The 72,089-nt window shown below is 42.1% G+C and overlaps 2 protein-coding genes across 3 annotated transcripts; one reads left to right on the plus strand and one right to left on the minus strand.

Annotated features, from left to right (window-relative positions):
• The first annotated feature begins 12,801 nt into the window (after window positions 1–12,801).
• On the plus strand, window positions 12,802–35,299 carry sts (steroid sulfatase (microsomal), isozyme S). The gene is made up of 11 exons (XM_084921128.1): window positions 12,802–12,974; window positions 14,233–14,290; window positions 17,592–17,764; window positions 19,152–19,273; window positions 19,542–19,664; window positions 21,705–22,110; window positions 22,191–22,327; window positions 24,536–24,673; window positions 29,206–29,365; window positions 29,605–29,726; window positions 32,998–35,299. The coding sequence occupies exons 3-11, from the start codon at window positions 17,610–17,612 to the stop codon at window positions 33,348–33,350; spliced, it is 1,716 nt and encodes a 571-aa protein (XP_084777254.1). The 5' UTR covers window positions 12,802–12,974; window positions 14,233–14,290; window positions 17,592–17,609; the 3' UTR covers window positions 33,351–35,299.
• Window positions 35,300–39,035: 3,736 nt separating this feature from the next.
• pnpla4 (patatin-like phospholipase domain containing 4) lies at window positions 39,036–45,231 on the minus strand. 2 transcript variants are annotated; one of them, XM_084921127.1, is made up of 7 exons: window positions 45,156–45,231; window positions 44,567–44,755; window positions 43,923–44,017; window positions 42,041–42,176; window positions 41,740–41,805; window positions 40,594–40,746; window positions 39,036–39,982 (listed from the first exon to the last, which is right to left on the minus strand). In XM_084921127.1, the coding sequence occupies exons 2-7, from the start codon at window positions 44,747–44,749 to the stop codon at window positions 39,851–39,853; spliced, it is 765 nt and encodes a 254-aa protein (XP_084777253.1). In that variant the 5' UTR covers window positions 44,750–44,755; window positions 45,156–45,231; the 3' UTR covers window positions 39,036–39,850. The 2 variants fall into 2 exon arrangements, with proteins under 2 accessions (XP_084777253.1, XP_084777252.1); XM_084921126.1 differs by lacking the exon at window positions 45,156–45,231 and having other exon boundaries at window positions 44,567–45,149.
• Window positions 45,232–72,089: the final 26,858 nt, after the last annotated feature.

The following is a 72,089-nucleotide window of genomic DNA, read 5'->3' on the forward strand; positions in this document are numbered from 1 at the left end:
TGCAGCCTTTGCTCTGGTTCAAGCATCAACTAAAAACTCTCTTCATCTCAGGCATGGCTGGACTTTATCACTGCTATGGTTTTTCTTGTTGTTGTTTGCTACGAAAGTGACAGTAACCTTTTAACATGACTCTGTGTGCTCTGACAGACCACATGTTCTTGGTGTTCATGGGCTCTACACTGAATTTCAACCCTTCTGCTGTAACAGTGTTAAAACCGAGCATGATTCTCAAGCAGCAGAGACGGCATTTGTTTGTTTTTAGCAAAGATCATTTTGTGTTATTTGTATTTTTATTTCCATGTAGTGCTAATAGTCTAATAGTTTCAGACTGCCTCAGCTTATGCATGTGCAGCTTTTTAGTCTTGTTGTGAACCATGACAAAACCAAACCAGACTGAAGCATATGTGGTTAGAGACACTGAAATAGTAACTGTGGTGAATATGGAGGCTCAGTTCTGTCACTGTTCCCTTGTACATACAGTGCCCTCCGAAGGAAACGATGGAGTGAAGACGATTTTCCTGCTTTAGGGATTTGTAGTTGGGCTCAAATCCATGAATTACCCAGAGACAAGCGGTCTTTCTTTTCACACAGTTTATCTATGAATGAAAGAGTGAATGAGGCATGTTAGAAGAAGACTGTAAAGTCACTGTTTCATAGTTTCTTACTGCATATGAATGATAACTTATCCTTTGAACCTTCATTTTGCAAGTTTAAAAAAAAATTAAAACACTTATATTAGACTTATATGTAATATTTCAGGTTCTCTGTGTTGATTAAATACTGTGGATATTTTGCATCCAACTCATCGTGTAACATTTTATTCGGTGGTATTTGATGGTTTGGGCCCCAGGAAGACTAGCAACCACTGTTGTGGAAGCTAATGGGGTTCCTTATAAATAAACAAATAAACAAATAAAGTCAGGTTACAACAACAAGCAGCAGGACATGTACAGTACATTTGTTCATTGAAGGCTAAAAAAGGGTCTTCTGTATGTGACTCATATGAAACATTATATCTCAGGAACACAACCAATACCTGGTTACTGCATCCTGAATGATACTCTAAATGCACTTTGGGAATGTTTAACAACACCGCTCCCTGCTGCTCATACTGCGCTACCTGGTGGGAAAATTATCCCGGTGAAAGTTTCCTGAAATGGAAAAGAATGACCTAAAAGGGTTTTTTTTTTTGCTTTGAAGCATTGCATGAAATCAAATGAGCGTAACACCATCTCGTCCGTTTTTTCACAGCTTGTTTTTCTATTTCAATGAAAAGATTAAAAACTCTAAATGACGCCTTAGTTGTTGTACACAACCTGCACACGCTCTTACACGTGTGCGTGGGAGGGAATGGTCGTTAGTGCACGAGTGCCTTTGGACTGCACTGTTTGTCACATTCGTGAGATTCTGGGCTGATAGCAGATGAAGCGTGTGTGTCATGTTTAGGCAGTAGGAAAAGATGCTGCCGACACAGTGAGTCACATGTATTATTTTTCAATCAGTGTCACAAAAGGTGCATGTTTTTTTTGTTTTGATCAGATATATTTTCTGCGTTGAATTTAAAAAAGGAATTTAATCTTCTACTGAATATTAAAGTTTGCACTGCTGACACCAATAACATTGTCACTGGTTGGTGTATGAACGCACCGTCAACACAACCTCAAAATTCCCGTGATTGATGTCTCTACAGTGTACACAGCTAACCTTCATTTAAGCCGTGCGTTTCCTTTGCATGTCACCTCCATTGCACACACTTAATCTGAGTCTGACTTTCTAGAAAATCTATTAGGCTGACGGTGTTAAGGTCCTGCATCCAAACGAGCTGCTGCTGACTGAATCACCCTGCACATTCATCCAACTGATGATGAGGCTCATTTTCACTGTAGGTCTACTGTGTCTCAGAGAACTCAAAAAGCTCCATGTGTTAGGAGCTGGGATGCGTTTCCCTTTTTTGGGCAGTGATCCTCGAGACTCCCCGACACACCTGTGGAGCATCAGGCGTCATCAGCTGTCTGGTGTCGTCTCACCCACAGGTAGTAAAGTGTCAGTTGTGCTTAGTGTTCGATTCTACGACCGTCTTCCTTCCTTCCTTCCTCCAGCTTGCCTCGTTTTCCCTGGCCACCAAACTTCCTGAGGACCCCTTCCATGCTCATCAGTTTGCCTCCCTGTGGATATCCATCACCAGGTCCACCTGCGCCGCCTCAGCCACCAGCTCCACGCACTCCTGTCCGAGCCTATAAATAAGCGTGTGATAAGTACGCTCTCCAACCCTGTTCCTCACATAACCCCGTCTTCCCTCTCAGCGTGCCCTAACCACTACTTTCTCTCCTTCCCCCATAGAGTGCTCGAGTGTCTCTGCCAGCTGACCCTGCGTTCCCAGTATCCAATTGTTTCAATATTCTTTCACAGTAAAAAACAAACAAACATCATTTCATTACTTCAAACATGTCATTGTGATCTGCTGCCTGGCTCCACCCGAGTTATTCCTAACAAAATACAAGGCACAGTACAGGCATGATGTGCTTTGTTATGAACATGAATCATCTCAGCTGAACGTCTGTAGTCTGAGGAGCTAAATCAGATGGGAGCAAACACACAGCAGAGAGCTGAGAGACAATGAGCACAAGCACTATCCTGAAATGGATTGTTTAACTGGTATTCAAATAGCTAGCGAGTAGTGTCAACAAAGGGACACTGTGGATCCCTTTCAGGTCCGGAACAAGAAGTAATCAGGTAAATGGAGAGCTTTGCCTCGAGCCCCCAAAGCCATGTGATCATGTGTTATGATAAATAATTAGGGTAGTATTGTGCTTACATGTTTTTGCATATGTAGTTTTCTTTCCAGACCTATTACAAGTCAGATGCTTGAACAGAAAAACATTTACCAACCATCTGAGCGGAACTTTGTAGTTTTGTCTATCATAAAAACAGTTTATACATCACATTAGATGCAGAGATCTATTATTATCTTTTGGATAATCAGATTTCTTCTATGTGAAATTATTAGTTTGTTATAACCATTCAAAGATGAACTGAAGGTTGCAGAGCCATGTCCTGCTTCAGCTTTGCATTCATTTAGTTAAAAATGTTCATTTGTGTGGACCTTGCCAATATGCTTTCTATTTACTTCATGTTCATACTCTGTATTATGTATTGTGGTACTTTATGTCCTAATGCCAGTGATGCAGTATTAGTTCAAAGGGCTTTGCCATAAGTGGATCGTATCAGCATGCATTTGATGCCTCTCAGTTCCTTAGGTGTTTAATAGACAGCCTGCAGGAGGATGGTGCGCTGTGTTCTCCACCCTTTGTGTAGGAGGCTGACAATGAAACAGTCTTTGAAGAGAATAAAAATTCTTTAATGCATCAGATAGCACAGACAAGAGAGAGTGTTTTTAAGAGCTTTGCACAGTGGGGGCTGCAGAAACCTGCAGGGATGTGAATTGACTGTTCATGACGATGCTTAATAGCTGGGTTTTGAGGCAGATCAATAGTGGTGTAGTCAAGTGCTGATGGTTTATTATCTTCACTGCAAGCTACAAGATGGTCCACCTGGCCACAATGCACTGCTTCAAGAAAGAGGTGTACATGTGCACAGGCAACAGTGAACAAAACTATCCGCATGCACACTTTCTGCATATGCAGAAACGTTACTATTCCTTGTGTTAGATAAAATTCAAGATACTTTAAAAAACAAACAAGTTAAATGTGTGGAGGTTGTTTAACTTAGTGAATCCTCAGAATATTAAGTGAATGTTATTTTACTTGCTTTTTGCACAATGGCAAGGTATGCCATATGGGTCAGAGATCTTAGTCTTTGAATTCAGATGTTTTCAGTCCTAATGCCACAGTTGTATAAAATCAGGCACTTAGCCATGCCTCCTGCCTTTACAAACATTCGTTTGAATGGGTCAGTATTTCCCAAATGTTTGAATGTGGGAGTGTAATGAGATGCCATTATTGCAACAAGTCAGGTTATGAATTTGCACACCTAAATATCCCACGATCAACAGTAAATGGTTTCACTGCATATTGGGAGAGTTAAAGAATCAAAGAAACTCAGACAGCCTGAGTTCGGGGGTGGCTGTGGCTCGGGTGGTAACCCCAAGTTGCCCTTCGATGCATCCATCAGAGTGTGTTTATTAGTTTGGACTTGAGAAGAAGTGCATGTGTGAATGAGTCATGTTGTATAGAGCGCTTTGAAGTACTCCAGGAGAGTAGAAAAGTGCTATATAAGAATCAGTCCATTTACAAAGTGGCAGAGCAAGTAACGTTACAGAATTAGGTCACTGATTTGTGCACGTGTTAAGGTGCATAGTGCGTAAATGTTGCCAACACTGCTGACTCAGTAACTGCAGAGCTCCAAACCTACTGTGGCACTGACATCTGTGTGCCAGCAGCTTCAGGGTTTCCATGGCCAAACATCTCTTGAAATATGTCCACATAGTGTAGATGCAGTTATCAGAATTTTGTAGGCTGAGTTTCTTGTGGACTGTACAGGTGTCGTACTGGTAAATAGGATAGTGATTATTTGGAGGGATCAGGCCTTGACTCATAGCTCCCCCTCTTCAGTTAGTCATGCTGTGACAGAGCTTTGGCTGGCACTGTTTGGGTCCTCTTAGACGTAAAGTTCAAAACAAAGTTGTTGGCTAACTTTAATCTTGTAATGAAAAATAATTCTATCCTGGTTGATCTTCCCACATCCATAGAGCACAAAGGCTCACTGAACTGGGCCATCTCACCCACAGGCAAATAGGAATAATGAAGAGGTGGCCAGGAAAGCTGCAGCCACTAAATCAGTCAGGCAAGTCTGGACAACTCAGCTGAATGGAAAGAACAAGATCCAGGCAGTTAACACCTATGCCCTGCCTGCGATCAGATCCCATGCAGGGATAATAACCTGGCCAAAGGAGGAGATAGAAGAACATCAGATATCTCTGTCCAGAAGAGCGCAGTCCTAGGAACAGCTAAGATACTGCGCAGGAAGCTCAAACTCCCACACCTCTGGTAGAGGACCTCAGCTTGAAGGTTAAAGACTGCCTGCAGGGGCCAGAGGGTAATTTTACATATACCGATCAAAAGTTTTAGAACACCTCAATTTTTCCAGTTTTTATTGAAAATTATTCAGTTTAATGTCTCATTGAACTCTGAAATGAAAGCATAGTACAAATAAGAAAGCAGAATTCATGGAATCCGTTTATAGACCAGAATGTATTCTAACCTTTGACTCATCAGGAGCCACCTTTGACAGATACAACAGCTGAACACAGCCGTGGCTTCTTTCTACAATAGAAATCAAATATTCTCCCATATCTGTTGCAGAAGTTCCCATAAATGTGGACCTTGTAGGTTGCCTTGCTCTTCTGTCCAGTTCAAACCAGCTCGATGGGGTTTAAGTCTGGAGACTGTGCTGGACACTCCATGTTTTCAAGCTCACCATCTTGTTCTTTTTCCTGAGGTAGTTCTGGCACAGCTTGGATGAACCCCTGACCAACTAGCCTCATACCAGAGGGTCCTGCATGGTGCTGCATGAATGCTGTGGTAGCTGTTTTGGTTCAGGGAGCCTCTCACTCTGTACAAGTCACCGACCCTGGATCCAGCAAACAGCCCCAGACCATCACACTTCCTCCTCCATGTTTGACAGTTGATGCCACACACTGTGGAACAGTCCTTTCCTATTTTTTTAACCTCTGGCAGTTCACCACTCACCTTTGTACCATTTCAAGCTATTCATTGGACTTAAATGACTTGAATTGCAATAAATAACTGGAAAAAATAGGGATATTGTTAAAGTGCATTATAGCAACATGTGGCAGTTCAACACCGTGTTCTTTTTTATTACTTGTCAACAATCTGTATGTCAGAAAACAAACATCAGCTATATGTTTGAAGCCATTCAGAAGTACTGTCTTCATTACAGGTGCTGAAAAGACTGCTTTTAGGTGATACTGTGCTCAATACCAGTGTTGGGTAAGTTGCTTTAAATTAGTAACTTAGTTCATTACTAGTTACTTCTATCAAACGTAACTCAGTTACTTCAACTTACTCGTTACTTTCAAAGTAACTAGTTACTAGGGAAAGTAACTTTGGTTTTACTCAGAATTCTCTTGTTAATGTGTTGCTTCCGTAGCTGGATACCCAGCCAGACTGCCAGTCTTCTAGCTTGCTTACTTGCCACAAGTGCACTGTGCCACCTACCAATAGAAAGGAAAAGATAATGTGCATATTTCCACGAGAGAAATCCCACGCCTGGACCGTCGTTGACCGCCGCCATGATTCTAGCCTACGTCACAGCGTCATGTGCCTACAGGAAGATGTAGGTAACACCAGACTGCAGATGAGCTGCATACAGAGCTGGACTGGGACAAAAAATCAGCCCGGGGATTTTGACTACAGACCGGCCGCCATTATAGGAAAAATCATAAAGCCTTTGAATGAAAACAAACGCTGTTGTGACAGTGATGTACACTGTTTTGATGGTATACTGTATATGTATCAATCTATCAATCGTTTGTTGTAAGATTCAGATAATTGTTTATTAAAAGCGAGACATTTTAAATGAGAATAAGAAAGAAAAGTATTTCTTTGTGCCCCCCTCTCCCTGTTAATGCCCTACCTTCCCCCTGGCAACACTTTGCTAGACCCGCCCCTGCACAGTTACCAGCTGTCAGCTACTTAGAAAAGGATCCTGGTGTTATTAGTCTCTCAGAAACAGTTCATAACTTCCCTTCAACTCATTCATGTCACCTAAAAGGTAAACCTGTTTCTCCATCACAGCTCTGATGATTCAGTAAGGACATCTCCTGGTTTCATCTTCATGTTTCCCTCTCACCACATATCCAAACCGATATCATGACCAGCAGCTTTACAGCTGTGGCTCCAGCAAACATCAGCTGATACTAGAAATTAATATTAAATAAATTCTAACAACAGCTGATCAAGCTTAAACGTGCTGCTGTTGTTTAGCGCGACATCCGCTGGTTTCCTCTTTCTGGCGCAAAGTGGGCGATAAATAAACAAGAGAGACGATCAGCTGATCATTGATCAGTTTCATAACTAAAGTAGCAACAGGAGAGGGAGGGGAGAGAATGAGAGAAGAAGAGGCAGCTGTGCAGCAAAGACAGAATAACTCCATCTTTGTGTCTTTTTCATTGTAGCTGAAGTCCGGGACAAACTGTTCCTTTTCACCTCAATAAGAAACGCGTAATATTTTCTCTGAATACGAGACGATTCTGTTTTTTAGGGGACGGTTGGCAACTCTACTAACTAACCTTATGAACAAAATAAAGTTCAACATCAGTAACATAGCACCCACCCAGCTGTATAGAAACTCCGTCATGCTAGCTAGCACGCAGTACGAAAAAGTCAGCACAACGAAAATAAACTCCACCTAAACTTGGTTTATATCTGACCCAGATAGACTGCAGGTTATAACTTCTTACCTGAAGTTCAGTTCACCTGACACTCGGACGGGCGGCCGCTTCGGGTCTCTCCTCCTCCTGCGTCCCCTTTCCTTCATCCACCTGCTGGCTTCCACCACTTGCTAATGTTACTGAATCTGTGGAAGCTCCGCGATGCCTCCACACGAAGTAACGAATAACGAGCCTATCTAAATCCCAGTAACGACTAACGTGTTCCTGATTTTGGCATAATAACTAGTTACCGTTACTTAATAACGCCCATAGTAGACCCATAGTATTTATGCTCTCGAATCCTTGGATGATTAGCAAGTTAGTCTGAAAAGTCACAGTAACTTCCCACAGCTTTGTAACTCTGAAACATGGGCAGGAAAAATGCACTTTAAAGACAAAAGAAAGATATTGTATAAAAGGCAAATCAATACCAGGTTAAACGAATTATATAAGATGACTATTTTAATCTGTTATGGAACATTTACTGAAATGCAATAAACAAAACAAACTGACTGCAGCATTTTCAGGACATGCTAAGAACAGTACTGTCCAGTGTAACACACAGCTCAAAAAATAAAGAAACACTCTGAGAACATGTCAGAACCTAATGGTGGGCTGCCTCATGCTCTGTGGGGATTGGCAGTGGTGCTGCTTTGGGAGCTGCATCCAGGAAGGAGGTAATTTGCCCTCCCTCAATCCTTCCCTCCCCATCCCCTACTGCCTCCCTCCTCCCGCTCCATCACACCACCACACATGCAGGGCCTTGGGGTACAGGTGTGTCACTGAGGTTCAGGGGAGGCATTCCTCCTCTGTCCCCTCTTGGCCACCTGTCTCAGTTTTATTCCACACCTTAGGCACTCACATTACTTACACTCTCATGACACACACACATAGGGCCTTGGGGGTGGGCACGCTAAACTGCGACCAGAGGACAGGCTGTTTATTCAGCCTCACCTCAGGTGCTGGTGCCCACCTCTCAATTTTAAATACATGCAGATATTGAGGGTTCTTGGGAGGGGCCGTGCTGACACCAGCTGTTATCTGGCAGAGGCTCGTTGGTACCATGCCCCTCCCCTGTTTTAAATGCACTTTAGGACAGCATGCATCAACACCACATATGAGCGGGCAGAGTGAGGTATGGGGTCTTCACACTGTTGTATATATTGTAGAATGATGTAACCGGTGACATAACACTCTCCACAGATTCTCCAGACCCTTTCATGTCTGTCATGTGTGCTCAGGATGAAACTGCTCTCATCTGTAAAAGCACAGGGTGGCAGTGATGGACCTGCCAATTCCGGTATTCTACGGCTAATACCAGTCTGGGTCCATGGTGCCAGGCTGGAGTATGTCGGGCCCTCATGAAGTCTGTTCCTGTTTGTTTGGTCAGAGACGTTCACACCAGTGGCCTGCTGGGGGTAATTTTGTAGGGTTCTGGCAGTCCTGGCATCCTGTTCTTCCTTGCACAAAGGAGGAGATCCTGGTCCTGCTGGTGGGTGAAGGACCTCCTAAGGCTCTTTCCAGCTCTGATAGAGTCACTGGCTGTCCCCAGGATTCTCCTCTATGTTCTTAAGACTGTGCTGGGAGACACAGCATACCTGCCAAAGTTGCGTATTGATGTGCCATCTTGGAGTAACTGGACTACTTATGCAACCTCATTAGGGTCCAAGTCTCACCTCATGTTACCAGTAGTGATGGTGGCCTTAGCCAAATGGAAATCCAGTAAAAAAAAAACAGAACAGATGAGAAAATGTGACGGGCCTCCACCTGTAAAACCATTCCTGTTTTAGGGAATTGTTGCCCCTTTAGTGCATCTACTGTCATTAACACTAAAGCAGTTGACACTGATTAACAACCCCCTCTGTACAATGTATTATAGTACAAGTTAAGTGTCAACTGGACAACAAATGTGGGCACTTTGAGTAAATAATAAAAATATTGGTGTTTTCTTGTTTAAATGACAGGTGGTCTAATACATGTATAACAGCTGTAGGTAATTTGGTGGTTGCAGGTCTTGCCTTCTTGATACGGAGTCAGACAGGAACACAAAGAGTTGCAGTAACCTACCTGGATGTAAAAGTATCAATTTATGTTTCATATTTATTTATTTTGCTTTAGTGTTAAATGATGTAAAGAAACACATGAGTAGATACATTTACTACAGGGAAGAGGTAAAGCACCTAGCTATGTGGTGCTGACAATAACCTGCTCCTGAATATCAGCATAGGAGCTCATTGTGGACTTCAAGAGGGAGAAGACAGTAACCCATGTCCCCATCTACATAAATGGCAGAGCTGTTGAACGGGTCTCCGGCTTCAAGTTCTTGGGGACCCCCATCTCTGAGAATCTGCCCTGGTCAACTAACACCTGCAGCCTGGTCAAGAAGGCCCATCAGAGCCTTTTTTTTCTTGAGGACTCTGAAGAAGAATCACCCGTCTGCTGACATACTGGGTAACTTCTACCTTTCCCTCCACACTTACTTGATCCTTGGACACTCCTCCTCCCACCATCCCTCCCAATGACCATGATCATGACTGTCATTCATTCTCAACATTCACCATATGCTCAAATTGGGTACGGCTATAGTTTAGGACAGCGGTCCCCAACGCCCGGGCCACGGACCGGCACCAGTACTGGTCCGTGAGTCGTTTGGTACTGGGCCGCGAGAGTTGAGGCTCAGGTGTGAAATTTATGGTTTTCAGGGTTTTTATCAGTTTTTATTGTTATTTTTTCATCATTTTTATCGTTAACTCGGTTTCCCTGGGTCTTTTCCCGTGTGTTATGAATAAATCTTCTTTTTTTGGTGCCGGTACTGGTTTGATTTTGTTGTATTTATCCGCTGCACCTTAAAGGCCGTTCCATGAAAATAGTGCCAAACCTAAACCGGTCCATGGCGCATAAAAGGTTGGGGACCGCTGGTTTAGGACACTGACATAGTCTCTGTTATAGTGCCTACACTGTTCACTATTATAGTCTGTTCAGAGCGCTACGCTTCCACTACTGTAGATATATTCATAGCACTTTGTAGATCTGTTTACCTCATACATCTGCATATATGTAGCACATCTGTATAATTGTTTATATTACACCTGTATATATAGCTATACAGATCATCTGTATATTTGGTCTCTTTGGACATAATCAGTGCATAACTATTCCACCATTTAAACGACCCTCAACTGTATATATCAGTACATCTGTGTATTTGCTCTCTATTTAACTTATCTGTATATAATCTGCTCTTATTGCACTTACTGCACTTTGCACTTCCTATTAGATGCAAACTGTTTTTCGTTACCCTGCATTCACACATGTGTAAAGACAATAAAGATGAATCCTTATAAGCAAAAAAGTGTGAGAGCACCACCAAGAAAGAAGCTAGTGGTATCTTTCTCTGAAATGCACTGACCAGTATCACTGTGTTGTCTTATTTACAGATACTCGTAGAATCATGCTTTAATCAAATATTTGTGCGTATGTTGACAGTGCAGAGCAAAGTTTGTGAATGGAAAGCGTGCTAGTTCCATCTATGTGGGGACGGCTGTAGCTGAGGAGGTAGACCAGGTCATCCACTAATCTGAAGGTTCAATCCCTGGCTGCCCAAGCCTGCATGCTTAAGTATCCTTGGGCAAGATACTGAACCCCAAGTTGCTCTTTGATGCATTCATCATTGTATGAACGTGTGTGAATGTTACATAGAAAGCACTTGGTGCTTGGGTGATAGTGATGTGTCGGTCGCGAACGAAACGGCTCTTAGAGCCGACTCTTTGAAGTGAACGATGCGAGCCGGCTCCTAATTGGGAGCCGTGTTTTTTTTTTTCCTTTCTCTCACCCTCTTTCTCTCTCTCACACTTTTTTTCCGCGTCACTCCGCACACGAGCCTTGTGCTTTGCGCTGGGCAGAGGGGGGAGGGGCGGTAGTTACACGCTGAGTAGCACAGGAACAGAGCGGGAGGGAGAGAGAGAGAAAGAGAGCCAGGGCCAACAACGTCACATTACAAAGGTATAGTAATCATCCACAACTATTTTCAGTTGCAGATGATAAAGGATTCAGAAAGTTTATTCATGCAGGTCCATATGACAGAGAATATGCATCTTCTTTTTGTTTTCATATTATAATTTATATTTAATTGTGTTGTGGTTTGCAGTGTTTTGTGTGGTTTCACTTTAAATTTGTTTAAAAGGAAAAAGCTGAAAATTTAAATAGTTAAAAGTTGAAATGTGAATAGTTGGTTTTTGTATTATATGATTTATTTATTACATTTTATGTGGAGTGAATAAATAAAAGTATATGTATGGTGGCCCCTACAGACAAAGCACGTACAAACTCCAAAACACGTACAAAACACAACAGAAGTGCTCCAGGATGCTAGGGGGCAGTGTTAAGCTTTTGTTACCTAATGGCTACAATGTAGCTGCCATCACCAGTGTGTGAATGGGTGGATGACTGGATGTGTAAAGCACTTTGGGGTCCTTAGGGACTAGTAAAAGCGCTATACAAATACAGGCCATTTACCATTTACCATTTACACAAGCCAGCAAGTACCAACGACTGGATTTGGTGTGTGGTAGTAACAGGTAAATGAACTTTTTTTTAAATTGTTTGAATATATATGAGTGCTTGTGTATAAATACACAAACAATACACACATGCTTTCAATTGTGTAATTTAAGTGATCTATGTAGCTCTGTTTTGGAAGTTCAGTTAACGCTAGAAATGTGTTTTGGAGTTTGTATGTGTTTTGTCTCTAGGGCCACCGTATATATTTATATATAAACATATAAATAAAACCACAGGGTTTTTTTTACATTAGTAATTCCTTTTGTGCATAATTATATATTGTTGTTAATAATAAATTAATTACAACAACAAAACAACCTGAAGATCCGGTTGGGAGCCAAAAGAGCCGGTTCTCTAAAAAGAGCCGGAAATCCCATCACTATTGGGTGAATGAGGCATGATGTATAAAGTGCTTTGAATGCTCAAGCAGAGTAGAAGGGTGCTACATAAACACTTCATTTTCTTTGTACCATCTCTGTGTATGTGTGTAGGTTTGAGACAGTGGTGCTGTCAGTGACACTTCTGAAAGAAAGAAAAGTACAATAAATAATCACCGAGGTGGTGAAATAAGACAGGATCATAATCACGTTCTTGAATGACTTAAATCGAAAAAGGGCTAAAAAGTGGCCTGATTCATGACTCATGTCGGTCACATATTTGCCAGTAGTTTGTACTGTGAGCAGCAGTGTAACCCTGAGCTGAGCATCAAAGACAGGCGGTGCAGGCTTAGTCAAATATGATGGGCGAATTTTTAATTAAGTTTTCTCCATTGTTTTCCTTGGTCTGACTGTGGAGTTTTGTTTTGAAATTCATGACAGGAAGTACTTCTATTTACTAAAGCTAAACGGAAAAACAGAGTAGCTCCCACTTCTCGCGTGATTCTGGCTTCACAGCAGGAGCTCAAACAACTTTGCAAGATTTGAGTAGCGCAGAAATTTGGGAGAAGCATCCCACAGAGCGACAGTACAGCCTGCGCTCCGTATCACCGTCTGTCATTCAGCAGGTGAGTAACACTTCTGTCTGTCTGCAGGAGAAAATCTGCTGAATACTCAACTCTGTTCATTTATCTGCAGGTTAGAAGTAAAACTCAAAGGCAAAAGTTATTTGCTACTAAAACTCCTCTGTTAGAGGATGGAGACCGGTAACAACAACAACAATAATAATAACAACAAATAACAATAATACATTTATAGCAGTTTGGATAAAGCCACACATTAAAGATACATGTTCCCGCATGCAGACACACAGTCCTGAAGGTGCTCTGACAACTCCAACAACCTGACGTGACGCGTGATGTAGCGTGATGTACCGTGTGGAAACTACAGTATGGAGAAGATGGGTGACAACATGCGCATGGAATAGAATAGAATAGAATAGAATAGAATAGACCTTTGTTGTCATTGAACATGTGCCAACGAAATTGTAGAAATGCTTCACCAACGTGTTCTTACCCTGTTGATCTTTGCAGGTTACTTGGATAAGAAAAAACAATATTGATCATTTTTAGAATAAAGATTTCGAGATTTTTAAGGAGTGGCAGATGTTTTTAAAACGATTGCATAATTGGCACTTAAGCTGTGAGCGCAGTGCCAAAACTCTCTGTCCTAAATCCCTCGGTGCGCAGGGTGAGGAAGTGAGGTGTGAAGATCTTCGACGCAGTGTGCAGACAGCAGGCCACGTCTGGCTGAAGAATCTGTAACGGATACAAGTGAAATGTCCTATGAATGAATCCGTGTTAGTGCGTTAGATTAATCTCCATGTGATAATGTGCTACATAGTAACTGGAACGTCTCGTCATCTGATGGCAAATGATGTTAGGTCTGCTTTCACACACATTGGAGTTTGTAATAATAAACAGTGGTCAGAGATTTCCATCAAAACCATATTGATTTCCCTTCAGGCTCCGTTGAACTGCTTCACTCTTTTAAGAGGCAAACGTGCGTGAAGCCTGAGCACTTATTTTGGATGGGACGAGACTCTCCCTGCTCAGGGCTGCGGTTTTTTGAGCCACTAATTTTTGCTGCTCTTGGCAGAATGCGAGTTATTACTGCAAACTGACTGCATCATAATATATAAATTATAGCACAGTAGATCATGGCCTATAGTCTATAAAATCAAATACATGTTATTTTACGATAAGATACCTTTATTAATCCCACGAGTGGGAATTTTTGTTAATATTTAAATATTATATGTAAATGTCCTAATTACTTATTTAACTGCTTTGATCTAGTGGAATGTCTTTCTTCCTCCTTGTTCAGGATTTCTGTGACTGCAGTAAAATTCCCTCCATCCATCACTTACCCCACGAGACCTGAGGTAAAAATTAATTTATGATAATCACACAATTCTCACTAATTGAACTGAATGCAAATATGCATTCATAATGAACATTTACATGATCTGCACAACTTTGTTTATTATGTTGTTGTTTTCATGAATGACCGGAGGGTCTGTCCCAGTAAAGTAAAGTGTGTGTGTATGTCCCCATAGGGAAATAGTTCCTCTGCATTTAACCCATTCACCCAGTGAAGCAGTGGGCAGCCACCAATGCAGCGCCCGGGGAGCAGCGTGTAGGGACGGTACCTTGCTCAGGGGTACCTCAGGGTAGCCGTTCAGTGGAGTCGAACCCCCGACCTTCTGATCATGGGGCCGCCACTCTACCTACTGAGCTATCCCTGCCCCTGAATCATGGGACAGCATTTTCTCCTCTCTATTAAGAAAAGATGGCCCAGTGTATGCTGTTCCAACAGAGCTGATATAGGAAGCACCAAAGCTCCTTTCCTCAGTATTTGGGGAATTGGAGCATCTCTTATTATGGCGACTACACGACCTCTGGTCATCACTCTCATTTAGGAACATTTCTAATCAAAGTGGACCCTTGGGACTCATGGCGTTACACTCATTCCTGCATATACACTTCCACATCCACATTACATGTGAATTATAATCAAAATAACAGGTGGAAGATTAAGAACAAATGAACATACAAAAATGAGTTTTAAACAGTTCTGTTAAACAAACCACTGATTCATTCGACCTAATCGACTCATTTTTGAAATAAGCTGCAGTTACAAGGTGCCAGTGTTTAGAGTTAATCAAGACCAGGACAAATTAAAGTTTAGTGGAACTAAGAGATCCAAATGACTGGAAACCATTAAATGTTTCATTTTTGCAACGTTTCAGATTAAATACATAAAATTGGGAAAAGCTTTGATATGTGAGATTCAAATGCTTGTCAAAAGTAATACCAAGGTTTTTATCAGATGATTTGATATTGCTGATGGAGGGCTGATGTAAGGGCTCTCCTCAGAGAAGCTGCCAGACCCAAACAGTGTCAGTTTGAGACATCCAGTTAGTTAATGGCAGTGAAAGATTGCCTGAGGTAGCTGTTGAGGTTGTTTGTCTTACAGCTGTGTATCATCTGCAGTGACAGAAGATGCTTTTGAAGCTGTTTAGTAGGATAGGATATGTAATGAAAATAGAATTGGTCCAAGGATTGAGCCCTGAGGGACTTCATTTAAATTTATACGTACATTTCAGAATTCGTATTATTACAAATATGTCTCTCGGTGAAGTCTGATGAGAACCATTTGAGAACGTTGTCACAGATACCAACACAGTTCATCAATCAGAATGACATGATCAATGGTGTCACCTGCTGCAGGTCAAGTAGGAATGAAATCAAATATTTCCCAAGTGCATAAGAATGTCATTAGTAATTGTTAGTAATGCTGTTTTCAGTTTTGTCAATAATCAAAAGTTATTTCATATTTTCTACCTTCAGTGTTAGGAATGTTTATTTTACTCTTCACAGCCGTCACCACAGTAGGAACAGTGGCTGCAGTCTTGGAGTCTGACTGCTCATTACTGATTTTGTTACCTGTTCAAGATTAGGCTGTGGCTGCTTTAAGTGTGGGGACACCATTTCCCCCATGGTTTATAAGCACTGATCCAGACAGTTCAAGTTTCCCGTGTTTCTAAAATTAAGGAACTAAGCGTGTAAACGTAAACAAGTAACAAAAATATATGTCTGTGAAGGTTCTCAGTCATCCAGGTCATCGTAGTCTAAGGAGCTTGCAAAGAAAAGCGTCTGGACTTCTTTAAGTTACTTGAAGACGTTTCACCTCTCAGCCGAGAAGCTTCTTCAGTTCTAAGGTCAAATGGTGGAGAGTCCCAGATTTAAACCTAGTGGGAGTTCCCCCCCACAGAGGGACAAAAGGACCCCCTGATGATCCTCTAATCGCCTGAGCCAAGGTGTGAAACTGGGTGTGGGTCCCAATCAGCCAGAGTTTCAGGTGAGCTCATTGTGAAACCTGGCCCCACCCTATCATGTGATTTCCTGAGGTCAGATGGCCCAGGATGTGAGTGGGCGTTAAGGCGTCTGGGGAGGATCTCAAAACTGGATTATAGATGGCAGAGAGTTGGTGTCGTAAACCCCGCCTCTGTTCAAAGATGGTCGCTCACAGTGGACATAGATGGCTTCTTTCACTCCTCTTTCAAACCATCTGTCAAACAGATGGTTTGAAAGACTCCTCTGGGTGGAGCCAGGTTTCACAATGAACTCACCCGAAACCCTGGCTGACCCACACCCAGTTTCACACCTTGGCTCAGGCGATTAGAGGATCATCAGGGGGTCCTTGTGTCCCTCTGTGGGGGGAAACTCCCACTAGGTTTAAATCTGGGGCTCCCCACCATTTGGCCTTAGAACTGAAGAAGCTTCTCGGATGAGAGGTGAAACGTCTTCAAGCAACTTAAAGAAGTCCAGACGCTTTTCTTTGCAAGCTCCTTTGACTAACAAAAATATAATGTAAAGCAGTAAAAGGAGTTAGTAGCTTTTTCTCAGCTTTAATGCCAGCCCGTTCTCACTCCCGAGGCGTAACATGCCGACGTTTTGTCACGTCCCGCGGCGTTTCTGAGGAATGCGAAAGGAGACCTTCGGCGTTCTTATGGTACGCGGAGGGTTATGGCTGAAATCCAGTGCAATGACACTCCCGCGGTAATAGACGTTCCAGCCCTGTATTCCAGCCCTAAACCTAACCTTATCCCTGACCTTAACCAGGACTTTAATGACGTTAAATAGCGTGTTTGTAAGCGATTTGAAGAAGAAGAGCGAACATGTGTAGATTGAGTCCAGACGGTTCTCATATTTCCTCATTTTTCCGAGGTCGTCATTTAGGAACGTGGTGGGTAGGCGAAGACGTAATATGTTGACGATGTGTCACCTAGCGTAAAACGTTCCGCTTTGGGAGTGAGAACGTGTTGTTAATGCTGCCTGATATGCCTGTAACAGTCTTCATTGTCAACCTTTCACTCGACCGTGTGCTTGAATCATAACCAGTTTGTATTATTCATGATTGAAAGCACTAGAAGAAGACATGAGTACCGTCCTTGGTTAATGACTTCACCACGTTTTGTGAAATGCTTGTGAAAATGTTACTGTAGCGTCAAAGCTATGGTCAACTATGGTCAGTTAAATTATATTCATCGGTAACTGACAGCGACTGACGGACGCTTCAGAATCATTGGTGGGAAACTCCAGAATACTACTGGCTGTAATACAGGTACCTGTCAGTGTATCTTTACACCACAGTTACATGTGGTTTGATTTGTCTTCCAGTGTTTCTGTTCTGACAACATGAAGTCCACGTGGCCACTTTCCTCTCTGTTGCTGCTGCTCTTAGAGGTGAGCAGCGTTTCTCTTCAGGAGGCCAACAGGCCTAATTTTGTCCTGATAATGGTGGATGACCTGGGAATTGGAGACCTCGGCTGTTATGGCAATAACTCACTGAGGTAAGAACATGTTGCTTCTCACTGACGCTGGTGAAGCTTAAGTGTAATTTGGCTGCTGGTTTTTAGAGAGGTGATTGGCAGAAATGGGGGGACTTGTAATTCTTCAAGCGGCTACTCCCAGAACTCTTTCATTTGACCTCCTGTTATTGTAGGCCGTTTTGTTCCCATACTGGAGTGAATATCTTTGATTGTGGCTCTGTTGAGGGTAGAAGAGCACAACATGTTCCTCTGATATTTTGGATATACACTACAGGAAGCCCAGTAGAAGAGAGAGGACTCATAAAAGACTGGCAAATATAACCAGAAACTAACTAATTCAAAGAATATTCAGAAACACTGGACCCACAGACCCAGGACCATGACAGGAGATAGCCTCTCCCAGAAACTGTGCCAGTGGAAATATTATCATTTGGGATTACTTCACTGTATTGGACACTGGGCAAACAACATAAATTCAGCATTTATTGCTTTATTTAATGCTACATTTAGCATTTATTATACTAAAGTGACGCTACCCAAGAATATCAGCTAATATGAAGCCTATGTGAGCTAAGTACAAAAATCAAGGGAACTTTTTTAAAAGATATTTTTAGATCAATCTCAAACTACCTCTGACTCAATGTACTGCTCTAAAATTCTACTTTGACTTAATTGGGGCCGACTAATTAAGAATAAATTTGTTTCTTGTCCTGTTTCCTGTTGTGGCCTCTGTGTGAAGAGCCTTTCGTCGAGCTTGGTTTTACTCAAGGTCTCTTCCTGTCGAGTGCTGCCCATTGGGGAGTTTTGGCTTGTAGGGGCAATATTATTATAGATGACTGCTGTCGAGCAGTTATTATTGCATCCAAGTGCAATAATAAAAATACATAAATACCATTTTATATTTGTTGAATGAGATTTTATTCCTGTGCTCTTGTTTCCATGCAGTAAGTTTTATTTGTCGAGGTTCTCTTTCTGATATTTCTTTCTCTATCTCGCTACAGTAAAGGTGAGTGGAATTTTAATAGAGCATTAATTCTGCAAAGAAGTCGGTGCTTTCAAATATTTACGTTTATCTCCAGTGTTTTTGAGTAGATTCAGAATGATCACAGACAAATAAGTAGCTCACAGCGGCGTGTCCCGGTTAGTTTTGTTTACTGATTTTTATCTAAGTCATAGTTTTTCTTTGATAAGACCTTTTTTATGAAACAGGGACATTGATTTTGTAAAATAACAGTAAAGTGGTGATTTGTGATTGATTGGAAAATATGGGCATTAAGAACTGAGTAAGAGATTCTTGGGCAACAGCTGGAGATAAGTTGCTTTAACTTTATTTCAGGCATTGACAAGTCTGACATATTTTGCTTTGATGAGAAACCTGTTCTGTAATTGCTGATGATGTGATTTGCAGGACCCCCAATATTGACCAGCTGGCAGAGGAAGGGGTGAAGCTGACCCACCACATTGCTGCAGCCAGCCTCTGCACTCCCAGCAGGGCAGCGTTTCTCACCGGACGATACCCAGTGCGATCAGGCCAGTTAAAAGCTGCAGACAGAAACAAGCTTCCCCGACAGGAGCAGTGCTCAATGTAGGCCTGGTGGAGAAGTTTCCAGAATACAGGAGCGTTAAACACAGCCACCTTTAACAGAGGCCATTCATTTAGTGAATTATTTAAGATCACTTTGAGCCCAATTACAATAAAACTGTCTGTAAAACTCTTTATGCACATTGTTGTGAATTGAGTCATTTTTTTTATGCATGCTGAAGTCACATGTTTGTTTTTGTTTTTCTTTCTTTCCAGGTATCGCTGGTTATATCAGACCAGGTGTCTTTTTATTTAATGCAGCATCTGGAGGTCTCCCCAGCCAGGAGATTACTTTTGCCAAGGTTGTCAAACAACAAGGCTATGAGACTGCTCTCATAGGTATGATGCATGAATCTTATTTGTCTTATTAGCAAAAACAACAAAAAGCTTGTCATTTCAGACCCTTACACATCTGTTAGGAATGAATATGAATATGTGGAAACGCTGAAAAAGCATTATGTCACGAAGAAACATGTTTGGAAGCTGACATTATAAGTGCTGCACTTTGGTGTGATTTGTCTGATGTAGAGTCTAAGCTGGTGACTCTGTGAACTTACCAGTGCAGTTGTTTTAGACACGGCGTGAAAGAAATGAGCAACTCATACCGTGGATAGGCATTTCATTGGCAGACTCCCAGTGTCATTGGGAGTCTAACCATTGGTACACTGGTCACACTGCAGTGCAGTCCTGTTTACCTTCGACTTAGTGATTTGGAAGAAGAACATCTGCAGTTTAGATTGTGTTGCTGATGTGACTTAATGATGACAATCATGTTGCTGTATTTGTAGACAGGTCTTAGTACAGAGACTTGATTTTTCCATCCTTCCCTGTGAATCAGATTTTTGTGTATTATTAGTTTAGTTAAATTCTGTTTGTGTGTATAGAGCTTGAGATCGTGACAGCACAGTGCATTTACAGGTACAAGCCAGTGCACTTCTGGTGTAAAGTCTCTACCAAATCAAACATGTCAATCATTAAGAGTAAGATTTCCACACTGGATCGTGTGGGGCCCAGGTTAATGATAACTGGTGCTGTTGGCCAACAGTGTGTTAATGGAAGGAGACCAAGTGGAAGGGAAGCAAAGCCAGGAGCACGGCAGCTTGATTCACACTTTCTACATGGAATATAACAATAATAATAATGGATTGGATTTATATAGCGCTTTACAATGCCACTATTCATTCACTCTCACATTCACACACTGGTGGAGGCAGCTACGGTTGTAGCCACAGCTGCCCTGGGGCAGACTGACATATCGCGCCATCGGCCCCTCTGGCCATCACCAGTAGGCGAGCCACGGTGAAAGAAATAGAGTCGTGGTAATCTTTACTTAATCTTTATGTGAATAGTGTTTTGCAGGTGAAGAGAGGGTCAGACAAGATCATGAGTCTGAAGCTGGAAATCAAAGGATGATGTTGAATGTTGTCAGCGTGGTAACTGAAGCAGAATTTAATGGACATGTAAGTGAATCAGAGGTGATGAGGACGTGTGTGGCGTCTTCTCTGTATTTCTGAGGTCTTTACCTTACAATATAAAGCACCTTGAAGCAACTGTTGTGATTTGGTGCTATATAAATAAAACTGAATTGAATTGAAGGAGAGAAATGCCGAAGGACCGATGGTGTGGATTTTGCAAATAGGATGGAATGGCTGAATGCGGAAGTGCAGAGGTTAAGAAAGGAGGAAGTGAGGGCAGCTATGAAGGTGTATGAAGAGTGAAAAGGTGGTTGGTTGGAGATGTGTAGGAGACAGGGCAGTGGACCTTTGACCAGACTGTTTAACAGTCACAGAGAGTGAGAAGATGCCTGAGGAATGGAGAGTTTTGAAGAACAAGGGTGGTGTGCACAGATGTAGTAACTACAGAGCTTTAATGCTGATGAGCCATACCATGAAGTACACTATGGGAAAGACTGGTTGAAGCCAGGTTAAGGAGAGAGGTGGTGAATGCCCCAGATCCCCTAGGCTCTGTCTTGAGGTATCCTGAGGTAGATGCTGAACCCTGAGTTGACCCCAGTGCCTGAGAGTGTGTGAACACACGGTTAAAAGTGCTTAGGCACAGAAAAAAGCTGGTGTATGAATGCAGACAGCAGGAAGGTGCTATGTAAGCGCCCGTCTATTAAGTACAGCATTAAATGTTATGTCAAACAAGTTGAATAAAGAGGTCTTTGGCCGAGTGTCTCGTGTGCTCATCGCAGACAGTTTTGAGCGTTATTAGCAGCTAAAAATGAAGTGACAGAGCTCACACTGATGTCAATATTTATACCTGTAACTGTAGTGAGATTTGTTTTTATAGGACGTGTACAGTTTACTCTCTTATTGTGGCTTCGAGCTTAATCGGGTTTCTACTTTCTGACTTTTTGTTTCATCTTCTTGTCTGCAGGAAAATGGCACCTGGGCCTGAACTGTGAGAGCCGTGGCGATCACTGCCACCACCCTAACAACCACGGCTTCAATTATTTCTTCGGTATCCCTCTGACTAACCTGAGGGACTGCCAGCCTGGACATGGCACCGTTTTCCAGTTCCATAAATATTTGCCATACAGAACAATGGGCATCGTTTTGCTCACTGCAGTTGTGCTGCACTACAGCGGGGGCATCGGCAGAAGGTCGATCCTGAGCTTGATGTTTCTGTTGCTTTTGGTCACTGGTTTGCCAGTAGCGTTCATCATGGTTGTCCCATACTTAAACTGTGTTCTCCTGAGGGACCACAGCATTGTGGAGCAGCCATATAAGTCTGAAAACATGACGCAGAGGATGGTCCACGAGGCAGTGGACTTCATAGAGCGGCACGTGAAGCTTTCCTGATTCACCTGGATCTGAAAACTCTCTTGTTGCAATGTTTCATATTCATTGTTTGTTTCTGCAGAAATTCAAACAGGACTTTCCTGCTCCTTTTCTCTTTCCTCCAAGTCCACACAGCCATCTTTGCTTCGGCCGCTTTCAGAGGGACGAGCCGCCACGGTATCTACGGGGACGCTGTGCAGGAGGTGGACTGGAGTGTGGGTAGGTCAGTCTGTCTGTTTAAAGGAAAAGCGGCTTTTCTATGTCTGTGAGTTCTTTCAAATCCAGTAAAAAAAGCCCAGAAGCTTCCGACCTCTCCTCTTTGCCCAGTTCAGTCAAATGACACCAAGAAAGAAAGAGCCTTCAAGAATAATCGTTAAAGTGGGAACAGAAGATAAGTGTGTAGTCATAGCAATTACATCTTGTCACGATCTTATCATGTTAGGAGGGTAGGCTCTGTGAAACCCCCCCAGCTTCACCTGCTGCTGCAGAGGAGAGAAGAACCAATAAGTGAGACGAGATGGGAGATGTGAGGAGATCCACTTAAAACCTTGTGGATGGAGAACTGATCTCACTGTGCTTTGTAGTCAAAATAGGAAATATTGTTTATACATTTCTTGTCAAATCATCAGCTAAAATTATTTATCACAAATATATTAGAAAAGATTGAGCTGATTATTTTATAAAACCTGTTTAGACTGTAAATTGGTGCAGCTGTAAGCATTTCATAATATGTTATAACAGCTTTAAATGTACCCATATAGGTTTGCCCCTAATTCAAGTGTTTATCATGACCTGACCTTAATATACTGCATGTCAGGGAGAAGCCCTAATCAGACAAATCGCTATGAGTGTCACGTGGCGACAGTGGGAAGAAAAAACACCTTTTTAAAAGAAAACCTCCTGCAGAGCCAGGCTCAGGGAAGCTCAACCATCTGAGCCGACTAGGTTGGGGTAAGGATTACTAATAATTAAATGCAATACTGGTGTATAGAGGAGTATAAATAGGAGTGAAGAACTGCATCATCATCAACAACTATTACAGCATAACTACTGTACTGACAGGGACTCGAAAGAGAGAGCAGATTCCTCCTGCTTCCCTTCCCTCCTCACATACAAGGTCTTAAATAATCAGGCCCCATCTTATCTTAATGACCTTGTAGTACCATATCACCCTATTAGAGCACTTCGCTCTCGCTCTGCAGGCCTACTTGTTGTTCCTAGAGTATTTAAAAGTAGAATGGGAGGCAGAGCCTTCAGTTTTCAGGCCCCTCTTCTGTGGAACCAGCTTCCAGTTTGGGTTCAGGAGACAGAAACTATCTCTACTTTTAAGATTAGGCCTCAAACTTTCCTTTTTGCTAAAGCATATAGTTAGGGCTGGACCAGGTGACCCTGGATCCTCCCTTAGTTATGCTGCAATAGACGTAGGCTGCCGGGGATTCCCATGATGCACTGGGTGTTTCTTCTTCAGTCACTATGTGTTAATAGGCCTCTCTGTCATTACACTTATAATAGTCATTACTTCTCCATCAGCACTCTCAAAGCCAACATTTTTTCTCTATATTAGGGTCTAAAAATAAAGCCTCTTGAAGTGACAGTTGCTTTGATTTGGCGATGTATAAATAAAGTTGAACTGAATTGAATTAAAGTGTCTCTTACACAGCATTCTTTGATGTTTTTTGCGACTGAAAAAAGTTAATGTCCAGTAGTAATGATGGACATGATCAATACAATCCCTGTGTCAAGGCTGATGGGCACGCTGGACTCAGGAGATCAAAGTTCAGTGTGTTTGTTTACAGTGAAAGTATATTTGCACAAAGACGCAATGCAAATAGTGGAATAGTGGTCCAGGGGTCTGGGGGAAGAGAATCCACATAAAAGAGTCCACCTCAGGGTTCGACCCACCACACACCAAGGAGGGGAGTCCAGGGAAATGTACAGAAGAAACACACTTAGTGTTCGAGGATGTCGGAGGCACCACAAACACAGGTTTAACTCATTATGTTGTTCAACGGTCCAGTGAAGAGTGACCTTGATGAGATGAGGACACAAACACACGTGCACAGATAGAGGAGAGAGGCACCGAAAGAAAGCAGAGCAGCCAGCGAGCACTGACGCCTACTTTGACCAATCTAATATAGAAGATGTATTTTTCCTCCTCTTCTTTAAGCTGCTCCGTTTAAGGGTCACCACAGTTCATCTGCATCCATCCCACTCTGTCCCTCTGCCTCTGTCACACCCACTCTCCTGCATGACATCATTCACGACAAACACGAACCTCCTCTGAGGTCTTCCTCTTTTCCTCCTGCCTGGCAGCTTTAACACACGTGTTGTTTTACAGTTTCACTTTCTCGTTCTGTTATTCATACTCAAACGGAAAAATGTTTCCAAATAATTACAGACTGGAGTTTGCACTGTGTGTATTCTCAGGTCAGCTCATGGAGACGCTGGACAGACTCAGCTTGAGAGGAAAAACTCTTGTTTACTTGACTTCAGATCAAGGGGCTCATCTGGAGGAAATCTCTGCCAGAGGCGATGTCCACGGGGGATCGAACGGAATATATAAAGGTACACCGAGAAGAAAAACGGAAAACTGTTCTTGGTTTTAATGCTTAAAGGTAAAGACCTTTCTGCCTGTATACATCAGCAGGATTTTAACCAGTTAGTTAATAATTATAATACATTTGATTTGTGGGTGCCTTTGAAAAAAGCAAAGGTCACGTTACAAAGCATAAAAACAAATAGCAAAAGGATAGAAAACAATTAGAGTCAGTGCTTGAAGAGAGTAAGCCAGTTTGTAATAAGGGAAGATATTCCTGATATCAAGAGGAAGTTCATTGCAGAGCCGGGGAACAGATCAGCTCTGCTCTGTGGTGAGACGGCCACAGGGAACAACAAGGTGAGCGATGAACAAAGACCTAAGAAAGGAGGAGCACAGGGAGGGACCAGGTTTTCAATACATTTGAAAATGTGAAGCAATATTTTGCAAGTGACTCTATAATCTACGGGCAGCCAGTGAAGCTGTTGAAGAACAAGCTCTCTGGAGGGCATGTAAAGCTGGGCATACGCCGTGCTGATGCTTCTAACCCCTGGATTGACTCGCAGGGGTTAAAGTTCGTAGGTCACGATGCAGGTCTCACACTATACGGCCCGATGCTCTGATGCGACCTGAGTGCTCACACTGTGCGTCCGTAACATGAAGGTTATAACAGAAAATCTCTCGCTCTCTGTCTTTCACTCACACAGACACACACACCACCATCAACTTTGCTAAATTGCTAATAAAAAGCATTGATCAGGCAGCTGTGATTGAGCAGGAATGTAGATCCAACTATTTTCACGGTTGTTGTGGTCGTGATAATTTTGTGAGGCCACATCGAAAAGGCTCTGATGAGCCAAAGTTCTACAAGTTGTGCCTCCATCGCTTGTGTCCAGATCACAGGCTGCACTGCTGCTCCGTCTTTTCACTTCCATTTCTGTGTTTGCGCGTGCGCAGCGTGAGAGGCTGCAGTGACGCCCTCACGACGGCCGACAGGATTTCAAACAGGTTTGATTTTCTTACGACCAAACGACTGATGATCGGGAGCTGGTCGTGAGGCGTTTATCGCTTCTACACGACACACGATGAAGGCGAAACTCGGGCCGATCACCAAAACAGTCACACGACTGAAAAATTGTCTCAAAATGGGCCAAAAATCGCACAGTGTAAGCCCAGCATTAGTTACTTTTGCCCTGGCTGCCACGAACCTCTGGAACAATCTTCCTGCTGCTGTTCGCGCCTCTGATTCCATCCATTCATTCAAATCACAGTTAAAAACGTGTTTGAGCGATTTCGGTTAGTTAGTATCATTCCCTATTTTTTATTCCCGTGTTATCTTCTATTGATGCATGACTGTATAAATACCTCCACCTTACACTTACAAATACTCAGTGATTCTATCTTTTAAATTACGCTCAGATGTTTTATTTCCTATTTTATCTGTATTGATTGTTTATTTGTCCCCTGATATGGTCCTGTATCTGTTATGCTTTAACCTTGTTGAGAAGCACTGTGGTGTACCTTTGGTTTTAAATGTGCCATATAAATAAACCTGTATTGTAAACTTGTGTTGTGATCCGGGCTGCAGAATTCTGCAGGATCTGGAATTTATGCAGAGACTTGTTAGACTAAAGAGAAGAAAATTACATTAATCAGTCCCAGAAGTGACAAGGCTACGGACCAGGATGGCAACAGCATGGAGGCTGGAAAGGACAGAGATGATTGACTTTGCTTAAGTGGAAGTAAGCAGACTGGGTAATGTGATTAATATGAGACTGAAATGACAAAGTGCTGTTGAAGATGACACCCAGACTCTCTCAGACATATTACTGGAAAACTTGTGGGATTTGGTTAGAATAGAAGCTGTACAAGTAGAACTTCAGTTTTATTAAATAAATAAATGAATAAATAAAGTTGTATTTATATAGCACCTTTCTAGACAGAGTCACAAAGTGCAGCACATAAGATAACAAATAAAGGTAAAACAGGCAAAAATGAACCAAAAGCGGTTTTAAAAAGGTGAGTTTTGAATTGTTTTTTAAAAACACAGTTCTGAGTCCACAGTTCTTAAGGTTTGGGGGACAGAGTCCACAGTCTCGGGCCACAGTGGCAAAAGCTCTGTCACCCTTAGTTCTCATGTTAGTCTGTTTCATAGCAAGTAAGCCCTGATCAGATGACCTCAAGGACCTGCTGGGGACATCGGACTGTAGCAGATCAGAGATGTAGGCTGGTGCCAGTCAAAACCAGGATCTTAAACTGGACTCTGAGTTCAATAAGAAGCCAGTGTAGCTCAGATAGCATCGGTGTCATGTGTGAATACTTAGTCAAAAGCCCAGCTGCAGTGTTTTGCACAACCTGCAGAAGCTCCAGGGAACCTTTGACACATAAGCAGTGAGTTACAATAGTCGAAGCATGAAGAAGTAAATGCACGTATAGCAATCTCCGGTTCAGAGCGAGATAAAGTAGTGCTTAACTCAGCCACATTTCTTAAATGATAAAAACAAGACCGAACCAGAGATTTCACGTGCCCATCCAATGTGAGAGTCGAGTCAAAGGTGACACCTAAATTCCTGATACAGGATTTAACATAGACCGAGAGAGGACCAAGGGCTTTCACTATCTGGGATTAAAATCTGTCCGGAGCGCATACGAGGACTTCAGTTTTCCCCTCGTTGAGTTGGAGGAAATTTGCAGCCAACGTTTGATAGAATCTAAGCAGTCATTCAGAAGCTGAAGCTTCAATAAATCATGGGGCTTAAAAGAGATGTACAACTGAATATCATCAGCATAACAGTGAAGAGGAGAGGAGAACATCCTCTTTGACTCTTAAACATGTGGTTATCCTAATTGGGCTTTCATCAAGTCAGCAAAGATGCACAGAAAAGAAGGTCAGACACCCACGAGGAAGAATCAGAGGGACAAACACAATAAAAGTCACCTCGGGGACACTGCCATAGGGCTTGAAATCTGGGACTCTCCACCAGTTGCACTTAGAACTGACGAAGCTCTGCGGATGAGACGTCTTCAAGAAACGTAAAGAAGTCCAGTCCATTTGTCTCTGAACCATCCCCACTTCTGCTGGTGGTCACACCAGGCAGGTCACTTGGCTTCAACAAAGACAAAAACCGAAGCTTCTTTCTCTGCCATTGCTTCAAGGAGAGGTGAGCTCTCCTGAGCTGCACTGGCTCCGTGGGGCTTTCTCTACAAGTGTGTACAGCGCTGGACCCAGAAGCAGAAGGCCAAGCGGAGCGAGCTGCCGAAGTGGAGATGCTTGTTGAGGTCTGTCAGGAGTTGTAGTTTGTAGTTTTTTCTCCATTGCGTTCACAAAGCTGGTGATTGATCTAATGAGGGGGCAGCCACATTGTGGATGTGGAGGAAGTGGAGTTTCTGGACTTGACAACCAGGGTGGTGCAGATGGCTAAATGTGTTGAAGAGTTAACTTTGCTGAGTGTGTTTATGTCATTTCACTGCTACAGTATTACGTTTTCTTCCCGGTGACAGCTAAAGAAGTAGATTATGTAAACAGAATATAATAGAGTAGCATTTGTACGACATGTTTCTAGTCTTACTGAGCACTAAAGGTGCTTTACAATATATTACAATATGTACCAGTTATAAGCATTTACATTTAAAAGACTGGCTGTGTTAGAAAATGACCTGCAAGCAAACAGAGAAACAAAGAAATATTTAAGTGGTTTAAATTGAGTTGCTTTTAGAGTCAGTTCACTGGAAGAAACAGCTGCAGCAAGCACGCAGAACTCAGATCATTGCCTCTGAGCTTCGTTCGGTTTCCTTCAGGAAAATTCACAAGTAATTATGAGACAATGAAGCTCTGCTGTTGGATGTGCCGAAAGCTCCATATCAAAAAATGTTAGCAATATTATTCTTCATTTGATTCACATTCACTAGTTTGCAGTGAGCAGACCCGTGCCAGGGATTTTGTTGGGACTCAGCAGGTTTGATTCAAAGAGCAGCTTTTTGTAAGGCAGCCACTCGCTGCCCTTTCATCTCTGCAGGAGGAGAGTCTTAAGAAGCCAGTTGTGCCTTTAGTCACTAACCCAACACTGTTTTCACACTACACATGCTGAGGTAATGCTTAATGTATAGTACTGCATTAAGCTATGCCAGCATAGCGCTCAACACTTACCCAGGACTGCAGTTACACAGACCACTACAACTGTAATACATTTGATTGGTATGTGCTGTAAACACAATATATTGATTTCCACTGGGATTTTAACTTAATGAAGGAAAACGTAATAGCCCGGAGTGTAAGTCTAGCTTATGTTGGTAAAATAGGTGGTTCTGCGCCGTTATGCTCTCTTGTGTTTCAAATGTTGTTTAAGATTTATGAGCTCCAAGTTCAACATGATCAGTTCATTTGTAATCGTGATGCAGAGCACCGCAGACACACCGGCAGAGCAAATGTAGACAATGACAGTACCACCTGTGCAGACGGCTCAGTGGGGATTTGGTGTAGTGCTATCATTTAGGCTTAATTGGTAGCCGGATGAGAATTATTTTCATGACTTCTTGTTCTTTTTTTTCTTTTACCGAGCAGCAGGGAAGTCCACGAATTGGGAGGGAGGAATCAGGGTCCCTGGAATTTTACGTTGGCCTGGGAAAATCCCTGGTGGCAGACAGATAGATGAGCCCACCAGCAACATGGACCTGTTTCCTACTGTGGTGCAGCTGAGTGGAGCTTCAGTCCCAGAGGACAGGTGAGGCTGCACAGCGGTGAGACTGTGCTCCTTCCTTATGTCAGTCAAAACAAGTGCAGCCTGAAATCTAGGTCACATTTAAAGAAAGGAGAGGCAGTGAGAGTGATTCACAGTGAGGGAAATCCTGGATGTGAGCAGAGGAAACATGTTTTCTAATGAAGAGTGGGGTGTTAAGGTAATCCAGAGGCTTTGATCAGTTGCAGCCACCATTGTAATTCATGTTCACTTTCTTTCTGCAGGGAGATAGATGGTCATGACCTCATGGATTTGCTACAGGGGAGAGCTGGACGTTCCAAGCATGAATTTCTCTTTCACTACTGTAATGCCAACTTGAACGCTGTCAGATGGCATCCTCAAAACAGTAAGTGTGCAACAGAGAAAGATGAAGCCGTATTGATAACCTCTACTGTTTGTTGACAAGTGCAAACACACTTTGCACCAGGTCAGGCAGCATTTCTAAGCTAACCTGCAGGGTCAGGTTCAGTCTGTCCAAGTGACACAGCATGTCAACCAAAAAGACCAGATCCATAGTCCACTTGAGGTCCGAGAGCTCGGGATAGTCCTTCTCTACCATTAACAGTTTCATGGGTGACCGTGGCTCAGGGGGGTTGGGAAGCGTATCTGTAACCGGAAGGTCACCGGTTCGATCCCCGGGCTCTCTGTCCTGGTCGTTGTGTCCTTGGGCAAGACACTTCACCCTACTGGTGTTGGCCAGAGGGGCCGATGGCGCGATATGGCAGCCTCGCCTCTATCAGTCTGCCCCAGGGCAGCTGTGGCTATAACTGTAGCTGCCTCCACCAGTGTGTGAATGAATAGTGGCATTGTAAAGCGCTTTGGGTGCCTTGAAAAGCGCTATATAAATGCAATCCATTATTATTATTATTATTATTATGGCATCCAAAAGCTCAAAGAAGCGAGAGAGTGCCTGGGTTTATGACAGCCACCTCACAGTGCAGTGCAGCAGCAGGCCACCTGGAAGCCTTGGGTCCAGCTCAGCGATGAGATTCTTGAATTGCATGTGGTTAAGTGCATGTGTGCGGATGCAGTTGATGATTTCCATCACAGGCTTCATGACGTTGTCTAAATTCAGTGATTTAGACGCGAGTTGCTCCCTGTGGATGATGCAGTGGAACCAAACGTGAAACATGGGGAGGGCACAGAAACAGAAACTCCAAGCTTTGTTAGCAATAATCAAGAAGTATAAATCAAACACAAAACACAGGGTCACACCCATCATGACACTTGCACCTACTGGGAAACTTTGCGGTATTTCCATCTCACGCACATTTGCATTTGATGAAAATACAGCGTTAAACTCAAACGAAGCGAACACGCAGATTAAAAAAACCACAAACTTCAATATAAGAGCTGCAGGAAACCAGGCAAAGAGCCGCATGCAGCTCCTGAGCCGCATGCAGCTCTGAGCCGTCACATGGACCAAATGATACAAGTGCATGGATGAAAACAACTTCAGACGTTTCCTGCAGATTTCTCAGCTCAGGCTGAGGCCGTCCGAGCTTCTAGAAGGCTCTTTAAGCCTTCTGCAGGAAATGTTTGACCAGAGCTTTCAACAAATGAGGAAACTGACCAACTACAATCCCAGGTGTATTGTAGCAACTGCCCATTTAGCTGAACTAGATCCAGGGGCAGCACCGTGGTGCAGTTGTTAGTAGGGCTGTGCGATATGACAAAAATCTCCTATCAGATATAAGACATCTATCGTCCTGACAACGATATAAATCACAAAAATGTAACATTTTCTGTAAATTCTGTGAATCTCGGGCAGCTCGACTTGCGTTTAGTGTTTCCAGCTGCGCATCCTGTACCTGGATTCAAGTGTTTTAACCGATGCATGAAACGATACATTTTTAGACATAAGTTGTAACGGCCGCCGTTTTCTCTCAAAGTTTGAGTCTAAGGTTTATTTTTTAGCACCTGACGGCTCTTTTTTGCTTCTCATCCGTAAACTCTCTGCATGCTCTTTCACGTGATTCAGTTTATTTTGAAAACTCTCAAAAGGATCTTGAGCTTTATTGTGAAAGGTTTATGTAGAAAACAAACAAGCGGACAGCGGAGCCACGATGAAAAACAATGAAAAATATTGCTGTAAACAGTTTATTTTACGACACCACGAAACAAACGACAGCGTAAAATGAAACGATAGACGTTTTTATATCGTCATCGATATATGTGGTTATATCGAACAGCTAGTTGTTAGCACTGTGTGCAGAGTGTGAGGTTAACTGATTATTCTAAACTGCGAATAGGTGTGATTGTGAGTGTGAACGGTTGTCTGCCTGTAAGTGTTAGCTCTGCGACCGAGTGGCGGCCTGTGCAGGGTGTCCCCTTTGTAATGTGCCCTGTCAGGTCATGAAAAAAGGCAAATGGAAAATGTGTTTCTCTTTGATATTATTTGACAAAACATACATTACACACTTTACAAAAGGTTGATTCTGTTCGTCAACCTTTTGATAACATGTAGCTGCTGCAGAGATTCAGTAGGCTGGTCATCTACAGTTAGGTCCATAACTTGTTGGACAAAGACATCATTTTTTGTAGTTTTCAAACCATATGTGACTGAAGTATTTCAGCTTTCATTTTACAAACATGCATTAACTGAATTACAGCCACTTTCATACAGAGATCTAAAACGAATTAGGTAGTTCAACGACAAGCAGTTTCATGACCATGCGAGGTTATTCCCTCATCAAATGTATCAGATATACAGTGCTGTGCATTTGCCACATCCTGTTTGAGATCATCAAACAAATTTTAATATTAGACAAAGATAAAGTAAATACAAAATGCAGTTTCCAAATGATGATTTAGGAGAAAGAAACTAAACCTACGTGGCCATAGCTATTAAAGTAATCCCCCCCTCATGTCAAATCAGGAACTGACTGTGATGAATCCATTTTTATGGAAAGCTGAGTTCAGTTTAACTGTGTGACCTGATGAATCAAGGAGGATAAAAGATCTTAAAAAGTTACACATCATGACACAAAATACACTCTAGAACAGATAAGAACCAAAGTCATTAACATCTATGAGTCTGGAAAACATGACTTTGCAAAGCTATTTTTAACACTTTGGGACGGCAGCAGTAAGGCAGAGAGGGGCGTCCATGGAGAGAATATTGAATTAACGGATTATAGCTTCTCGCTGTAATTTTAAATAAGAGGCCCAAACAGAATTCATACACAATAAAGCTAATGTTAGCTTTATTAGGGCGAGCTGTGACGTGCACAGGGCTGTACTCTGCTCAGATTCAGACAAATGCTGCAGAAACATGATCGAAATCTTGCAGAGCAGCTTTTCAGTTGATAACCAGAAGGATCCACAAACTGAAGGTGGATGCAGTAAATGCCTGACGGAGCGTCTCTCAGGAAGAAATGCTGCATTTGTTGATGTCCATGGGTTTTACACTCCAGCTGGTCATTTTCTACAACAGATTGTCATGCAAGCATTAAAATAAAATTGTTAGTTTGTTGAATTAATGCATCTGAAAATGTATAAATGTTGTGCTTCCTTTGGTTTGTAAAAGTCTTACATTTAAGGCTGAAAGTCTGCACTTCAACACCCTGCTTCATGGAAGGAAAGTGGCACTGAGTGCTTTCATTTATCGTTCTCAGGTAGCTCGGTGTGGAAAGCTTTTTACTTCACTCCAAACTTCTACCCAGAAGACAAGACGGGATGTTTCCATACACATATCTGCTTTTGCATGCCGGAGTACGTTACCTTCCACGATCCTCCTCTGCTCTTCGATCTCTCAAAGGACCCATCAGAGAGCACACCGCTGACCCCAGACACTGAGCCTGCCTTTCACTTTGTCCTGGCCACAATGAAGGAAGCTGTGAAGATGCATCGGCGCTCACTGAAGCCAGTGGAGAACCAGTTAAGTCCAGCGAACCTGATGTGGAAGCCCTGGCTGCAGCCCTGCTGCTCCACAGTCACGCAGCTCTGTCAGTGCCAGCTGTACCAGTAAGCTTCTGTGGAGGCGGCACTGGAAGATCCTTGCTGCTGTTTAGAGTCACACTACTCTGAATATGGACACTTCATATAAACTTCTCAAATCCACGATTAAACCTTTGTTTTGTCAGGGTGCAGTCATCTGTTGCACTGATTTTATTTCACTCGATGTAGTAACACAAGCTTCATATTTAGAGATCTAGTCAGCACACAGGTGGCAATTCTAAAATACAATAGACTGGATAACAACAAAGCTGAGCGATTAACACAGTAAAGTTGTCAGCTGTCAAATCAGAAAATATATTATGAGACTTAGACCTCAATAAAAGTTCAGAGAATCGTCTTATACAAGTCTAAGAGCTACGAGCTGCAAAGAGGGGGGTCATGAATGATCAACAAATGTTGTTGTGATACCCACGATGTGATATTGATTTTCTGGTTTTGTTGAGGCAGCTGAGGTAAAGAAAATCAGGCTTGGTTGAACTAGTTTCCAGAGAATATGGTGACCATCTGTGAGCTGAGCAACATTTTGGACTGTAAACACAAAGTCAGCTAGATTTCAAAAGTGTAGTGTGGTCTGACATGTTTGTATACAGTTCAATTCAGTTTTATTTATACAGCACCAAATCACAACAACATTTGCCTCAAGACGCTTTATATTGTAAGGTCGACCCTACAATAACACAAACAAAACAGAACAAAACCCCAACAATCATATGACCCCCTATGAGCAGCACTTTGGCGACAGTGGGAAGGAAAAACTCCCTTTTAACAGGAAGAAAGAACCAGGCTAAGGGAGGGGCGGGGCCATCTGCTGTGATTGGTTGGGGTGAGAGAAGGAAGACAGGATAAAGACATGCTGTGGAAGAGAGACAGAGGTTAATAATAACTAATAATTGAATGCAGAGTATGAACATGATGTCAACTGTGACTGAAGTAGAAACTCCCAGTGCATCATGGGAATCCCCCGGCAGCCTACGCCTATTGCAGCATAACTAAGGGAGGATTCAGGGTCACCTGGTCCAGCCCTAACTATATGCTTTAGCAAAAAGGAAAGTTTGAAGACTAATCTTAAAGTAGAGATAGTTTCTGTCTCCTGAATCCAAACTGGAAGCTGGTTCCACAGAAGAGGGGCCTGAAAACTGAAGGCTCTGCCTCCCATTCTACTTTTAAATACTCTAGGAACAACAAGTAGGCCTGCAGAGCGAGAGCGAAGTGCTCTAATAGGGTGATATGGTGCTACAAGGTCATTAAGATAAGATGGGGCCTGATTATTTAAGACCTTGTATGTGAGGAGCAGGATTTTGAATTCTGGATTTAACAGGAAGCCAAAACAGGAGAAATCTGCTCTCTCCTTCTAGTCCCTGTCAGGACTCTTGCTGCAGCATTTTGGATTAACTGAAGGCTTTTCAGGGAGTTTTTAGGACATCCTGATAATAATGAATTACAGTCATCCAGCCTGGAAGTAATAAATGCATGAACTAGTTTTTCAGCGTCACTCTGAGACAGGATATTTCTAACTTTAGAGATGTTGCACAAAAGGAAGAAAGCAGTCTTACATATTTGTTTAATATGTGCGTTGAAGGACATGTCCTGGTCAAAAATGACTCCAAGGTTCCTCACAGTGTTACTGGAGGCCAAGGTAATGCCATCCAGAGGAAGAATCTGCTTAGATACCATATTTCTAAGATTTTCAGGGCCGAGTACAATAACCTCAGTTTGATCTGAATTAAGAAGCAGAAAGTTAGCGCCCATCCAGGTCTTGCATGCTCGACTTGCTGTAATAAAATATGGTCAACAGTATCGAACGCTGCACTGAGGTCTAGCAGGACAAGCACAGAGATGAGTCCACTGTCAGAGGCCATAAGAAGATCATTTGTAACCTTCACTAAAGCTGTTTCTGTGCTGTGCTGAGCTCTGAAACCTGACTGAAACTCTTCAAATAAACCATTCCTCTGCAGATGATCTGTTAGCTGTTTGACAACTACTCTTTCAAGGATGTTTGATATGAAAGGAAGGTTGGAGATTGGCCTATAATTAGCTAAGACTGCTGGGTCTAGAGATGCTTTTTGAGTAAAGGTTTAACTACAGCCAGCTTGAAGGCCTGTGGTACATAGCCGATTATTAGAGATAGGTTGATCATATTTAAGATCGAAGAATTAATCAATGGCAGGACTTCTTTGAGCAGTTTTGTAGGAATGGGGTCTAAAAGACACGTTGATGGTTTGGAGGAAGTAATTATTGAAGTTAACTCAGAAAGATCAATTGGAGAAAAAGAGTCTAACTTAACATCAATGGTACTAAGAGTAGCTGTAGATAATATTACATCTGTGGGATGATTACTGGTAATTTTTTCTCTAATGATAAAAATTTTATTTGTGAAGAAGTTCATGAAGTCATTACTAGTTAACGTTAAAGGGATGGTTGGCTCCACAGAGCTCTGACTCTTTGTCAGCCTGGCTACAGAGCTGAAGAGAAACCTGGGGTTGTTCTTATTTTCTTCAATCAGTGATGAATAGTAAGATGTTCTGGCTTTGCGGAGGGCTTTCTTATAAAGCAGCAAACTATTTCTCCAGGCTAAATGATGATCCTCTAAATTTGTGACTCTCCAGCTTACGAGTCATCTGCTTTAAGGTGAGTGTTTGAAAGTTATACCTCTGATGTGAGAATTTCTTTTTCAGAGGAGCAGATTCGTATGTAGTAAAGAAGTGAAATTGTTAACAAGATAATCGACCTCTGTGGGATGGCATGAAACCTTTTGGAATCCAAGATAACGCTGACCTCAGCCAGGGGGACAGTGACAACCTTCAGCAGCACCAGGAAGAGAGCCATGTTGCTGCCATTTGGGTTCTTTTCCCAGAGAAGACTCATTTATAGCACCAGTTCACTGATGGTGTCAGTGGTGCTTTATAATTACAGTGAAAACTATAAATGTCTTGTGAGCAAGCACTCTACAATAGTGGGAAGGAAAAACACCCTTTTAACAGGAAGTAACCTGCAGCAGAACTATGCTCAGGGAGGGGCGGGGCTCCCGGGCCCCTGCAGCCAGTCTTACCTGAGCCCTTTTCCACCACCATGTGTTTAAGTCAGGACCTGCCCTAGCATCTTTTTAACCATCAGTTACTGTGTCTGTGTGTTCCAGTTCAGGTTCACAGTCACTGGAGCTCGAAATTCAAATGAACTTATTGGAACCACATTTAGATGTACGGCTGAAAAACATCATCTTGTGCAGCACCGTAACAGGTTCAAGCCTGACTTCTCTGAAAAGCTCCATGAACAGTGCGTCTGTGGCTGATGACAGTCGCAGGACCTCTGTGATCATATCTGGCACTGGTGGTAGTGGACTGAGAGATTAGAGAACAGCAGTATCTATTCATTCCTCAGAGCTGAGGAAAAAAGTTAAAAGCTCATTTGAACTCATCAACATCCAAAGAAATCAGCCTAAACTGCACAGAATGTGAGCGTGTGAACAAACAACCAATGAAAGCTTAGTGTGGGGCTGAGCATCGGGACATGTGACCTGTAAATGTGTTCAGTGTGTTTCAGGCATAAAACCTGCACACAGCGTGGAAAGGAAAGCATCTGGACTTCTTTAAGTTGCTTGAAGACGTTTCACCTCTTATCTGAGAAGCTTCTTCAGTTCTAGTTATTGTCTGAGTGTGTTGCTGGGTCTGAAGTACCCGGCCCTCGAGGCCTGGAGTGTGACACCCCTGCTCTAGGCCAGGGGTGTCACACTCCAGGCCTCGAGGGCCGGTGCCCTGCAGGTTTTAGATGTGTCCTTGATCCAACACAGCTGATTCAAATGGTTAAATGACCTCCTCATCATGTCTTGAAGTTCTCCAGAGGCCTGGTAATGAACTAATCATTTGGTCAAGGTGTGCTGACCCAGGGTGATACGTAAAACCTGCAGGACACCGGCCCTCGAGGCCTGGAGTTCGACAGCCCTGTTGTAGTTGGATACACTGTCTGAATGTGCCTGCACAAAAAATATAAAATCAACCCTCAGCATCACTAAACAGACCTGTAGCCTGGTGTGTTTCAGCAGTGAGCTCTTTGCTTTGAGGGAACGTGGACAGGCTGACTATGATGAGGACTGCAGACCTTAAGTCACATCAGAGCTCGTGATAACAGACTGTCTGTTGAGAACACAGGGTGGGCTATCACGCGTCCTGATTCGCCCTCAGTTTAGGCCAGGGGTGCCCAATCCCAGCCCTCGAGAGCTACCGTCCTGCAGCTTTTAGATGCATCCCTACTCCAACACAGCTGAATCAAATAGTTTGATTACCTCTTCAGCATGCCATCAAGTTTGGCAAAGGCCTGATAACAAGCCATTCATTTGATTCAGGTTTGTTGGAACAAGGATGCATCTAAAAGCTGCAGGACGGTAGCTCTCGAGGACTGGGATTGGGCACCCCTGGTTTAGGCCATATACTTTAATACATGTTACGCTCCTTCATGCACAGATAGTACAGTGTAGAAAACAATCAGGAAATAGCTGTTATGTTTTGCTTATTTCTTCAGCGTGCAGGCGAGGGTAACAAAGAAATCTTTGCAGCTTGTGGAGTTGTTTATTAGCCTGTGCAAAGGTACCAATCATATCTGCTGAATGGATCTCCCAGCAGCCCCGGGGCACAGCGGGAGCTTCTACTGCAGTATTGTGGTTACAGCCCAGAATCCCATTTCCCCAAATAACCGTGGACAGAACACCACAAAGGGCACGGATGTTCCTGGATTGCATAAATACTAGACCTCCATCCTCTTCGGGCCTTTGTAGAATCACTTTCCACTGCATTCGTTTAGGACCAGAGGACAGTGCAGCTCGCAGATGGAAAACTTTCGGGAGCTGAAAAGCATTCTCTGCTTTCCAGTGGATCTGAACGGCTTATCACACAAATAACACATTGCAGGTGTGAACAACAGCTTTTCAGTCCCATACACTGAAGTCAACAGCTGAATAATTACACTAACAAATGAGCTCCTTCAGCTGGCCTCCGTCCACACAGCAGTCCCCTACTGTAGTTCATTACCGAGACTCAACATTATGGAGAAAAACGTAAGCCGGGGTTTCTTTGCTGCAGGTGGAAGCTTTAAATGAGCCTTATTACCACAAGCAGCAGGTGAGCTTACATAATAACACAATAAGCACACGTGGGATACGTGTGTGTGTGTGTGTGTGTGTGTGTCGAAATCAAATTTAGATGTTACAAGTTTAAAATGCAAAACAATCCTGAATCGTTTCAGTAAAATGTAACTCAAACAAAAACAGCCACAAACTCAAGCCTGTCCAGGTGACTCAGGTCATGTTTGTCTGTTGACATTAGTGTTGAAGACTTTTTGTTTTTAAAGGTAAGAATAAAAGCTGACTGATGACAGCAGACAGTAGGATGACCTCTGTGTTTGCAGCAGATCTTCACAGATCTCTGTTACTAACAATGTTTAACTGACTATGATACAACATGCAGGTTCTGTACTATTCAGGACTGTTCACGATGCACATCCCTGGGTGGACTTCTGCACGTCTTAAGCCTAAAATGAAGCTGTGGCGCTCCCTGTCACTTTCATCAGTATGCACAGTATCTATGATGGATTCATACGGCATCGTGTCAGCACAGACATGCTACATAAGAGACGATAAGGGAGCGAAGACATCCCAACAGCCGGCTCAGGTCTGAGAGAATAATGACAGCGACGACAAGAACAATATTATTTGACATTCCTTTGTTTACTCGTTCAAATCACTCATTTTACAACAAACATCATTTAAAGGACATCAAAAAACAGAACACATGACGTTTCTGGTTTTAAAGATCAGCAGCACCGACGGCCCCATCGCAGCCTTCACACTGTTGTTCACCAAAAAGACTGTATAGAAAAGATGGAAATGCCACTGAGGGTTCCTGGAATATTAAAGTCTAACAGCAAAACTGATCCAAGCCTGTCCTCTGCAGTCTGCTGCATGTGTGTAACTGCTGCCTCGCCTGGCTGAGTGCAGAGGCAGAGCAGCTCTCGCACACGTCAAGTCGCTCCTGAAGGAAATCAAACGGTGACCCAGCAGCAGTCAAACCTGCACAAACATCCAACACTTCAAAGACTCGTGCTGCCTCGTGTCCTGGGGGAGCCGCCAGCATCCACGAGGGCGGCACAAACCTTTCTGTGAAGCGGGTCACGGATATCCGATATTTTTCGCTCTGCTTCAAGTCAAAAGAAATGAAATTATGATAAAAGTCCAGGTTCACATGCTGTCACAGAGAGAGGACGCCTGTGTGATCAAAGTAATCTGAGTGAAGCCCACGATGTCACATCTTTCCAAACATGCACCAAGTCAAAAGGCTGAATCACTTCAGCATCACTGCATGCAAACATCGGTGCAGTTACTATACTAGCATGTGTCTGTTTCCTGGGTGAGCGAATAAAATCACCCAGGAAATACATATAAACACAGAAAATATTATGTTTATTCGTTCTTGGTAAACGACACTCCAGGCTTCACACGCTCTCTTTGTCCATGTGTGACGCTCAGCTCATCCAGCCCTCTCTCTTTAAGAACCTCACGGCGTCCGTGAAACCTTCTTCGCATAACGAACGCATGGCGCCGGCGGACGGAGGGAACAGAGCCTGATTCAGACGTTTGAGGTTCTCCACGGAAAGCTGAGGAAGCCAATGGAAACACTGCGTTCACATCAACAAAGTGACAGAAACACGTCCTTCTGCACGCACACGCAGCCATTCACAGCTGGACTGCTGCACTTTGTGCTGTGAGCTGGATCAGCTCAAATAACATTTACAGCTCGACTTCATCTTCTAATGAGATCAAAAGATTTATGGTTCTGGCAGCACATCTAAGATTACAGAACTCTTTACCTATATTATTAAAGTAATATCAAAGACTAATATCTGAACTGTGACCATGTGAAGGACGCCTGTCAGTTCTGTCTGAATGCACCCTCCACATATCTGAACATGACTCTTTTTCATAACTGCAGCACTTTGGTTTCGGACTCTCCGGAAATTTGAAGCTGCTGAAGAAGCTGAATACAACCAGCAGGTTGGAGCACTGGGTGGTGGTGGTGGTGTGCTCCACGTGCACTAACAGGAAGGTCACAGAGTGAGAAAGCTTTGTGGGGCTGCCTGTTGCCTGGCACATATCTTTAGCACTATTAGCCGTACACGCTGCTCAGTTATGGTAAAAAGCTGAAACATGGAGAATAATCTGGGAATTCAGGTTTCTCCTTAGACCAATCAGATGCTCCGTTTCTCACCATTATGTTCACGTTGGCCAATCTGAGTTGAGTTTTGAACCGCCCCCTGTGGATCGGACACACATCCTGCCGTCCAGCAAAGGGTGACACTGTGATGGTTCGTCCCACAGGCAGGATCGGCAGGCTGTCAGTGAATCCTCCATCAATCCATTTCTACAGAAAACAAAGAGCCTTCTGGTCACACAACATCTACAAAAAGGTTTATAGCAAAGAAAGCTGTTTAGACAATCACAAATGTGCTAGCAGGACTCGTTTCTACTCAAAGCTCTTTACACAACATGCCTCATTCACCCCTTCATAGTCTTTCTGTGCTTCAGTGTTTTCTATCTGACGTTCACACTCTGATGGATGACCTGGAGAGAAACTTGCCCAAGGACATGTGGAGCAGCCAGGGATGGAACCATCAACCTTCTGATTAGCAGATGACCTGTTTGACATCCTGAGCTACAAATGCATAAATAATCCTGTCATTAAATACTTTGTAGACGAGCCCTGCAAACCTGAACTTTCCTACAACCCAACCAGCACAGACACGTTCAAATCTAGTGCATGAAGCAGCCGGAGCAGAGAAAGCTGTCCGCTCTATGACGTCCACGTGATGCCAGGTTACATCCATGTGAGAACAGCACAGGCCTCGTGGATTTACAGCGAGTGGGTGCCTCCTGTACCCTCACCTGAACCAAAGGAACAGGGTTTCCATTGGTTTCCAGCAGTAAGAGCACATCTGAAGAGGACCTGTTATGTGCTATTTGAAGGAAAGGCCTCTATTAACTTCAGATGATGCATCGTCGTCCACAATTCATGTGTAAAAGTGGCTCAAGACACATTCAAATATTTTCTTTACCAGGCATTTTGGCTCGTTGTAATAAAACCTCAGGTATTATTCAGAACCTCTTTCATGCCCACATGTTAAAGCTCATTTTAACCCTGGACTGTGGTATCTGGCTGTTGTCTTTACTAGTAAAGAGTAGAGTTGACATGTATCCCCTGGTCAAGTATTCCTCACACTCAATAACATCTACTTTTGTATGTTTAACATTTTCTAGCACCGAACGCTCTGAAGCTGTCGCTCGTTCCTGTGGAACATCATGAACCAATTGATTTTGTTCTGACGAGTCACTGAATCCTCCCAGCATAAACCCTTACCTTTCCTCTGAGCTCTACTGGTTTGAGTCCAGCATAGACTGGGACAAAGCAGCTGGCTAACAGAACCTGCACAGGTACAAGAGGGGGACAGTTATCCAGGAAAAACACTTGGTTCGGCAGCTCGTCACTCAACATTTTGGTCATGAGGCGCGTGCAGTTAGGCAACAGCTCATATACAGCATGGTGTCATTTATAGTAGTAAAAGCACTAAACTGAAGACTGGAGAGAAACAAGGCTGTAAAACAATCATAAACATTTATGACCATGTTTGAAACTGAAGGAAGGGGCTGTGTTTACAGACCTTTATGAGCTCCTCCCTGGAGGTAAACGTCGACACGTTGTGGTTCGTGCCACTTTCTGAGTGTGTTATTGAGACATAGAGGCGGTCAGTGGCCAGACTGTGAGCCTCTGTGGGGAGAATCTCTTCTATCCCCTCCCTGTGGGAAAATCCAGACACAGATGTTCATTTGTCAGAGCTGTAATGGAATCATCTCCACAGGGCATCGTAAACACTTTGTTTTACAGGAACGTGCGATTATTAATCAAGCTATCAAGCACTTACACTGACCGAAGCCTGCTGGCCTTATTCAGCTGCCGTGTGACTTCCTCACACATCAGCTTACACTTCAAGCATAGATACTGACAAACTAACCGCCAGCAGCAGGTCGCCCCCTGCCTCCTTACCTCTGTTTTCTGTCTCTATCACAAACTCTGTGCTCACACAGGGTCAGCAGCAAATGAAAAATCATTAAATATTAATAATTTGATGAGTTTTAATAGCATACACACACCTGAGACTCTAAAGCTGGAAGAATTAGGAATACTGGGCCAAGCTCAGCAGCTAAGAAGCTTTGACGTGCTGCAGTCCTGGGTGCTGTTTGTCGTTCTGACATTATTATTCAGTTTTTCACCTTTGTGTGCTTTCAGTTGCTACTGTGTTTGTCCTTTGAGACGTGAGACAGTTTCATCGTGGTCTTGATGGTTCCTGCGACTGCACTCGGGGACACATTCAAAGTTTTAGCAATTTTCCAGACTGACTGAGCTTCAGTTCTTAAAGTAATGATGGGCTGTTGTTTCTCTCTACTCTGATTGGTTGTTTTCATAATATGAACTCTAACAGTTGTCAAATAGGTCTGTCAGCTGTGCACCAACCTGACTGCTGCACAACACAACTGATGGTGCCAACGTCATTAAGAAGGCAAGAAACTCCACCAATGAACCCTGACAGGCTCACCTGTGAGGTGAGACCATGTCAGGTGACGACATCATGAAGCTCACTGAGAGAAGGCCGAGTGTTTGCAGCGCTGTCGACACAGCAGAGGGCGGCTACTGTCAGGAATCTAAATATATTAAATGTCTTCAGTTTATCTACGATGTAGAAAGTAGTAAAAATAATGAAAAACATTAAATGACAAAGTGTGTCCAGACTTCTGACTGGCAGTGTATATAAATATAATAATAACAATAATAAAAACAAACAAAAACTGCATTAAAACTAAAAAACTAAACTGAAGCATGCAACCGCACAGTGGAAGCAAACTGGAACCAAACAAAGCTGAAAACTCAAGATGAAAATTAAAAACCACATTATGCAGCTGAGTCTTTCTGACAAACGTCCCGAGCTCACTGACAGAAAGCATGTGTGTTAAGAGTTCAGTCGAATCTTGTTCTTCCACAAAGTCCTGATCGCTGATCGCATCCAGGCCAAACACGTCTTACTCAGGCTCAATTCAGCCAAACGGTGAATTCTTTAGAAAGAACCAAACATCTTTGCACAGCCACAGGCGACGGTGCTCCAGGGTTACGTAGTTTGTTTTGTCCTGACATGAAGTGTGAACTGTGGGAATGTTTGAAACAGGCTTTTTAACCCGTGGATACTACTTGTGATTCATGCCTGTTGAATCTGAAGAGACTGACTGGTTTGGTAAAGGCAGTGGCTTTCTGACCTGATAATGGTGTAAGGTACAGAAACATGAGGATCATAAAAGTAACTGCAAGTTAACCTCAGGGGATAATGTCGGGGCAACACGTCTATTTCACTGTTTTCAGTGTTTAAGCTGGTCATTGACCACCAACCAGTATTCACAGCAACATATGTTACAGGTCCACAATGAGAGACATCAACACCTCCATCGTGTAACATTGCCCGGTGATTTTTGAGGAGACTTCGGCTAAGTAGTTACCGGAGTGTGAGCATAAAGTTGTATCCTGGTGTGACGGCCCCAAACCGCTGCTGTCTCACACTGTCAGCAAACCTGTAGGTGAAGTCTTTGCAGTGCTGGAAGAAGGAAACAAACACCATGATGAAAGCACATTCATATCATTCAGTCACACCTAGTGTAACAAAGTTCATTCACTCAGCTCTACACTCATAGATTCATTTTTCCTGGACAGCTGGTGATTCATCTCAATACAATCAAAGTCTGAAATCTGCAGAACTAACTGAGAACAGAGGATATATGAGCACAGTGCGCCTCGTAAATAACATTTCACTCAATCGCTTGTTGTTCATCTAGATTCCTGAATTTACAGCTAATTACTCATTCTGAGTATGCTAAGATCTGAGTTGTTATTTTATAGGATCGGCTGTTACGGTGTGCATCACTAAAACAGACAGTTCTTCAAGTCTGTGACAGCAAGTATCCCTGAGCATCATTCACCCTGACAAAGTCTTTAGTCCTGTGCACACACATATAAAAACTGCCAGTACTAAAGAAGAAGAAACAAGAATCAGGAGCCAGAAATACTGTTATAGTTTGTCTCCATTTTGCTCAGAGAGACCAGAGGGTTTCACTAACCCCACATACCCCTGGACTGTACACGATACCTCCAACTTTTCAGGAGCTGTGACCATTACAGCAGCCACCAGTGCCCCAGCAGAAGCACCTGCACAGGCCCCGAGGGAGCCCAGCAGCTTGTGCCCATGCCGGAGAAAGGCCTCCATGGCACCCAAGTGATAGATCCCCAGGAAACCACACGCAGCAAAGGACAGATTCAGGACTGTCATCATTAACACCTGCACAAACATGACATGAGTCACACGTGGTGTTGAATCCAGGCGTGTGATTACTGCATATTTAGTGCGACATATATAAGTAGCACGAAGCCCGTATAAAATAAACCAAGAAGGCAGAGAAATCTGACCCCTCCGCTCTGCTGCAAACATGACTGCATGAAAACACGTGTCCATTAGAAAGCCTCTTTTTTCACTCCTCATCGCGTACGCGTCACCAAGCTTGTTGCTTGTGTAAACTTCAGTTTTAGGGCCAAATGCTTATTTTACCGTCGTGATCGTATAACAGGACAGAAAAGCAAAGCTCGCTGAAAACACACACAAAAAGTGACGAAAGCACATTTTCTATAACACGGCTGTCGGTGGTTAATGCTGAAACCATCACTGTCCACATATTTAGTACCTTTTCTTGCAGAACCAGCCGTTTTGAACCTTTCTGTGTACACCGGAAGTAAACGATGCCCCTGCTCCTGAATTCAAAATAAGACCAACCTCGCGATAACGCGGCTCCAACTCTGTGGATGGAGGGTCAGGAGTGACAAAATTAATTAATTAAATACACCAATAAATTATTAATTAAATGTGTCAATAATTAAAATTAAGATGTGAAACAAATAAATAAATAATTTCTTAAATGTTTTAAATTAAATGAAGGGGCATTTAATTAATTATTGAAATATTTATTTAATCAATTAATTCCAATTTCTTGACAAATCTTGACAAACCGACTAGATATTTGAAGAATAAAACACTACATTCCCGGCTAGAAAAATATTCAAAGTATATTTGGTGACATACAAACAGGGTATTTCAAAGTACAGTTCAGTTATTTCCACATGTCCATTGTTGGCACTGAGAAACACCCACTAAAACATGGCCACCAGGCCGAAGCAATGGTGTTGACTCCACCCCCTGACTTTGATGGGTGAGGCTGACAGATAAAATAAATTCATGAAGACAGCTGCAGGGTCAGTAGTGCCAAAATGTATTAAATAGATACATCATTAAATAATGATTTAAATCTGTTAATAAATAATTAAAATTTTAAATAAATGAATAATTTAATGTGTCAAAAATGTATTAATTAATTAATTGTTAATTAAATGTGTCATTAATTAAAAAATTGGAAATGAAAACATAAATAATTGATTACATGTTTTAAATAAAATGAATGGGCATTTAAATATTTATTGAAATATTAATTTAATTAATTAATTCCAGTTTTAATTATTTAATGAAACGTTTAATTAATTATTTAATGGCATATTTTTGTCACTTCTGGCCCTCCAAAATCTGGCACTAAACACATGCATTCGGCTCACTTCAGTTTTTTTCTTTTCTTTGGCTACTGCGGAGCAGGTGATGGCTGTAGCTCAGGAGGTAGAGCAGGTCATCTGCTGATTAGAAGGTTGGTGGTTTGATTCCTGGCTCCTCCAGTCTTAACCCCCACCAGTATGAGAGTGTACGTTTGTTAGAAATCCCTGACAAAGTGTAGAGTGCTGATGTGGCATGTTGTATAGAGCGCTTTGAGTACTCCAGGATACTCTCCTGAAAAGAATCAAAAAGAATTTCTTTGGCTTATAATAATGTTTTTGTTTGTTTGTTTTTTGATAAAGACACAAATCGCCATAGCATTATTAAATGTCACCCAAGTTCCAACAGGTTTGTCAGAACTGGATTTTCAGCCCCTGATGTTGAATCTGTCTGCTTCTCTGAGATAGAAGAGTGGACTGATTTTTTTGTGTTGTTGTTGTTTTTCTGGTCAGCATGTATAGTCCATAAACTCATGAGAGTACTGTGCAACATACCAACCTCACAGACCCTCAAAATGTATGTTCAAAGGGGAAAATCTTTCTAATGTCCACATGAAATTTAATCTGAACTCTAAATTAATGAAATTAAAATTTAATAAACCTTTGCGTGCCATTAGCAAAACTTTATAATTGAATAATCTTATTATAGAACATAATTTTGACTGTTGCTGTCTTGGCATTTTGCTACTTCAGAACGAGCACCTACTGTCCTCACTGAAACTGCTTTGGAAAATGGAACAACAGAGCAAATGTTGAAAACCCATATTGTCATGGGGTGGAAGTGTTTTCAATGTTTTATTATCTGTGTTTTACGGTGTAGCTTTATTGGATCTTTTCTGTATTTTACAAGTTCTTAAATTTACTTTATTTGCACTTGTTTATTCTAGTTTCTTTCAAAGACATTTCGCTAATGATTTACTGTATACAACTCATTCTTTCTTGGCAAATTTCTCTCACTCCTTCAGATTTGATGGTTTTCTGGCAAACAAATGGCAAATCATAACAGAATACATACTCAGTATAAACAAAAGCATAAAGAAACACTGAGTCGGCAGACTCAGGACCATGACACTGACATGGTTCACATCTACTGGCTGAAGAAGCTGACTGCACTCCACAAGCATCTGGCAGCACAGATGAACCAGCTGCCAGTCGATGAGAGACACCCAGAACAGCTAACTGTAGGCCGGACAGTCATGTGTCAGGCACAGTTACAGTGGCTTTGAAAAGTATTCGGCCCCCTTGAACTTTCCCACATTTTGTCACATTACAGCCACAAACATGAATCAATGTTATTGGAATTCCAGGTGAAAGACCAACACAAAGTGGTGCACACGTGAGAAGTGGAACGAAAATCATACATGATTCCAAACATGTTTTACAAATAAATAACTGCAAAGTGGGGTGTGTGTAATTATTCAGCCCCTTTGGTCTGAGTGCAGTCAGTTGCACATAGACGTTGCCTGATGAGTGCTAATGACTAAACAGAGTGCTCCTGTGTGTAATCTAATGTCAGTACAAATACAGCTGCTCTGTGACGGCCTCAGAGGTTGTCTAAGAGAATATTGGGAGCAACAACACCATGAAGTCCAAAGAACACACCAGACAGGTCAGGGATAAAGTTACTGAGAAATTTAAAGCAGGCTTAGGCTACAAAAAGATTTCCCAAGCCTTGAACATCCCACGGAGCACTGTTCAAGCCATCATTCAGAAATGGAAGGAGTACGGCACAACTGTAAACCTACCAAGACAAGGCCGTCCACCTAAACTCACAGGCCGAACAAGGAGAGCGCTGATCAGAAATGCAGCCAAGAGGCCCACGGTGACTCTGGACGAGCTGCAGAGATCTACAGCTCAGGTGGGGGAATCTGTCCATAGGACAACTATTAGTGGTGCACTGCACAAAGTTGGCCTTTATGGAAGAGTGGCAAGAAGAAAGCCATTGTTAACAGAAAACCATAAGAAGTCCCGTTTGCAGTTTGCCACAAGCCATGTGGGGACACAGCAAACATGTGGAAGAAGCTGCTCTGGTCAGATGAGACCAAAATGCAAAACGCTATGTGTGGAAAACTAACACTGCACATCACTCTGAACACACCATCCCCACTGTCAGATATGGTGGTGGCAGCATCATGCTCTGGGGGGCTTCTCTTCAGCAGGGACAGGGAAGCTGGTCAGAGTTGATGGGAAGATGGATGGAGTCAAATACAGGGCAGTCTTGGAAGAAAACCTCTTGGAGTCTGCAAAAGACTTGAGACTGGGGCGGAGGCTCAGCTTCCAGCAGGACAACGACCCTAAACATAAAGCCAGGGCAACAATGGGATGGTTTAAAACAAAACATATCCATGTGTTAGAATGGCCCAGTCAAAGTCCAGATCTAAATCCAATCCAGAATCTGTGGCAAGATCTGAAAACTGCTGTTCACAAACGCTGCCCATCTAATCTGACTGAGCTGGAGCTGTTTCAAAGAAGAATGGGCAAAGATTTCAGTCTGTAGATGTGCAAAGCTGGTAGAGACAGACCCTAAAAGACTGGCAGCTGGAACTGCAGCAAAAGGTGGTTCTACAAAGTATTGACTCAGGGGGCTGAATAATTATGGGGCCGTCACAGAGCAGCTGTATTTGTACTGACATTAGATTACACACAGGTGCACTCTATTTAGTCATTAACACTCATCAGGCAACGTCTATGTGCAACTGACTGCACTCAGACCAAAGGGGGCTGAATAATTACGCACATCCCACTGTTCAGTTATTTATTTGTAAAAAATGTTTGGAATCATGTCTGATTTTCGTTCCACTTCTCACGTGTGCACCACTTTGTGTTGGTCTTTCACCTGGAATTCCAATAAAACTGATTCATGTTTGTGGCTGTAATGTGACAAAATGTGGGAAAGTTCAAGGGGGCCGAATACTTTTGCAAGCCACTGTATGTGTTCTGTTTCTTTATGAAATCTCACCAACAGGTGGTGCTATTGTTTTTTTTTGATTCCCTACTTTGTGTGTTGCAGTAGCCAATTAGGATTTTGTAAAACAGGGAGTGACTCACTTGTGCTCTCAGGGTTGAAAGTTGAAGAGGTCAGATTTGTTATTATTTTAGAGGCACCCTTCTTTATTAGGAAACAGTGCCTGTGAGAATTTGTTTGTCGAAATGACCCTAAATATCTTTCATAAAAAATCACAACCATATTGAAAGAAGCACAGTGATCATTAGAATTCTTTTCACCAACTTAAGACTGCATATAGTGACTATGCAGGTTCCATTACACCTTGTCTGCTTTGTACTCTATGAGCGTGTCAGGTGTGTAGCTAAACTGTGCAAAATTTCTCAACTGCATTTGTTTTTGATGTAATCTAGCACCAATTATGTCTAATGTATACTTATGCAGGTCTTCTTTTATATCATATATGTTTGCAGTGCATTTGCCATTGTTCATACAGTTGTATAACTCTCCAGAAAAGGGAACATTTTGATAAAGAAGACAATGTACCTGTCACTTGTCAAAGAATTATTTGGCTGCTTCTGTGTGCTTAGATCATTGAGGGCAGGTAAATACTGAAACTGCTTTGCACCTTTAAAATAAAATGCCACGTAGATGTATGTATGAGTGAGGCTTGTGGTGGTCAATAAGAAAATAGAAAATGCTAATCACTTTAGACTTTACAGCAATCTCTGCCCACAGGACCTTGAATGGTTTGGAAACGCTCATACGAGAAGGTCAGTAAATCAAGTCACATTCTAACCAGAAAGCATTTCTTTTTTCTTTTTCCTTAAGTGAATGCTCTTCACCACCGCTCACGGCACTTTCTACAAAAATTGGAGCTCACTGAAACAAACAGAGATGTTTTATATTTGTAGCACTTTGGTCAACATTGTTGGATGTAAAGTGCGTTATAAATAAAGATGCTATGCTATGAGCACAAATAAAACATGTACCTGCTGCTGTGTCATCTATTTATTTTGAAACTTTTTTTTTTTTTAGATACCCAAACACGGTGACACAAGTACCAGAGCAATGCTAACCTCAGTCATTCATTATTGTTCAAGTAGCAGCAGAAGTTAAATTCATGATGATTTAGCCTTGAGCTGTGATTTAATTATTCTTCTAGACAAAGGAGCTGGTAGTTGTTCAGTGGGAAGCCTGTGGCAAAGCTTAGCTGTTAGAAAGTGTACGTGTGACACACTGTCATCCCACAGTCTGTGAAATTCTGGGATAAAAGAAACGAAGAACTCCAATTTCAGATATCAGAGTCATTATCCAGAGCAAAGTTACAATTAAGAGGCACTTTCAGAAAAATGATGGAGGAAGCATTATCCCTTCAAGTCACATTTACTGTGAGAACATGGGCTGAATGTTTTTGTATTTGAGTGGACGGAGGAAATTGTGGGAGGAATTATACTTCTCAGGGCTCAGGCCAGCTGACAGAGCTTTAATTTTTTTCCACAGGCCAATTATAGAGAAAGAAAACCCCATCCTTGTCCTCCCTATATACTCCCACACGTGTTGCTGGAAAGCCATCACAAGGTCATACAGATAAAGAAAATCTGTTAAAAGATCAAATAGTTCCTGTAGATAAAAAAAGGAATCTGTAGCCAAGCCAGGAGAGGAGAAAATCAAAGTGAAATTGAAAAGCAGAGCAGAGAGGCTGAGGTTGTGATGGAAAGACAGCATGTGGGTGTGAAGACAACAACAAGAAAAGGAGAACAGACGCGATGCGACAGATGAGAGGTGATGGTTGGCTGAAAGGCCATTAGGCCAATCACATCAACACAGTGCAAACATGTACTTGTCATATTGCTGCAGATCTGCATACAGAGGACGAGGAGGTGAGAATTAGTTACCTCACTGGGAGATGACTCATCATAATGTCAGCTCTGTGTTAGTGGTATTTCATAGCAATCTCCCATTGGACTAAAGATTAGCTGCTTACAGACAACAAATAGAAACAAGCAGCCCTGACTGAATAACATCGGTGTAGATTGAGTTGAGGCCGAAGTGAAAGGACAGTGTCACGCCATGTGAGACTATTAACATTCTGAGAAGCCGAGCAGGAAAAAAGTAGAATTGCATCGATCACAGGAATGAGCAGTAGCCCGGCGTCTCAGAGCAATTTCTAAAATCTTACAGTGTCTCCTCTGGAAAATGGAGGACAAACTATTTAAGGAAGAGAAAATTGGATATCGTTCAGGAGGAGAAAAGAGGAACAACTGTAATTGCGATTTTTAGAACGGATGCCCAGGCAGGGGAGGAAAAAAGAAAACTCAGTGTTCTGTATCACATTATACCCAGTTGAAACTCAATCGTTTTCTGCCATCAGACAAGTTTAGATGAAAGAGAAGGTCTAAAAGTTTTGTGGTCTTGCTGTTACTGAACAACTTTACAGAAACTACTGTGTTCTAAATCTCAGCTTTAATTTGGTTGTGTCACAACAAATAACCACAGTGTGAACTACATTCTTTCTTATCACCAGCATATTCTCTTTCACACTGAAAGACTTGTGACGCTGTTACCCCCAGATCTCCAGTGAGAGCTGGCTTTGGTGGTCATCTAGATACAGAAAAATTAAAGGGAAAAACTCCCTATTCCATCATGAGGAACCACTACAAGGTTTGATTATGGGACAAAGGTTATTGCTCAGAAAAAATCCATCCATCCATCCGTCCGTCTATCTGTCTGTCTGTCCATCTGTCCGTCAGTCCTTCCATCCATCCATCCATCCATCCATCCATCCATCCATCCATTCATTCATCCATCCATGCATCCATCCATCCATCCATCCATTCATTCATTCATCCATCCATGCATCCATCCATCCGTCTATCTGTCTGTCCGTCCGTCCACCCATCCATCCATCTGTCTGTCCATCCATCCATCCATCCATCCATCCATCCATCCATCCATCCATCTGTCTGTCCATCCATCCATCCATCCATCTGTCTGTCTGTCCGTCTGTCCGTCTGTCCCTCCGTCCATCCATCCATCCATCCATCCGTCCATTCATTCATCCATCCATCCGTCTATCTGTCTGTCTGTCCGTCTGTCCGTCTGTCCCTCCGTCCATCCATCCATCCATCCATCCGTCCATTCATTCATTCATCCATCCATCCGTCTATCTGTCTGTCCGTCCGTCCCTCCATCCATCCATCCGTCCATCCATCATCCATCTATCCGTCCATCCATCTGTCCGTCCGTCCATCCATCCATCCATCCATCCATCCATCCATCCATCTGTCTGTCTGTCCATTAGTTCGCCCATCCATCCATCCATCCATCCATCCATTAATCTGTCTGTCCATCCGTCCGCCCACCCATCAGCCATCCATCCATCCGTCCGTCCATCCAACTATCCGTCTGTCCGTCCGTCTATCCATCCATCCTCTGCCATCAAAGTTGCTGGGGCTGCAGCCTAAAACATAAACAAAACATAAAAAATGGTCATGAATAAACTAATTGTCATGAATTGCTATTTGTCAAACCTTGAAGCTAATTGCAGACGGTGTCCCCACTCTGTGGGTTGCTCAAGCTGATTAAATATTTATCTTTTTTTTTTTTCTAAAACTAAATCTGAAAATCCATCTCTGAATTGGGAGGAAAAGACAGAAAGGATTTTGTATCGTTATAAGTCCTTAAACACATTCTTTGCTCTCCTTTGTTCCATGTCCATATGACAATATATTCTACTATAACACATCATCCAGGGCCCGGATGTATGTATGCAATATTACACATTTCAAAACAAAACAACAGAGAGATATAAATGTACTTTTGTCAGATTTGGAATGTCAAGGAGGATAATTAGGATCTTAATCTCCTCAAATTAATCATTTGCATATTAAAATGTAACCTCAATTAACCCTACAAAAATGTACGTGTGTAAAATGCTTTTATATGTACATCCAGCCTTAAATAAATGCTTTTGAGGACGTCTGAATGTATTTCTTTAACACTGCACAGAGAACCCGATCTATTTTTTTTCTACTGAGCTCTTATTTAGATGATCCTGAAGATATTCCATATTGTATTCTTGCAGGTGGATTGTTGTTCATACTGTGAGCTCATAATAATGGATCCATCAGAAATAAAGGGTCACTCCAGAATTTTGAAGTACATTTCAAACAGAGGGGTCAAAACACATTGGTAGATCCTTGTATTATAGATCCTTCTTTATCAGACTTTGTCTGGGTTATTGCCTTCTGAAATTTCTAATTTTTTCCAAAGCCTTGTGACCACCTTGATTCAGGTGCTTTACTGTTGCATGGCAACCAGATAAATATCAAAGAACATTCTGCACATATTAAAGGACAGCAGGCAAAAGATACAGAGGATATACTGGGGACCACCACAACATCAACATACATGTAAGACAAGATAAGACAAAAGATGAGCTAACATCATTTGAGGCCGATCGATGGGACCTCTGTTCACTTAGTGCGGCACAGGTGTGCGGCACAGGTGTGCGGCACAGGTGTGCGGCACAGGTGTGCGGCACAGGTGTGCGGCACAGGTGTGCGGCACAGGTGTGCGGCAAGAAGAAAATACTTTTGATTATGCTTTTTAAAAAAAGAGCTCCAAACATTCGGGGGACAGAAATAAATCTGACCACGAAGGAAAAGGGCAGATATCATGCGACTTTGATGAACAATAAACAGTGCCATCCTCATCACATTACCATAAAGCTTCTTTAGTACAGCTGTGCGAACTTTTTCCACACTAGCTGCTCAGGCAGTTTTCACAGAGCATCTTCACTGTTATCTATATCTCTCCCTCCGTTAACCAAACACTTATGAGTCATCCACTTTATTTCCACGAGACTCCAGACAGCATTCAGTTGCTTTGTTGTGCATCCATCCCTTTTCCACCGCTCTGGGTTTATATCAGAGCACACATCGCACACATTGCTTTGTGGTATTGTTTTTGTTTTTATGGTCGATAAGTTAGAGGCAAGTGTTAAAGTGGCTTTACTGTGATCTGGTCTTGACACTAAACAACGCCAGCAGAACATTTAAATCCTGTGGATGGTTAAACACTGCAACAGTATTTAGGTGGTAAAGAGATTTAAAAGTAAATAATTGATAATAAAAATTATTTTTTACTGCATAAAAGGAATCATTTTGCATTTTTCTCATGCATTATAATTATGAAAAGGAAACATGACTTTATTTAAGCCAAAATGCAGAATTAGTATATGAAAAACAGTCCATGACTAAACCTTCAGATGAACGATTGATCCTGGACTCTTCCAGTCTGCATGGCAGGGTAGCCTTGAGCAAGGTATGGAACGCCCAGTTGCTCTTGATCCATCCATCAGTGTGCGTGTGTGTGTGTCAAGGTTAGTAAGTGTTATGCACAGAAAACTAAGCTGTATGAATGTGTGTAACTGGGTCAATGAGAGTACTGAGCACCACTTTATAAGCACAAGTCTATTTAAAATTACTTGGGTTTTGTTGGCTTTCATTTATACACAGCTCTGTTAAACACTTTAAGTGCGTTATAAATGTACATGTTATTCACAACCTTGTAACCTTGTAAACAAAAATATCTGAAATTGTATATTTGTGCGTTCATAGATGAGAATGTTTGTGTGTGTAAAAAAGATTTGTAAAATAATTACACAAACACCAATTTGTTTTTGTTTTGTTTGTTTGTTTTTGTTGTTTGTTGATTTACAAGTACAAAATAATTTTGGACCACAGTTTGAGCCATAGATCTGCTCAGATACTGACGAGGTGGTGTGGTAGTTAGCACTGTAGTCACAGCAAGACTGCGCTGGGTTTGAATCCAGTCCAGATAAAAATAAATCTACGGACTGACTCTGACAAATACTTTGCACCTTGATATCCAATAATTATTTCAGGGATGAGAAGTTCATCTGCACAAAAAAACTTTGCCTTTTGCTCTTTGCCATTAAAGATTGTCTACATGTGAGCTTTTTAAAAATTGCAGTTTTGTTTGTTTTCTGCTGTCTGAGGGCCGATTCTTACTTAAAATAAACCAGTGGAGTCAGAGATGTTGGTACATTTCTAATTTCACTGGGGATCCTTTTTTCTTGCATGACACATAACAGCATTTCATGCTTGTATGCCTCAGGGCATGTAAGTCACTAAGGAGACAGATTCCATGTCCTGACTAATTTGAACAACATACAAACTGATTATAAACAGGAGGCTACGAGGCATTTTGTTTTTAATGTCAGAGCTCAATCACAGGATGAGAGCATTCAGCAAGTTCCCTCACAGACTGACATTAGCCATTCCAGTGTGTTGTTTAGGCATCTGGTCAAAGTGGGATGTTCTCCTGATAATTCCATTGATCACAGTAAGCCTGGAAATGCTGACCAGGAAAACCTGCATAATTAGCTACAGCAGTCATTAGAAGCACGCAGAAATGCATATGCTAAGCAGCTCACAGGTCCTTTCCCTGCAGACATACTGTTAATGACTTCATTTGATTAACTCTAAAGTACAGATTCAGTTTGCATGGATTTCAGAGTCGTTTGACTGAGATTTGATTTAAACTTTCAAAATATTTTTGATGCATTTGCGTTTGTATGATGTGTCCGCTTCACAACTCAAAATGAAAACAGACTGCAGTCTGTATGAAAGCTCTTTAGTTTGATTAAATAACCATGCCTTGTGTTCCTCTCAATAACCTTTTCACAGCTTTCCTTTTTACATACTTACAAATAATAATTCCAGTTTAGACTCAAAGTTGATGCAAAAAATGACCGTCTGAGATTTGAGTCACCACTGGTGATTATCCCGACCTCAATCACGAACAGTCTAACTGCTGTGCAATGAAGTCTATGTAATGTTAGTTTTTACAAAAACATGTTCTCCCAAATATTGGCATTCTGGCAAGCAAATAAAATAACCATTGTGATTAAGAGTGTCAGACACCGTCAATAAGTTTGAAAAACTATTTACATTTTTCCAGAAACGTCAGTTTTGCCTTTCTCCAATAGGTTAGGGTTAGGTTAGGGTTATCACCGGTGATGACACAGACCTCACAGAGTTTTTGTAGAACAGCTTTACTGTCTCTGTTTCTGTGTTTGTCGTGGTTCCTGTCCTGTTTTGATGGTTGTTTTCTGATGTGCTTCCTGTCTTGTAGTGTCTAATTTCTTCCAGCTGTGTTCCCCTGATGTTTCCACTCTCCTAATCACCCGTCTGAGTTTATATTGTCCAAGTCTCCCCTCGTCCTTTACCAGAATGTCAGTTCATCTTCTAATGTGTGCCCCTTATGGTTCTAGTGTTTATCCAATTTAGTTTTCTGTTAATGGAAGTCTTAGTTCCCGTTTGCATTTTTCTTAGTATTTTTGTATGTTATTAATCAGCCTTAATGAACAGCTTGATTCTGTTAAGATTACTTCTGTCTCCAAGTGTCTGCATTTTATTTTTTAAGCATGACATCCAGTTGCACGTCACACCCAGCCACACTCAGACAAAAATCGGTTCATCCCAAAGACCAAACTCTTAAACACAAGCTAAACAACATCGTGTATGCGGTGCAGTGCAGCGAGGAGTGCTCAGACCTGTACACTGCCACTCGACAAACACGCGGCACAACACAGAAGAGCCGCCTCGACAGGACACGGCTCAGCTGTACAGGTTAAGGTCAAAGGTCACTCTTTCAAGGGTGCCAGTGGGCAGAGAAGACGAATGGTTTTAAAGTGAAGTGAAAGAAGCATCTATGTCCACTGTGAACGACCATCTCATTTAATTTCACACACTTTTTGATCCACTTCAAAAGCCCCAATTTTTTTTTGTCACATTTGGACAGCCCTCACATGTAACACCTGCCAATTTGGCCCATTTCAGCCTATCCAAGCGTGCAGGTTTCTCCATGAGTAACTCACTTCCTCCCTTTCACTGAGTGCACTGCTGCCAAGCATCTCTGTAATCTCAGACTCTTTAGTTATCCCATGTACAAAGATGAGTAACTAGGTTTCGTAGTGGGCAGTTCTCATCAGAGAATAAAACTTGCTTCCACCTTTCACTGTCCCATGTTTGGTGCTCTCTTGCAAAGTCCAAACAGTCAGTTCTGTGGCGTTCAAAGAGGCGACGCCTTTGAAGACATTTTTTTCATCTTCAGTTTCAGATGACGTCTGATGGTTATGGGGCTGCAGTCGGCACCAGTAACGGCCTTAACTTGGGTCGAGGATCATCCAGTGTCTTGACGGACAGCCAATTGGATCCTCCGACTCAGTGCTGGTGAAATTTTTAGTGGTTTTCCTCTTGACGTTTTTGTTCCATAACCCTCAGGATCATTTAAGAAATTCCAAATGACCGTCTTACTGCGTCCCACCAGTGATGGCGGGATGTGAGAGACGCTGCTTATGGAGTTCAAAAACCCGACCACGTTCACGAAGGGACCGTTTGCCGTGAGAACGTCACGACAGTGTGACTACCTGACAGAAAATGACAATGAATGCCCATTTTTGCACAGATTTGGCCTGATGATATTCAAGAAGAGCATCTGACAAAGATCATAATTCAGGGAAATTTGTCTCCAAATTAAGGTGGAATAATTTTATTCACTTCATATTCCCGGTGATGAATCCCAGGAAACATTGATCAGTTTTCTAATCTGTGTTCCTCTCTTAACATTACATTAAAAGAGGCTCCAAATGAGTATTTTCTGAAACGTGAAAGGAAACTCCTTTGGAAACATTTAACTGCTGCACAGCCTTGTTCTGTGGCATAACTAATGTACAGCTGCCTGTATTTGTACAAATAAAACTTATTCCGTCATCAGATGATCTGTGTTGCCTCTGCTTATGTCTAATGTCATAAAACAAGCCCTAGTGGATGAATATGAACGTTCTCAGTATGTGTATGTTTTTGTGTGTGGATGTGAAAAATAGTTACGATTTGTTAGAATTTCTTAACAAAGAGTTGGATTTACTATTGCTTTGTGGAAGCAAACTTTAAACAGGATACAGAAGACTCACTGCAGCAGTTATTTTTGTGGCTTATTGCATTTGTATATGTAAGAGTTTATTCATCAGATCACAAAATCTGAAAGGAAGGGTATTTAAAGGAATTATGCTGTGGCGAGCTCAGACAAGGAGGAGACAGAGGTGTCGTTCGGTCTTGCTTCCCCGAGTTAGCCAGGGAGCACAAACCCAACGTAGCTTAGCATAACAACAACAACAAAGACGCTCTCTCCACCCAGAAACACACAGCTGCAGAGAGCGCGTCACACTGTAACCATGGCAACCGTAACGCTGCCGCCTGGAACAACAGAACATCGCCGTCAAACCCCAAACAGCCCTGACCCGCCACAATACAAACTTGACTTACTGCAGCAGAAACACATTTTTAATGCAGCAAAGCACAGCTTAATAGAAAGAATAGAAATCAGTCACTGATGATAGCTGCACAGAGTACGAAGCACCAGTGTCTTAAATAGTGCACATGCACACACACAAATCTGAGCAAACTGACTTTGACGTGCTTCGTTTTAGCATCAGATCAATTGCATATTGTCAAAATACATCTATTGAAGAGCTTAATGTCTGAATCTCACAATATGCATTTCAGAGTTCTGAAGAAACTGTTGGTCATAATTGGCTATGAGTCACCCAGGAGATGACAAGTAATCCTTTCTGTTTATTTCCTACACATCTCAGGTCTCCTGTTTCTCAGGTTTATAGAGTTGATCTGCTTGTTATTAAGCTGAAGATCTTTCAGAGTCATTGTGAGTTAGCGCTTTTATCAAAAACACATCAAGTCTTTTTCAGCTGCCTTTCTTTGATTTGTCAAACCTGTACTCACACTATTATTTTGGTTAGATTACTCCCTCCCTCATCAGGCTTTCTCATTTTTTAGACCAGTGATGGTCTTGACAGAATTTGTTGATCATTACTGAAATGAAATGGCAACATCTTTGCTTATAAAGTGTGCATTGTTGATCACACACAGAACGTTCCCTCTTCCCTCTGTACTTTTTGGGGATTATAGCAATACACCAATTTGCCCCACTTGGGAAACCTGGTTAGGGAGACCGGGGATAGTTGTAACGTGGGTCAGTTGTAACACTTCCAATTTCTCCAATCAGGGCTAAGTTTCAAATGATGTGATTCATCCTGTGCATGCCCAACTCAGTTCTGCTATCACATGTGAAAAATCAGCACATTTTGTCAAACACAGACAATTTAACACGAAAAAAGTAATTTGTATGCCAAAAAGTATGTTTTTCTACTTTATTTCAATTTCTAATAGCATTACCTGCTTTGCAGTTAAACTCATCAAACTTAAATTATGTTATTTGTATGTCTATGGGGATATATTCTGTGTAGGTCTTTAGTGCTAATGTTTTAGCCGTTGGCTGTAATGTTAGCTAGTTCATGGCTATAGGAGTCTGGGTCAGTTGTAACAGCAGCAGTCTGGGTCAGTTGTAACAATAATGCAGATGTTACAACTTGCCACACTATTACTTTAACTTATATTAAACAAGTTGGGGCAACGACATCAGCAGAGAGAGGTTCACTGGTCGCTTTTGTATATGCGGTTAATGCCATTGGCAACACAATTCCTCCACTGTTTGTGTTCCCACACATACATTATGCAGACCACTGTGTCAGAGATGGACCAGTAGGAAGTACTGGTAGTGGAAATGCATCCGGATGGGTGCAAGAAACAGATTTCCTCATCTTTCTGAAGCACTTTGCAAACCACACCAAGGTAAGCCATGAAAAAAAGTAATGGAATTGCGATGCTGGTGAACAACTACATTTTTTCAGCTTTATTGTTATGTTCAAAAGTTGGTGCAAGAGTTGTAGGTTATAATGCCCACTGAGCTAATGAGGCCAAACTCAAGGAAGACCAACCAAAATTAATGAAATATTCAGTTGCAGAAAATTCCATAATTTGTCTTTTTTGGGGGGTTGGAATATGTTCAAAAGCTAGATTTCTGCATTCTGTCACACACACACACACACACACACACACACACACACACACACACACACACACACACACACACACACACACACACACACACACACACACACACAGCTACATAAATGGCTCTAAGTGCATTCATGTGTTGAATAAAAAAGATCACATGTTAATGTTTTGTCAGTACCCTTATTTCATTGTGTTACATTTCACCCCATATGTTACAACTAACCCAGACTATGGGGTTAATTGTAACATTTCACTCTTTGTGTTTGAGACCATACCATGCAATGGGTAATTGTGCTGCAGAGAAAATAGCTGCACTATTTAATAGCTGAGACATGTAAATACTTTGCATTACATTAAAAGAGCTCCAATTTACAGACAGAAATGTCAAAAATGTTACAACTATCCCCGGTCTCCCCTACAACACATGAGTAGCATGTGAGCAATGATGAACCTTTCATTCTGTTTCGCACCGACTCCAAACTATGACAACAGCACAGAGTAGATGAGAGAAAAGCAGCCAGACAAACTTCTTCACTAAAGCAATTTATTTGATAAAAGCAGTTTTTATGTCAGCTCAGCAGGAAGAAATCAACGTTTCCTCCTCAGACACAAGAGTTAAGGTATTTCAGTGCATTTTGACTCATCCTCGCTTGCTTTCTCTCTCTTTGTGTGCATGTTGCACACACACGCACACATCAAATTCAGAGACAGGACACTGGCAGAGGATGTAGGCAACAAGTGTCCTGATTATAAAAATGTGTCTTTTTACTGATTTTTCACGGGAAACCTCTGTGTGCCTTTACAGGGGTCAGGATGTAATGTAATGTACTCACATTTACACAGCACTTCCACTCTTCTTGGCCATTCAAGGTACTTCAGGCTAAACCACATGTTTTATACACTACACTCTATCTTCCTCACATGTTCTGCTCAGAGTCAGTGAATCTCACATGTCTCTGGACTATAGAAGGAAAATTCAGCACCTGGAGGAAACCCATGCAGGCACAAGGAGAACACACAACATACACACAGAAAGGCTCCAGTCGAGGTTTGAACCAGGAACGTTCTCACTGTGACAGGCTCATCACAGGTGATGAGGATGAGGAGCATGATGGAAACAATGGATGAGACTTATTAAGATAAGGTAAGATAAGAGAAACCTTTATTAGTCGCACGTGGGAAATTAAAGGGGCTCCACTTAAAGCAGAAAAGCAATTGTCTTATAACAACAATAATCTTTAAGATCATCATCATCTTTGTAATCTTCATCATAATAATAATAGTAGTAGGGCTCTTGCCCAACAGTTGGGATAGACTCCAGTTCAACCGTGCTGAGATGGATAAGTGGAATAAGGCCTTGGAACACCTGATGAGCTGGAGATGGATCATCATCTTTCTTTCCTCTGATGGCATAAAACTGTAATTTCAGTGTTAGTAAATACAAAACCTGGTGAAAAACGAACTACTGGAATCACTTGAATTACCTGAAGCTCCTTTAAAATTTAGAATAATTACATGTACTCCCAACCACTGACATCAAGGAGTCATCTTGGGTCTGTGATATCTTTTTCATTACCTGCCTGCACTAAGCCGACAGCTGCAGTCATATTTAAACGGGGTGTTGGCAGAAGATGAATCGCAAATCTCTGCAGATATAGCTGCAAATGATCCCACATCAAGTACAGCCTAATCCTACGATCCTAAAATAGAGGCTGAAAGCAACACGGCCAAAGCTGGTGAAGAAAACTGCAGAAAATAATGGAAACTGTATAGGTTAACAGGATTATCACTACACTATCACTGAGGCGCGATGACAATCAGTGTGTATCACAAAGTTAAACAACAAGTGCAATACTGTAACTGCTTTGCATATAAACGGGACAGTCCGACAGTCCACGATGATTCTAATATTTCTGACTCTAATCTATTTGGATCAAAACGAATCGAATCAGAATTCAGCCGTGACAGCGCGTCTCTGGTGGATCTGCTTTCCAAGTGAAATGATTTTTACTACAAAGCCAGATCAACAGACTTTACTTATCCTACCACATGAAGCTGGTTATAAACTCAGCAAGTTTCTCAAGAACATACTGTGCTCCACAGCAGGTTGGTGCATTAGCCCACTGCACAAAGTGACGCCGGAGTCATTTATGGTGCACTGAAGGTTTTTTTGTTGTTGCCAGGCGATGTCTCTTTTTCGATGCCTACTGAACGTCTAGTGTTGATGTCCATAGGAACTCCGTGTACGGGTTATTTATGATCCATGTTTTCAACGTCAAACCCATAGACTCGTTGTAGACACGGTTAATTTTTCCGTAGCTTTATTTACACCTTTGAATGCGTCTCCAGTTATCGCCTGTGTCTGAAACACATTAAATCATTGGAAAATAATCTGGAACACTATGCTACCTTCTAAAATGGGACTAGATCCTAACAGTTATGTGTGAAGGACTGCAGGGTGATCAGTGGACATCTCCAACATGGTGCAGGCTCTTGATACGTGAGCAGATGCACTGGGGAGTTCCAGCAGAAATGTCCCAGGATTCTCAGCGGTCTGTCGGGCAGATCGTCCATTTCAAACATTTGCACAAACTTTTGCTTCTACCTTCAGTCGCAACTTCACAATAAAACAGGACACTTGTAACAATTAACCATATATGATGCAAATGCTCTCTTACATATACATATGGAATATGTAACATTGATAGATTTACTTTTCTTTTAAGCTCTGATAGGATCGTGTTTTAAGTTGAATCTCCTTCAGGCATATGTGACAGCAGAAAATTAATGGCATGAGAACAATGTTGCAGACAATGATGCATATCTCTCTGCTGGCCTTGGAGGCTGACTCCACTGTGGCTTCAGGATGGATGAATGAAAACCTCGAGGTGTTTGTTGTTGGCCCTGTATAAATGAAATTGAAATGACATGAACAAAACACTCATCAGGGAGCTGTTTGAATGTGAAACAAAGACATGTATCGTAGCACATTACAGACAATGCAGTCCACATATTTGTGGACTGCATTGTCTGTGCTGATATTTGTGCATCCCTACTGGCTACTTTTAGAATCACAGTCAGAATGCTTTATTAGTCCCACGAGGGGAATTTACCAAATGATTTATTTGGTCTGGAAATGTGAATGTCCAGTCAGACACAGGCAGATCATTGGTCTGTCAAAGCAATCTGACATGGCCACCATGGACTTCCTGCATGTCTGCTGTGGAAATTAGTCCCAGAAGAGATGCTTTATGTAAATTATAAATCTAGCATCATATTAGTTCATAAGAGTCAAAGCTTGTCAGGGAGCTCAGCTGATAGCTTAGCTTATTCCATTATTTAAGTTGTCTATTGCTGCAGACCACTTTGCAACCCACAGATTTTGCTTTGCAGACAAAACAAACAGATTCTTTTTACATTTGCTTTCACTCGCTAGTTTAAGGCACCACAAGCTGCTTGTTAGCTTGGTTAGGGACAGATTATTGTTTGGATAAAACATTTAGACAACATTAGCTCTGTATGATCATTTACCCACTGGTACTGGTCTGGCACAGATGTCACTGTTACTAGAAGTCAGTATTTGACAGGCCTCCTGTATGTGCACCAGTGACTTTGACTAAACAGATGTACCTGGCAGTGAGCAGGCTGGGACATTGGTTTGAATTATTTGTGACTAAAAGAAACTTACAGTAACCATTAAAGTCAAGAAAGTTAGCCACTCCTTATCACTGCAATTAATGTTTCAGCTTGCATGATGTCGGTGTACCATCAGTAACCAATGAGACAATGTGATAAACTGTTTGGACCGTATGCCAATTATTTTTATTCCTCAAACAAAGTCTTATCCAGTGAGGTTATTTTTAGATGAGAGTTATCCTTGAGTTTTGACATTGCTCTGTCAGAGAAGAACAGCTTCTCTCGCACACCAACCAGAATGCAGATGCCCTTTTTCTCGCCTATTTCCATTCTCCTGTGAATCTGACCCCAAAAGGTTAGGCTACTATTCTGTAAAAGTCAACCTGCCGCTCAGCGGTGTAGTTTTCTTTACAAAATGGCATTTCATTTGACACATTTTTTTTCACCCCAGGAGTTTATATCACAATTTCTGCACCACGTTCAATGTGTGTGTGTGTGTGTGTGTGTGTGTGTGTGTGTGTGTGTAAAAGTTGTTTAACAGAAGAATTTGTGTGATATTTTGTGTGCTTGGGGCAATATACTCACTTAGCTGTGACATCATTGCATTTAAAACTTAGTAACAAATTGTGAACATATACTAACTTTCATTTTACTATCTTTGCCTGCTCATTTTCCCACTAAATCCATTTCCTGATGTGTCTTTCAGCTTCCTGTTGCAGTGTGAATAGCTCTGCTAAACTTTAAAATCGGTAAGATCAGTAAACCAGAGGACAGGACATCTTTACATTAAGTGGAGTAAATTCTTTTAATTTAATGCTACCTTTTTTGGGTTCATTGTATTCATCAGATGTGTTATGTCATAACATTGTATTTGGAGGTTGTGTTGGTACAGCATGGATGTCAACAGCTTTTTAAACTCAGACATTTGTAACAGGCACATGTGTGTGTCATTAGGCACATGCACTGAATTACATCTGATGCGTAGGTGTGTCTTCTGAAACACTGTGTGGTTCGTAGGCAGCATGGAGTCAGAGACATGTAGTACTATCTACTGTCATGTGGGGGAGCAGTTGCTCTGCAGCTGCTCTTTGTGCCCTCCTGAATCTGCTTGTTATTCAGCTCTCTAACGCAATCCAAAGAATAGTGCTCTGAAATAGATGTGCTTTAGTCCCGTCAGTCGCTGTAATACAATCAGTTACCTAAGAGATGTTACCGATATCCATCCATGGAGTGGATAGCAGCCTGAATTTGCTGCGGACATAAAACATCCTATAGTCGTGTTGCTATAGCGATCCTCCACATCTCTAGTCAGACCTCTGTGTGCTGGCAGAGTACACTTGGTCAAGCTGGATGGATTTGCAAACAATAAAATGTAATGTAAAAAGGCAGTTATGTCACAGCTGCTATAGGGAAGCCTGGGGTTGATTAGAGGGAAGGCTGATGCTGCATAATGCCTGTCACCCTGTGACACAAGTGCCGCTTCCTTCTTGTTTCCTTCAGCACCGTCTGTTTCAAACCTTTTCCTCCTTGCTGATTTGGGTAGTTATCACCCGGAGATTATACAGCAACTCAATCCATTATTCATGACTCAGCAAAAGTAATAACAATTCCTATCAGTGTAGAGCAACTGCTTGCGTTTTTCTTTTTCTTTTAGGCGATTATAATCCCCGGGGTCTCCATTATAAGTTATGAACCATAATTTACTGTAAAGTGTAAAGGTGGGAAGCTCTGCAAACCGTGATTAAGTGTGACTTCCAGCCCTTTTCTCACTGAAGTGTTGAGCGTTCTGGTTAGCAATCAGTTCAGGTGCACAACTCACCACTGCCAGAGTGCCTATTTGTTGTGCACCATAGTGTGAAACAAGCTTTTACACCTTCAGCAGTGATTCTGTGCTCCATTTTCAATCTCCCCATGGAATTTTATTACAGAGTGAGGGCATATCTATCTATCTATCTATCTATCTATCTATCTATCTATCTATCTATCTATCTATCTATCTATCTATCTATCTATCTATCTATCTATCTATCTATGGTGGTGGAGAATGACCGAGCTAATTTCCTGTGTGACTTCCAGATGCAGATGGACAAAAAACAATAGATGTAGTGATACTGAATGACAGCAACATCAGGAAGAAGGAACACGAGAAGCTGGAGAAGTTCCAAGGGCTCAGACAAGAGCTGGAGAAGATGTGGAGGGTGAAGGTAACAGTGGTCCCAGTGGTAATCGGAGCACTAGTTGCAGAGACTCCCAAGCTAGGCGAGCGGCTAGGACAGTGAAGGGAAATTGTGGAAAAAATGCAGAAAATTAGTGGCCATATTAATAATTAGTGGCCATATTAATAATTAGTGGCCATATTAATTAATAAGCCATATTATAAACAATGTTATTCCAGTAATAATGCTTGGCTTTTGTTTCAGTGCCACAATAAGAGTTCCAACACAGTCACCTGAGTTCTGGTGACTGTAGGAACTCTGCGTATCCAGCGCTCCTGGATATTCTCACATCTTCCTATATTTGTTGGAAAGCTTTGTGTTGTTTTTGGGCTCATTATTTTGCTGTGAGCAGCAGAGTTTACCCTGTAAAAGTTGCCCGTCTGTGACAGGGCTGATGCAAAGAGACAGTCATTCACTCTCACCAATTAACCTAACCCCTTGCCTTTTTTTGGACTGAGGAAACTGAGTATCCGGAAATAACCCCAGCGACCTTCTCGCTGTGAGGTGATGATGCTGACCACCACACCACAATGCCACCCATAGTAGGAAACCGCTGCCACAAAAATACAAACCAAAGAATAGCGCGTGCCTCTAAAGGATGACAAGAGCGATACTTCTTACTGATGGTGAAGTCAATTCAGTGTACATGTCCAACTCCAGTGTAGTAAAGCTCACCCTGATTAATCACATAACTGACCACTGTGGATTGGATACACTGCAGGGTGGGGCAGCTGTATCCTGTTCAGCTCCCTACGTACACCCTCAGTTACGACCACAAACCTGTAACCCAAAATCATCTGATGACATGCAACATTAGAAATAAGGCAGCTCATTGTAGCCTGTTGTTAATCCTTGTTTTCCGCTTTAGTATTTCTTTCTATGATTTCTAGTATTTGGAAGCAAAAATATTATTAAAGTACAAATCAGTAATGTAAATATTTTAGCAATATTCTTAAACATCACAGTTTAAGAAGAAGAAATGCAGGGCTTCTTGGCCTCTTTTTTTGCCAGTGCATTGTTTCTTCTTCAGGACAGCCAGATGAGCATTTACAAGCATCTTGGCATGTTGTATTTCACAGCAGTGGCTGAAGAACTGTGTGGGAGGAAAAGGTGATGAGTAACGCTCCTGCTTCGCTCAGCAGCTTCCATCCTATTGCTCCTGAGTGATATACTTAAAGGCAGCTCCCAGGTGTCGATGCACAGAGTGTGTGAGAGCAGGAAATAACTGAAAAACAGCAGCGAGCACAGCAGCTCTCTGGATAAACACGGTTCTTAAAATACACACATCTGCTGATATTCTCTCCCAATGAGGACATGGAGATGAGCAGTGCAGGCTGATAGGACATGGGGAGGATCTGAAGGTGTCCTACATCTTTCCTCACCAGCGGCTAAAAGCAAGTCTCGGGGAGTAATGAGCCATATTAACACAGATAAAACAGACAGCAGAGGAGCATTTCAGATTGCCATCACTGAGGGAGGCCAAGAGGAATGTTGAGCTGTTGATCTTAAATTCATGATTAGACTTCAGGCTCTCTGGGTGGAAGGTAGGAGCTATGTGTACAGATATTTATGTAGATTAATTGTGGTGAGGGTGAAATGTCTGTGAAATTAAATCATTTTAGCAGGTGATGCAGACCAGAGGAGCTTCAAACCATTAGCTGAGATGAAGCTAAGTAAAGGTTTGTTCCTAAGTGAATCTTTTTCAGTATGAGACAAGAATTCAGTTTTACCCTTGCATTAAAAAAATGCTGCGTTTCCTACATTCAGTACATTGAGAGGCTATAAACATACAGTAAAAAACACTAAAGGCTGGTTACAGGAAACATGCCTATGAAACCTACGTACCTGTCAGGGTCCTGGGTCTCCTGACCCAGCATGTTTAGTTCTTTGTGATTTTTGTATTATTGTACTTGTGTGAGTTATTCTATGGTTTCTAGTTTCGATCCCTTGCCCTTCATGTTCCTCTGTGTCCCCTCTGTTCTGTGTAAGTCTGTGTCTGCATGTTTGAGTTTCCCTCTGTGTCTTTCGGTTCTTAGAGTCCTCTGCCTTATGGTTTACGTCTCTGTGTTTCTTAGTTGCTGTCTCCACCGTGTCAAGTTCGCGTCTCTGTGTCATACTTCCTGTTTTACTTTGAAGGTCCGTGTCTTATGTGAATGCGTCCTGCTTTGTCTGTCTCGTCGTGTCGTCCCTCATGCTGTGTGGATCTCCCTGTGAGTTTAGTTTGTCATTTTCCAGTTTAGTTTAGTTTGCTTTTGTATGCTTTTCCCGGCCAGCAAATAAAGCTGTGGTTCTGAGTTCATCCCTTGTGTCTAAGAGCCTGCATTTTGGGTCCAATTCCTGCCTGCCACACAACGATTCATCACAGTACCTGAGAAAAAGGTAGGTGAAAAATGTTTGCACCATTGCCCTCTCCATATCAGTCCTGACTGATTTTTTTCTAGTTTTGCTTTTTGTTACTGTGGTTGTCACTACTGGTAGTATGAGACGTCCATTCAGGTAGTCTAGTGCCACCATAATGGGAGAGTGTAATAGAGATACCATGATATAGGAGAGTGGGAGAGGACTGGAAAAGGGCATCAGCCCAGTCACAGAACTGGCATCTGCTTCTCTGGGCATGAGGGATTAAACAAAACACTGTCAGTCCCACAAAATCACCTCCAGTGGGCCACCAGTGTGATGACCCACTCCACCCTGCCTTACTTTTGGCCTGTTTGTGTGTCTTGTCTGACTCATGACAGCCTCGTGCTTTTCCAAGATCTTGTCCGTGCTGCGTTCGATGAGCACATTTTGAGAAGCCACGGCTGTTTCAATCACAGCGGGCAGCCTTGTGGGGATTTGAACAGCCGTTTCCGCTTTCTTTAATCTTCAATAAGCCAGGGTCAAGCCAGCTCCGATCAGCAAGAACCCCGTTATCATGGTTTAGAAGAGGTAGATGTCTTCAATGTCCTCGATCGACAGTCCCGCCAGGCACACGAGCCTTCAGTTCCTCCACCCGTTCTTCGTGTGTCCGACAGGGAACGTCCCTTCAGGACACTCGGGCTCTCCTGAACGCAGGCTTCTCGTTGAGAACAGGGTGTCAATTGCATTCAGGGACCAGTTGATCAAATCCATAATTCCTCTTTTAGGTTTTATAGAACAGACCGTGAGACTCTTCCAGGGTAAAAGTAGAAAAGTAGACAAGACTAGACAAGGACATGAGAAGCCAAGCAGGAAAGATAAGGGAGAGGGAGAGGGAGAAAAGTGCGACCACCTTCGTCAAGAGCCCCCAAAAAATCCTGTCCTGACTCCCAAGAAAAGGAGACAATTGTGTATCCTGTTTTTGTGGCTGGTGCAATAAATGCCATCGCAAGGGAATGTACTGACGTTGTTCTTGAACCAGGTGAGGGGTTATTGTCTGGGTGCCTGAAGAGACTCTTTGGAATTTGGTTTGTTTGATGATGTGCCTTCCTGTACAGACTGGGCAGAGCATGATATATATGTAGGGGATGTACAGCATTTTTATAAAGTTTCTCCCAAGAAGCGTGAATATCTGGATGCTGAGGTGGAATACATGGTTAAACATGACCTTGGTTGGCCTTTTTCATATAGCTGGGCATCTCCATGTTAATTGGTGCCTAAGAGTGATAACACACCTAGGTTCTGTACTGACTTTGGATAGGTGAACAGGGTCCCAAGACCAGACTCCTTTCCATTGCCTCGCATGGAGAACAGTATGAACCAGGTTGGTGCGGCCAAGTATGTCAGCAAGTTTGATCTATTGAAAGGCTATTAGCAGGTTCCCTTGTCGAAGAGCACAGGAAGTGGCAATGTTTATTTTTCCATCCGGGATATATTCTTATAAAGTGATGCCGTTTGGCTTTCCAGGAAATTGCTCAACTGCGTTGTCAGCAGATTGCCAAGAAGCCTTTGATGGTAGCTGCAAGTTATGTGGGTGTAGGAGCTGGGCTGATGCGAACAGATGAACAGGGTGATAGGCCAGTCAGTTTCTTTTCTGAGAAGTTTAATTGGTATCAGGGGACAGAGATCCCATTGACGACTCCTTTTTGCCTGGTTGTGTGTCTTATCTGCATGCAGACCCCCAACTCACTAACTGGGAGTTCCCGTTCCCAATTAGTGACACTTGCAATACCTGGGGCCAGTGCTGTATAAAAGCCTTCAAAGCTTAGATGCTAGGTGATGCTTCCCCTGAGATACCCTGCTGGATTTTAGTAGCCTTTGGTTTGGGTTAGTTTGGTTTAGCATTAAACAACATTGCATGCGCCATTCTTCCACCCATGGATTCCTCTATACCACTGATTGTACTGACTACACATGCCATGGTTTGTGTAAGGTTTCTTGTTTTTGTTTTGTTTTGTTTACTTAAAATAAAATCATTCTTTGGACAACATTTCGATGCATCTTCAGGTTTTTGTCATAGTCGTGCAGCCCAGTTTGTGACACCAGTTAGAACTGTGAGAAACAAACTCCATGACAGTGGCATGAGGTCCCACAATCCTTTAGTTGGACCTGTGCTCATTGCTCAGCAGCATGCAGATCAAACACAGAGAATGCCAGAACTGGCTGGTCTACTACTAGCACCCTGTTCTCTACTCCATATTTTTATCCTTTGCTGGGATTAAGCTTGAAAAGGCATGTTTAATTAAATAGAAAAATAATAAAATAAAATAAGGTAAAAATAATTAGAGAAATATAAATCAGTAATTAAAAAAAAAAAGCATCTTGGTGCTGGGGTGGGAGACCGAATGTCATTTTTATACCGGAACAGTGTGATTAAGAGATATGATTGTAAAGAGTGGCAACTCTAAAATAGTACATTTTTAATTGATCAAAAATGAAAAACCTATGTATTGATTGTGCACTTTATTGTGAAACAGATTTTTTCATGTGCATATGTGATCTGTCGCGAAGTGTGGAATTAAAGAAATGTCAATGCTTTAGTTTTCAGTTTAACCTGCACGTTTCTAACATTTAATTAAGTTGTATGGAGATGTCTATGACACAGTAAAGGGAAAGACCACAAATGGCAAACATAAAAAAAACTACAAAAGAAATAGGCAGTTAAATTCCTTTATAATTACATATTACATGCAGTTACCCTACATATAAGGGAATTATGAGAAGGCGCCCCAAGACACAGCTGATACTAGCCAAGACCATGATACAAAGAAAGCAAAGCAAATACTGAAACATCCATCCATCCATCCACTGGTCAGGTTGGATGGTTGGATGGTTGGATTACCAACCTGAGAGTTTATCGTCATTCGACATGACGAATGACTTCTGAAGTCTTAATTCAGCTCAAGATGCTGTAGATTCCCGTCAGTAACACTTTCGGTCCGCTAGTAAAACGTAGTTCTATAAATCTGCGCTCGATTACTCTTGAACCGGAACCGGATGTAAGTCCCAAAAAACTGAATTGTAGAACTGAAACTGAACGGTGAGAAGTGAATCTGAAATTATTTGAGAGCTAAATTTTTAAAGGATAAAATACGGTTTCAAAGCAAATTAATTCATTTTCAAAATATAAAATTCAATTTCAGTTTAGTGATGATCATTTTCAAACCAATAAATTGAATTTCAAATTAGGCTAATTCATATTCAGTTTGTAAAAGCATTTATTCAAGTTACAATTCAGATTCAATCCGAGGAATTCAAATTTAACTTATCCAAATCCAGTTTCTGATGGCACAGATTTCTGCCCGTAAGTCACCTCAAGGCATTTTATATTGTAGGGCAAAGAACACTGAATCCACTTTCAACCTTAACCTAACTCGTGCTCCCAGAAAGTTGATTCTATAATCTGGACATAACGTGGGAGAAAACGTTACGTCCAGATGAACTTTTTGGGATTTCCTTACCTGGATGATTGAGCATGCATCGAGACGCTTCACTAGTGCCGTTTCTCTGCTACATTTGAATCCCGACTGAAACTCTTTAAATAAACCATTCCTCTGCAAATTATAAGTTAACCATTTTATTTCTACTCTTTCAAGAATTTGTTTTTTAATAAAAGCAGGTTAGAAATCAATCTATAATAAACTAACTCAGCTGCATCAAATAAGGGCTTTTTCAGTAATGGTTTAATTGCTGCCACCTTAAAAGCCAGCCATGGAGTCTGCTAATCAAGGTAGATTAAACATATTTGAAACTGAAGCATTATTTAACGGTCAACTTCTTCGAGCAGTCTTGTAGGAATGAAGTCTAAAATGCAAACTAAGGATTTAGTTAAAGAAATTCGTAAAGGGTCACCTGATCCAGCCCTAA

The sequence above is a fragment of the Perissodus microlepis genome, chromosome 23, assembly GCF_051167445.1.
Source record: "Perissodus microlepis isolate ML-2025 ecotype Zambia chromosome 23, ASM5116744v1, whole genome shotgun sequence".
In the NCBI taxonomy this organism is placed as follows: Eukaryota; Metazoa; Chordata; class Actinopteri; order Cichliformes; family Cichlidae; genus Perissodus; species Perissodus microlepis.

What these genes read in the sequence shown, in the direction of transcription:
- pnpla4 (XM_084921126.1), bottom strand. Translation starts at nt 44,956, where the DNA reads ATGAGGAGTGAAAAAAGAGGCTTTCTAATGGACACGTGTTTTCATGCA. An exon ending in AACTTTATGCTCACACTCCG is followed by an intron (nt 42,177 to 43,922) that starts GTAACTACTTAG and finishes ATTTTCCCACAG; the next exon opens with GGAGGGGATAGAAGAGATTC. An exon ending in TGGCCAACGTGAACATAATG is followed by an intron (nt 39,983 to 40,593) that starts GTGAGAAACGGA and finishes TGGCTTCCTCAG; the next exon opens with CTTTCCGTGGAGAACCTCAA.
- sts (XM_084921128.1), top strand. Translation starts at nt 17,610, where the DNA reads ATGAAGTCCACGTGGCCACTTTCCTCTCTGTTGCTGCTGCTCTTAGAG. An exon ending in TATGGCAATAACTCACTGAG is followed by an intron (nt 17,765 to 19,151) that starts GTAAGAACATGT and finishes TGTGATTTGCAG; the next exon opens with GACCCCCAATATTGACCAGC. An exon ending in GCAGTGGACTTCATAGAGCG is followed by an intron (nt 22,111 to 22,190) that starts GCACGTGAAGCT and finishes TTGTTTCTGCAG; the next exon opens with AAATTCAAACAGGACTTTCC.